Source organism: Phyllostomus hastatus, unplaced genomic scaffold (assembly GCF_019186645.2).
Source record: "Phyllostomus hastatus isolate PE091 unplaced genomic scaffold, TTU_PhHast_1.1 phas_contig_1029, whole genome shotgun sequence".
NCBI lineage: Eukaryota > Metazoa > Chordata > Mammalia > Chiroptera > Phyllostomidae > Phyllostomus > Phyllostomus hastatus.
The window spans coordinates 43,117-115,205 of record NW_025333506.1 but is presented as its reverse complement, the minus strand read 5'-3'; the positions used below and the strand labels follow the sequence as shown (position 1 = coordinate 115,205).

At 43.7% G+C, this 72,089-nt stretch overlaps 1 pseudogene and 1 gene segment (V, D, J or C); both read right to left on the bottom strand.

Moving 5' to 3' along the window:
* Positions 1 to 40,935: 40,935 nt before the first annotated feature.
* On the bottom strand, positions 40,936 to 41,406 carry LOC123815719 (annotated as a pseudogene).
* A 13,896-nt stretch (positions 41,407 to 55,302) lies between these two features.
* On the bottom strand, positions 55,303 to 58,936 carry LOC123815715. The segment is given in 3 exon segments: positions 55,303 to 55,337; positions 58,440 to 58,787; positions 58,891 to 58,936. Coding segments are annotated over 3 exon segments (429 nt in total).
* Between the last annotated feature and the right edge of the window lie 13,153 nt (positions 58,937 to 72,089).

Sequence of the window (72,089 nt, the reverse complement as noted above, 5' to 3'; positions counted from 1 at the left end):
CAGTCTACACTCCAGTGCTGCAGAGAAGTGCACACATGGGGGAGAGAGCACAGGCTGCAGGTCTTGTAGGGTAGGACTCAGTATCCTCGGTGTTTGTGACCTTGGCCCTGAGCGACTCTGGTTTCCCAACCTTCAAGGACACAGAACAGACAGAGTGTGAGCAGGTGCTTTCCTGTCATTGGGACTCACACACCCTAAGTTAGAGATTCATGGAGCTGATGGGGCTGTTCATTTACAACCACAGATGAGGCCATTTGCAGAGGGTCTTTCTGCTTAGACAATAATGAAAATCCTTAAAGAAGGTAACATCATATGCATTTTGACTTAACTTGATGCACTAATTATAGTAAAATAATTTAAGTCAAAATGCATATGATGTGTGGAATTTCTCATATTTAATCTTAATCACTCATCTGTTAAATGGAGTGTTTGCAGTTTAAACTCGTGATCATTATCATGGTGATATTAGTTAAATTATCCCAGTGCCTGGTGCTTGGAACACTTGGTTATGGCAATTCTGAGAGTTTATTATACAAGGAGGACATTTCTGTGTTTCCACAGTATTTAGCCAAGCTTTATAGTGTCTACATGTAATAATATTTGCAGAGCATGGAGATAAAAACCTTGACAATAGGTGTGCCATTAGCCACATCCTTTTGTGGGGCAAGATCTCCCTGTATCCTGAGCTCCCCTGGGGGTCCTCAGAGCAGGATTTCCCCAGAGTCTCCAGGGGAATGAAGACCGCTCATCGACTCTTTCCTCATCCAGGCTTCACACTGCGTTCCTTCCAGTGAGGAACCGTGAACCCTCCTGTTCATAGGATGTCCTTTCTTAGCTCTTTCCACCTAGGGACGAACCATCAGCTACTCAGCTGAAATCCCCATGGGCCTCTGCTGCATCTGAGAGGAGCCCTGCTTCTCTCTCTTGTGACAATTAGCCTATCTCAAGGGCCTTGAACAAAATCAAACCAAGAGACTTCCAGAAGTTCTGTTGCATAACAACAGAGAACAAAGTGAAAAATGCTTTTGCACTCAGTGATCCACTGGCAGGAACCAGGCTGTTGAACACGCTCTGTTCCAACACCTGCAGCCTTTGAGAAGAAGGGAAGAGGACCCTAGAATAGAGCAGCACCCCCACAGTTCTGGTCTGAGCCACAGAAAGCCATTCCCAGTTCTTATGTGTAATGGAGATCATTTGAAAGATTTTAAATTTTACTTCTGGATGCTGATCTCTACCTTCTGTTTATCACTTTGGAATCAGATACCCACCCCACAGCTGTGGTTCAGGAGATGATAACCTCCCTTTTGGTACTGCAGGTCTACACTTGGACACCATGTAGCCCCAGGACATATATGTGCTAATTGGCTCCCATATGTAGAGCTTGGGGAAGGAATGTTTAAATGGAGATACTCAGATGGTTGTGTACTTGAGTTTGTGCTTTAAAGAGTCAGAATCTTGGGTGTGTTGGATTGTGCCAAATGTAATTGGCCTGTGAGCTGTACATGGACATGGGGTGCTGAGTTTGGCTGTGCTGGTCTGAATCATACTTGGGAATTCAGTGTTACACTGAACAGGGACTTTGTCATGTTTGATTAATTTTTATTTCTGGAGAACTGAAGATTCTCTAGGATAATCTCAGTGTCTACATCAGAAGGAGGCAGAGGGAGCTGATGGTCCAGGAGAAGAAAGTAACAAGCCCACTGATGTCTGGTGAGGTTTTACAGGCTGTGGAAAAGGAGGAAGAGGCCATGGGGCAAGGAATGCAGATCTAGAGTCTGGAAAATACAAGGAAACAGACTTATGTCTGAGACTCTTTAGATTGCTATAACCAGGTACCATGGACTGGGGAGATGATAAACAACATTTATATCCCAGCAGCCTAATAGCTGGAATCCCACAGTCCAGATGCTAGTGTTCTGCCTTCTGGAGAGGGGCCTTTTCTTTAGTTCACATCCGGCAACTTTTTCCTGGGTCCTCATGTGGTGGAAGGACCAGCTAGCTCTCTGGCCTCATTGAGAAAGGCACTAAACCCCCTTCATGGGACACTCTCATAATATAATAATTTTCCACACCTGCAGTCCTAATACTATCCTCCTTGGGCATGAGGATTTCAACATATAAATTTGGAGAAACACGGGTATTTGGACCACAACAAGGTCCTAGAGCCTCTGCACAAAGGGTGGTGCTGTCACGACCTTGACCTCAGACCAGTGAAGATAATATATGCTCTGACCTCCAGACTAAACAGAAATAAATATGTGTAGCTGGAAGCCCCAGTTGTGTGGTAGGTAATTGATTCAGTTGTCGTAGGAACACAGTATGGAATGGGCATGGGTCTCCCATTGTCAAGAGTATCCAAAACCTGCTCCCTGCTGTGTGATGACCATCACTTGCGGCCCAGTGACAGAGACACTGGCAAGGCTGTGGTCTCAGGTTAGGAGCCTACTTATGATCTCACCCTAAGACAGGACTGAAAGAACGCTGTGATATCATAGACTGTGCTGGAACCTGGAACACATGTCAACCAGAATATTATATGTGCTATGTAGGCCAGGGACAAGGACATATAAATTCCTTCTTCACTTTCCCGTACTCACTGTTCCCCAAAAACAGTTCCATTGTTCAGAAATAGGACATTATAGAACTTATTAAGGAGGCACTACCATCCAAATCCCCAAACCTAACTCTGATCAAGTATCCCAAAATGATGCACCAGTGAACATCCCTCATTCAGAGGACAAGGAAGCTCCAATATGCCCCCTGCACAAGCACAGTAACTACCATGGGTCCTGTCAGGAGCATTCTCTTGGCCTCTTCCCCGAAGTGTATCTGGTCTCTTGAAACCTTCCCCTGGGTTTCTGATTTGCCTCTGGCTGCATCAATCCTGGTCTCAGATCCCTGACTGTGTGTGAAGATGTCAGGAGGCCCATGACCTTATCATCTCCACAGCCCAGCACAACTTTCCTGACTCTCAGGGTTTTTGGCACACTCAGCATGTGGGTCATCACACTCTCTCTCTCTCACACAGTAATACGTGGCCATGGCCTTGGCTGTCAGTCTCCTCAGCTTCATGTAGGATGTTCTGGTGGACTTGTTTCAGGTCATGGTGCATCTACCCTGGAACTTTTGTGCAGAGTTTGTGTTACTGTTGTTAGGGTAAACCATTCTAGTGTCTGTCACACACATTATATCCTGTACCTGGAGAAGGTGTATCCAGAAGCCTGGTAGAAAAACTTTACTGAGGTTCAAGCTTTCTTACCTCAGTCCCAGACTTCACCAGCTGCACCTGGCAGTTGAAAACCTGGGGATAGGAGGTGTGACTTGGTAAAAACCCCCCTTGACTGTCTCTGGTCACCTCCTTAAACCAGGGTCTGTGTTGCCCCATTCCTGTAGCCACTACCAGCAGAAAGAGGGCTCTCCAGCTCTAGTCCATGGTGAGGGGCTGTGCTGTCAGGACTCCTGTAAGGGAGTTTGTGAATGTAGGTGATGGTCACAGCACAGACAGACCCACAATTATCCTAGTTTACCTATTCTTATTTGCATATTCATGAAGCAGAGTGTTTTATAGTTGAGGGCTTGATCCTCTGACAGGAGACAGTGGACACACAGACTATGTTCAGGTGCAGTCAGAGAGTCCAGGTCCTTGCCAGATTTGTAGGCCATGTGTCGGGTAATGAAAATCCGGAACCTTTACAGGAAAATATCAGTGACTCAAAGGATAAAGAACAGCTGCAAGCACAGAGCCCATAATTGGGCACCCTTGTGCCTAAGACTAAAGTTCAGTCAGAGGTCTCAGAATGATGCCAGTCCAAGCCCACCATCACATCCACCTCTGTCCTGTAAGCATGGGGACAGGATGCAGCTGGATGAGCAGGAGCAGAGAGATGCTCTGAAGGAAGGGATGACCCCATGTCAAGGAGGGAATACAATTCAAGGAGTGATTGAAACACTAAATTTTCCAGAGCCAACGTCAAAAACTAACTTCCAGAGTGGGATCCTTTGAAAACAAGGCCTTTGGTAGCAGCACTGACCAGTTCAGAGAGACAACCACGGTGAATGTCTAATGGAGGAAGGGGAAACTTGTCTCCCAGCTGAGGGAATTATTAATGTGAAGAAATAACACATAACTCTACACAACGAGACACCCTTAGCTCCTATCCTTTCAAGCATGGCTGGGTGCACCAGAAAGTGTGGACGTAAAAATGGCCAGACCAGATTCCTAGTAGGAATACTTTCTTATTTTTAATTTTATTTTAATTTTATTCAAGTACAGTTTTCTGCCATTTACCCCCATCCTAGCCCACCCCCAGCCCTCCCCACGTCCCTCCCATTTCCACCCCTGCCTTGTTATTGTCCACATTTTCTTCATACTTGTTCCTGAAAACTCTTTCCCCCTGAAATTCCCTCCCCTCTCCTCTCTGGTCACTGTCAGCCTGTTATCATTGGTTATATTTTGCTTCTTTGTTTGTTTTGTTTATTAAATTCATGTCAAGGAAAGGTCATATGGTATTTGTCTTTCACCACATGGCTTATTTCACTCAGCATAATGCTTTTAAGTTCCATGTTGTGGCAAATGGTAGGAGCTACTTCTTTCCTTCTGTTGCATAGACTTTCATTGTGTAAATGTACCATAGTTTTTTTTTTTTTATCCATTCATTTACTTATGGACATGTAGGTTGCTTCCAGCACTTGGTTATTGTAAATTGTGCTGCTATTATCATTGGGGTGCACAGGTTCTTTTGGATTTCTGTTTCAGGGTTCTTAGGATAAAATCCTACCAGTGAAATTAATAGGCGTACTTTCTTTTTTTAATATTTTATTTATTTATTTTTAGAGAGGGAAGGGAGGGAGAAAGAGAGAGAGAGAGAAACATCAATATGCTGTTGCTGGGGGTTATGGCCTGCAACCCAGGCATGTGCCCTGACTGGGACTCGAACTTGTGATGCTTTGCTTCACAGCTCAGTGCTCAATCCACTGAGCTACGCCAGCCAGGGCTTAATAGGCATACTTTCAAAAGGCATTCTCATGTAACTCAGGTACTGGGTATTCAAATAATTAATTTAGGAGCCTAATTTCTTGTTAGATGCTAAAAGGAAAAGGGAGGCAGATTCAGGATCATATTGTTAACTGAGAGTGATGGAAACTAAAAGAAAGAATCAAATGGAAAAAATGACAACATTAACCCACAAATTAACAAAACTATCGACAGGCTCAAAAGCAGAACTGGAAATCATTATGCTGAGTGAAATAAGCCAAGTGGTGAAAGACAAATACCATATGATCTCACCTTTAACAGGAACCTAAACAACAAAATAAACAAGTAAAATATAACCAAAGTCACTGAAATAGAGAACGGGCTGACAGTGACCAGACTGGAGAGGGGAGGGGATTTCAGGGGAAAAGGGGAAGGGTTTACAGGAACAAACGTAAAGGACACATGGTCAAAAACCAGGTAGGTTGGCAATGGAAGGGACATGGGGAGCATTGGGGTGATGGGCTGGGATGGGAGTAAAAGACAGAAAACTGTACTTGAACAATAATTAAAATTTTAAAAAGTTAACAAAAAATAAGATAAAATAAAATAAAATAATAAAATAAAATAAAATAAAATAAAATAAAATTAAATTAAATTAAATTAAATTAAATTAAAAAGTAGCAGAACCCTAACCATCAGGAACTCCAGATCAAAGTCCCAGTGAGGAATCACCTCACCCTAGTATGAAGGCTTATGTAAAAGCATATGAAACAAAAGTGGAACAGGTCAAGTGCTGGTGAGTTTGTGGATTAAGGGATCCCTTGCACACTATAGATGATAAAGTAAAATCATGCTACCACATGGAAAATAATATTTTGGTATCTCTGAAGAGAAATGGAACCCTGCATGTTCAAGCCATGCAGTTTCTATGCCTTCATTTAATAATAGAACTTGGAAGAAGTATTTGCACTGACCTGTTCATTGCAGCATTATTTGCTGTAGACAATCCATGAAAACAACCTCAGTGTCCCTCAGTGGATACATGAATAAATATGTAGTATATATTGAATATATTGAAGACAAAGTATTACTCAGTCTGAGAACAGAGGAAAACCTGTCATAATCTACAACGTGGTTGGAACTAGGTGGCGTTATGCTCTGTGAAATAAAGCTGCAATAGAAAGTCAACTATTATATTGTTCCAGTTATACTAGGAATTTAAACTAGATCTTTTTTTTCAGCAGCATGTGGAGGCACTCGAGGTCTGGACTGGTGAAAGGAGATTGCAGGAGCTAAGGGTGTCCATGGAGTGTTGGCTGACTTTGCAGCCCTGCACTTTAAAGAAAGAATGAAAGAGAGTAACCTGGAAGGGATAGCTCTTGTCTGGACACTATTAGACCTCGTCCCCTGCACACTGTGCATTCACAGGAGCCTGGGGTGCTTCTTTCCATGTGTGGAGAGTTCCATCCCTTAGGGCACTGTTGAGTTTCAGGGAATGGTCAGTGTCCATGAAGCACAGCTTTGTATCTTGGAATGGGAAAATGGAACAGAAAGCTCAGCCAACCACTGTCATTTTAGGGTGGCTCTGTGAATGCCTGGACATGCCCCTGTGTAATCTCTGAGACTGGTCCCTTCCACACTGAGTTAATAATCACTGATACCACCTTTACTGATGTCTGTTCATCACCATAACCATCATTATCACTATCGTCATCATCATCATCATCATCATCATCACCACCATCATCATTATCACCACCACCATAACTGCAACCATCCTCCTCCTTACCATGAGTATCATCATCACAACCATATCATCATCATTATCATTCCCTTACTTATAACCATTCTCATTTTCTGTACACGTGGTAGCTGTCCACACATCATGGTCCTTGATCTGAAAATAAATTAGGCTTTTCCTCTTTAGATGACATTGTGAGATTAAAATCACAAAGATCCCACCTCTAAATTTACCCAAGGCCTTCCAAATGCTGATTAATTTTAATAGGACACAGTTTTCATTGAAGACTTTGGACCAAGACCCCTATCCAATTCTGCCATCATCACAACCCCCACAGCCACCTGCATTATGATCATCATCTCTTGATTATTTGTAATTGCTCTTCTTCTCATTTTTAATAAAAAAACATGGTTGTCCTCACATAATGGCTCTTTCTCTCTTTCTTGCTTGCTCACTTTTATAGTTTTTAGTTGAAATATGAAGTCAGACTTTTATTTTACATTTGAATGATATCAAATAAAGGTTCCTTCCATCCTCTTCTCCATCTGCCCCTCAAGGGAACATAGATAAGAAAGGCTGGGTCTTCTCCTTATATCTCACTAGGATACTGAAACCACACAAGGCCCTGTAAGCAGAATTGCCTTTTCCCTACCACCTTAACAAATAAAAGCCCTGGGCTACTCTCCTTTCCTGGCTCTATCAAAGCACATCTGACATGCTGAAGGCCCTTTCTTGTTCCTCCCAGACATTTCAACTATGTGCTCCATAAAAGCTCCATGTCCCCTTGGTGCATGTTTGTGGTAAGTCTGGGCATCCATTCCAAGCTGTTGTGAGTCACTCTGCCTGTGTGTGGTGTCAATCATTCTTGGTGCTGTCAGCATGATGCCTAGTCTATGTCAATCATCAGCAGTGTTTTCTTTCCTCTGAAGTTGGGTTCATACACCTCTGGTACCCATTGACCTCCATGTAAGTGCCCTGCTGATGACCAGCTGGGATACTTAGCTGTGTGAGGCTGGGACTGACTGTTGGGTACAGAAGATCCTCTGGTTATATTAAGCCCATGTGAGTCATATCTGGTGATTCTTTAGAAGTGGCAGAAAAGTGTCTGAAAGAGAGTCTTCCTTTTGTCCACATGAGGGCATTTTCTTCATTTACATCACGCATTTATTACTTAGAGACTTCAGAAGTGAGCACAGAATCAGGAATCCAGAGAGGTCCCCTGAAAGAAAATGTCACAGGAAATGCACATTTTTGTACTTTGAAGCCTGCTCTGCCCAGTGGTAGGACCTGTCAGTATAGCTCAGATATTTGAGTTCAAGGCATGAAGAGCAAAACTCTCTACTTCATGATCTACACCTGTACAGCCATCTGGGGTCAGCATGTCTTACAGACCCCGGCCTGAAAAAGATTTTTGTGTTTCTTCAATTGCTATCTATAGAAAGTGTTAGTTTTTTTATGACTATAGCCTTATTGGACACTGATTGATAAGTTATGCATGTACACTGTGTCCCCACGCACTTCCCAACCCTAATAAAAGGCATGTTGGAGAAGGGCTGGGGGCATTCTCCGTTAGAGGGAATCACCCCTAATGGAGATTACAAGACTTTGCCTAGGACAGCATTTTATTCTCATGTGCCACGGTCTGGGGAACCTTGCTGACTGAAGTTTGCCTCAATTGGCCACACTGGTTAGGGTCTGACACGGAGTCCAGCACAGGCCCTGCAGCTGAGGCAGGTGTTTGTCACACTGGAGTACAAACATTTTTGGCATGTGGTGCTATGTTATTTCAAAAAAGATAAAAACATTACTGAATCTGGCTGGCGTAGCTCAGTGGATTGAGTGCGGGCTTGTGAACCAAAGTTTTGCAGGTTTGACTCCCAGTCAGGGCACATGCCTGGGTTGTGGGCCAGATCCCCAGTAGGGAACATATGAGAGGCAACCATACATTGATGTTTCTCTACCTCTCTTTTTCCACCCTTCCTCTTTCTCTAAAAATAAATATTTTTTAAAAGAACTACTGAAACGCACACAAAAAATCGTGCAGTGTTTGGAGGAGATGCTGTGAATGATCAAATGTGCTAAAAGTCCTTTGTGATTTTCATGTAGAGATTCCTCGCTGGGCGATGCCCCATGGTTGGGTAGAGTAGTTGAGGTTGACAGTGATCAAATAGGCTCAGGTTTTTCATTCCCTAGAAGAGTTACAGGATACCGATATCTGAATAGATAAGGAAAGATAATTGATATTGGAAAATTGAAACATGAAATAAAAACTATATACTTGGGAAACTTACAATGAAATAGAATTAGAAATAGTGCTAAGTTTAAACAAAGTTGCATACTGGCAGTTTTTGGTAAGCTTATTGCATGGCCTACCAGGTCCAGTCCTACTTGTAGGACTTAAGATAATTAAGAAATTATCTTGGCCACAGTTCCAGGTGACACAGGTGGCCCAATGGCAAAATATTGGTTGGTACCAACCAGTTTCACAACTGTGACAGTAAAGATATATGCCAGGACCAGCAAAGACACTGTCAGCATGTACACCACCTGTCCCTGTGATATCATTGTTCTTTTGTCACTCTACTTCCTTATAAAATACCCTGTCTTCACTGAGATATTAATGTGCTTTGAGATGAGATTGTATCATACTCCTGGTTACCAGCACCTGAATAAAACCAGTCTCCCTTATAAGCCTGTGTCACTCAAGCATTGGCTTTTAAAATTGTGGGCCACCCATAGGACTTGAACAGACACTTCTCCAAGGAGGAAATACAAAAGATCCAAAGACACATGAAACAATGTTCAATATCACTAGCTATCAGAGAGATGCAAATTAAATCCACAATGAGATACCACTTCACACCAGTCAGAATGGCCATCATAAACAAAACAGCAAACAACAAGTTTTGGAGAGGTTGTGGGGAAAAGGGGACCCTAGTACACTGTTGGTGGGACTGCAGACTGGTATAACCACTATGGAAAGCAGTATGGAACTTCCTCAGAAAACTAAAAATGGATCTGCCTTTGGACCCAGCAATTCCACTGCTGGGACTATATCCTAAAAACACTAAATCACCAATACAAAAGAACCTTTGCACCCCAATGTTCATAGAAGCACAATTTACAATAGGTAAGTGCTGGAAGCAACCTAGATACCCATCAGTAAATGAATGGATCAAAAAACTATGGTACATTTACACAATGGAATTCTATGCAACAGAAAGAAAGAAGGGGACCCTACTCTTTGAAACAGCATGGATAGAGCTGGAAAGCATCATGCTAAGCGAAACAGGCCAGGCAGTGAAAGACAGATACCATATGATCTCACCTTTAACAGGAACCTAAACAACAAAATAAATAAACAAGAAAAATATAACCAAAGACACTGAAATAGAGGGCAGGCTGACAGTGACCAGAGGGGAGAGAAGAGGGAATTTCAGGGCAGAGTGGGTAGGGTTTATAGGAACAAATTTAAAGGTCACATGGACAAAAAATAGGGGCAGGGTGGTAATGGGAGGAAAGTGGGTAGGGTTGGGTGGGTGGGTTGGAATGGGAGTAAAAGGGAGAAAACTGTACTTGAACAATGATTAAAATAAAAAAATAAAATAAAAACAATTGTGGGCCACCAGAAATGCTTTTGGTTACATTACCATTGTGCCTTCTGGTGAGGGATCTCTTTTCCTGATTCACATCAGACACGTTCATGGTGGGTTGTCAAGTTGTGGAAGCATCACAAAAATATTAGATCTCATTAATAAAGGCAACAAACCCTTTTTTTGAACACTCGCATGACCTAAGCATAATCAAAACCCCCATTATTAATACTCTTTGGGGATGAGGATTTAAGCATATAATCCAGAGGAACCCATGTTTTCACACCACAACACTATTCTGGAGCCTCTGGAGAAAAGGTTGTTTCTTCCACCACCTTAACCTCAGTGCAGTGAAGGAATCCCATCCTTCAGGTTGTACAGGAATAAATGTGTGTACATAGTATTCCTAGGTGTGTGGGAATCGATTCCATTGTCCTAAAAAATGTAGGACACACTTTTTGTGGGCCTCCCATTGTCAAGCACGTCATCACCCTGTTCCCTGCTGCATGATGACAAGTATTTCCCAGGGATAGGGACACTTGCAAGGCTGTGCTCTCAGGTGAGGAGACTCCTTAGGAGCTCGCCTTGACTGAGGACTGATAGAACACTCTGATGTCATAGACAGTGTTAGATTCTGGAACTTTCACAACCCTCAACTTTGCTCCCAGATTTCATCTTTGTGATGACTGTCTAGACATAATGACATAGAAATTCCTCCTTGACATGCATGTAATTATGTTTTACCAAACACAGTCCCACTGTTAAGAAATGGGGGATGTTTCAGAAGATGCTGGGGAGTTACTACAGTCCAAAACCTCAAACCTGACCCTTACCAAGACTGACAGATGCTGCTTGCATGAACACCCTTCATTCAGAGGACATGGAAGCTCCCAAAGTGCCCCCTACACAATAAAAGTAAATAACTGAGGTCCTATAAGGAGCATCTTCCATCCATCTTCCCTGTAGTTTGTCTGGTCACTTGAAATCATTCCCTGAATTCCTGATGTGCCTGTGGCTGCATCATTCCTGGTCTCAGATCCCTGACTATATGAGGAAATCAGGAGACTCACCACCCTCCATATCCTCATCATGGCCCATCTATTCCATTTCTCAGGGTTTGTGACTATCCTAGGACATTGGTCATCACTTCAGACCCTTGCACAGTAATATAAGGTTGTCTCCTTGGACATAAAGCCATTAATTTGTAGATAGGTGATGCTAACAGAAGTGTCCATGTACAAGAAAACTTGTTCTGAGAACCCCTGGGCATACACGGGTTTCTGAGTGTTTGTGTTGATCCCACCCATATATATCAGACCCTCTCCTGCCACACTTAGAATAAAGCATAACTCCTGAAGGTGTATCCTAATGCCTTGCCAGTGAACTTCACTCAGACCCCAGGTTCCTCCCCTCAGCCCCAGAATGCACTAGAATGCAAAGGTATGGACACTTGTGGAGAGTAGGCCCTGGTGGTTGAAAATCCACTTTGACTGTCCCTGGTCCCCTTCTCAACTCGTGGGCTGGGGAGCCCCTTATCTGTAGTCACTACCACCAGGAAAAGGGCTCTCCATCCTCAGTCCATGGTTAGGGGACTGTGCCATCAGGGCTTCAATAAGGGAGGGTGTGGTTGTGGGAGATATTCTCAGGGCACAGACACACTCACATTTAACTAGTCTACCTCTTCTCATTTGTATAGTCATGAGGCAGGTCACTTGATAACTGATTATATGATTCCACCTGGGAGCAGGCAGAGAGATCACAATCAATGGAGATTTGGGGTTCTAGTCCTAATCAGTGCTATCTGGTATCACCTTTAAATCATGTCAATGGGCAGCCCTTTTTCTATGTTTAATGTAGAAACTGGAGTAGATGAGAAGTTCACACTATTTTAATCTCATGGGCCATTCAATTAGTAAATAAAATAGATTAACATTATATTCTATATACAACATCTTCCCAAGTACAAAGGAAGACATTGTGTAGACTCATGGTTGCCAGATTGGATAATCATGATTTCATATAAATAATATGTAAATTTTGATGTAAAAGTAAGTGCAAGTAAAGAAAAGTGTTTTCATTGACCTGTCTGAGGTCCCTGGTCCTGCAGGTGGCAGTGCAGGTGCAGTTTCTGTCTCAGTTCCACTTCAGGGAATTGACCACACTGTCTAGTACCTGCTGCCCAGAGTTTATGCAATACACTGTAGCTGAGATTAGTGTTAGACATGCTGTGTCCTTCCTTTCAACTCACTTCCCACAGGGCAGTGCATCCCCTTCCCACAGGTGAGCCCCTCAGGAGGCCTACAAGGTTCCTAGACCAAAATGTGATGCTGAGATCCTGGAATCTCTTCGTCCCAGAGAGACACAGGCACTGACTATGGGGCAGCAGGTGATCTGAGATGTGTGTGGACTATGGGACCCGCTTCCTGCTCATACAGGGTCAATTCAGAATTTGTCATCCCTCTGTTCACCTGAGACCTGGTTGAAATGGGATCTGGAGGCTGATGTCCTGGGATGGGGACTAGGAAGTCTTGAGGTACCAAGGGTATGTGTGGAGGGAATCTGTATATATATATACTTACAGTATATTATATATAATGTAAGTGAGGAGGGACTGAGGTCAGACCTTGGGGTTTTTCTGGGACCTGTGTAGGAGAATCTCTTTTCCTGAACTTCCTCATCATGTATGTCAAGGATGAGCATTCACTTAGTTTATGAGACATACTGGAGCCAGGTTAATGGATGGCCTCACTTTGGTATCATAGGAAGAAGTCATGGACTTCATGAATAAGTTATATTTAAAATTCCCATGTTTCCTCATATAGATTTAAATGAAATTTGATTTGTTAACTTTGCATCTAAATCCTATCTTTCTATTAACCTACAACTGCCAGAATTACATATATACATATATCTATATCTATCTAACATATATACCTATACCTATATCTATATCTACACCTATATCTGTATCTGTATCTATATCTATATCTATCTATATATATCATCTATATATCTATATCATCTACCTTATCTATTATCTGTCTATACACACACTTTGCATATGTAACATGGAATTAAATATGTTTAATATTATACTTAATATTTTTCTTTTCTCAAAATCACAAAGTAAAGGACAGTTATTCTCAATAGTTTATTTTCTTAATTTTTGATATCATTTTTATTTGATATACTCCCTTGCAAACATATTGTTTATGTATGTAATTCTCAGAATTACATACTCAGGATTCTTCATATGTTGAAATGATTATGGCAGCACAGTAACTGACTTTTCTTTTCAGTCTAGTGCTTTCAGTTAGCCTGGGATTCAGAGGGAGGTAAATGAGAATTCCCAGCTTAGATTTGCTCACAGAAAGGGAACTTCCACCCTGATAGGAAACTCTCACTCTCAGCCTCTGCCAGCCCTGTTTCTGGAGATGGTCACCATGGTCAAAGACTGCTGGACTCTTCCACACAACGTATAATGCTCTTCATGTATAATATCAACTTTCTTCCTTCAGATCCGTGATTTTGAAATATATTCTTTGTCCTGGCTGGCATGGCTCAGTGGATAGAACTCGAGTCTGAGTACCAAAGGGTCACTCATTGGATTTCCAGTCTAGAGCACATGCCTGGGTTGCAAGCCATGTCTCCAATAGGGGGCATGTGAGAAGCAACCACACATTGATGTTTCTCTCCCTCTCTTTCTCCTACCATTCCCCTCTCTCTAAAAATAAGTAAACAAAATCTTTTAAAAATGAAATACAGTGTCACACTAGGCTTGTATTTTAATTCGCTCAGTGGAATTTTTGTGGTTTGGTGGGGCCTATACTATCAATTTTAATAAATTAAAATTACCCTGGATGGCGTAGCTCAGTGGATTGAGAGCGTGGGCTGCAAACCAAAGTGTCGCAGGTTCGATTCCCGATCAGGGTACATGCCTGGGGTGCAGGCCATGACCCCCAGCAACTGCACATTGATCTCTCTCTCTCTCTCTCTCTCTCTCTCTCTCTCTCACTCTCTCTCTCTCTCTCCTTCCCTTCTCTCTCTAAAAATAAATACATTTTAAAATTCTTTACAAAATAAAAAAATAAATTAAAATTAATCATTATTTGAGTTAACAGGTTCTTATTGTGTACTTTTACCAAAAAAAAATCTCTTCAGTAAATGGCCAGCTTCCATTGTCCATGTTCATTTGTTACAGCAACCATAGGAACTAGAACAGGATCTGGTACCAGGGGTGGACAGCTGCTGGAACAATACGCACAACTGTGGAATTGCTTCAGAATTGGGTTTTGGGAGGTTGCTGGGCTTCTTTTAGTCACATGACAGAAATATATCTGATTTTCATAAACAGAGAAATATGGGTTATTGGGAATGAAAGTTTAAAGACATTGTAAATAAAGAACCAGTGGGAACTACAGGGCATGATAGAGACCGTGTATATCCACTTAGAATACAAACAAGTGTTTATGGACAGGTGCTGTTGCTAATATAAAAGTTGAAGATACTGTAGGTGGAAATGAAGTGAATTTAGAAAAGGTTATTGCAAGTGGGGGGGAAGCAGGTTCCTTGTGACCTGCATTCACATTTTTACAGCATCTCTGTTATATCTGGTAACAAGGTCACAAACCCAGAGAATAAGTTTTTAAACACATTGAGGTTATTGCTCATCCAGTGACACACACAATCACTGAAGCTGCCTAGTTCATTGGGACTTCATTTGTGAAATCTCTGAACACTACAGGGAAGGGAGGGCACCCATGACTGGAGGAGCCAGGGTGATGGTGTCTCTGTATTGGGAGCTCTTGTTCCAAATTTCCTGTCTCACCCCATCATCATCATCATCATCATCATCATCATCATCATCACCACCTTCACCGTTGTCGTTGTCGTCGTTGTCGTCGTCATCATCATCACATCAGCATCACCATAGCTGCATCTATGATCATCATCATTGTATCAGTCTCATTTGCTTTGGACATGGTGATTGCTCACACATAATAACACTTTATTTTATTTTTTGCTATTTTTTTCATGTTTGATAAGTGGGATAGGTAGTCAAACACTATTTTATTTTATGTTATACTGATAACAACTGCAGGTTCATTGCTGTTGGGAATCACCCTGCCTGGTTTCAGAAGCTGTGGCCCTCCATGGCTAAGGCTGAGTGAGAGACTGTGGGACCCCAAGCCACTGAGAAGACAAAGTTTATCTCCCTGGCAGGAGCACCGCCTCTGCCCACTTTACTTCACCCTGCATGACCCTCAATGCTTGATTGGTCAGCCAAATGACAGGTACGATTCCTCAAGGGAGAGACAACTTAAGACAGGAATGATCACAGGGGCCCCCAGGGAAGGACGTGGGGAGCTATAGAAAAAGGGGGTGATGGACTCTCACCCCTCAGCTTTGACATAGCCTGAGACTTAATTCTTTCTACAAGGAGTCTCCTAATCTCTTGTCTGTCTTACTTCCCCTAATCTCTTGCCTGCCTTACTTCCCCTGCCTGACTTAAGTCTGAAACAATGCCTTAGGCCTGATACAATATTGGAGGTGGGTGCAGCCCTGTGGTGGAAAGGGCAGGTTCCCTGGGGTGATCAGGGCTAAGAGAGAAAGAATAAAATCCTATGAAACCTACTTTGCTAATACCCTCAGTTTAAATGATAATGGTCCAAGCACAAAGTGAGTTTGTCCCCCCAAATTTTATGGCCATTTAACTATCTGACCCTGACTCAGAATAAGCCCTCAAAGTTCTTTGGATGTTATATATTTGATCATTACTGCCTGGCAATGATTGATGAGCTTATTCTGAGAATGTGGGTCTTTGGAATGACTGGTTGCTTACTGATGATAATAATGGTCTGTTCACTTTGATACACTTGCAAGTTATTTTCCCAGGGTCGTGTGAGAGACCAGCAAGTAGCCAGCTTTGTGGGATCTATAGCAGTCCTAACTAAAAACAAGGGGAGGCATATAGGAGACCATTCTGCATAGCATGGACCCTGCTCCCACTCTGAGATGGACAAGACTCAGGCCCACAGATAGGTTCTTCTGTGGGGAATCAGGCCTGCATTGTACCTAGGACTCTTTGAGACTTGCTTTTGTTAAAACTCCCTCACCCTTAATTGAAGCAGCAAATGTCTACTGCATCTTTTAAAAGTAACTTCCTAAAATCTGTGCTAAACCTTCAAAGGACAAATGCAACCAGTTCAACCATTTTTCCCTTTGCATTTGCAAATATACTTCTTCAATGATGTGATTAGTGGCATCCTCTTCTTTGTTTTCTGTGCAATGTGACCACCTAAAGAAAACCTGTGCATAGTAAATGAGGACCATTATGTACTGTGCCCAGAAAAAGAAATACAACCTTGTCAAGGCAAGGGCCAGGGCACTCTCCTCTTGAGAGAATGGCCAAGGCACTCCAAGGAGTGAGAAATAGAGAAGCCATGCTGATCCTTTTCCTCCACAGAACTCGGTAGTATGTGTGAATTTGTCTTGTATCTCATCCACAACATGGCAGACCCCAAGAACTGGGGCCCTCACCACATTCCCACTATTTCTCCATTTTATCCACATTGGAAACCTGATGAGAAAGCCTGGGTCTCCTCTTTACACATGGGCCCTGCATGGCCAGTGTTGTGCACCCCACTCCCTGCAGTGAAGGGTGCTCTCTGGTCTCACAAGGCAAGGACTTTTCATCACCTTCACTCCAGGATTAAAGGCTGCACCCTGACTTCTGGATGCTCCCTCTGGGAAACCATGTGCTTCCACATCTCCAGGCACAGAGAACTGGCCTTATTAAACACCCTTGACTCTGCAGGAAGCACAAAAACAGGGCTATGAAGCTCAAATGGTGTCCATCCCTGCGGCTTCTAGATCCACTGACACAGCAGATACCCCTAAACCTAGAAATTCTCAGCAGCTTTTGGGGGCATCTGATGTGTTCTGGTTCCTCTGTTTGAAGGTCCCATCTGAGAATCTGTGCATGTGGCCCAAATCATACTGACCCTCCACTGCTCCAATGACTGACACATGCACACAAAACACCAACACTGTGATGATTCTCAAGATAATGAACTCCGGGTTTTCCTTCTACCCTCTTCCCAGCACACAGGAAGTGCCCACTGATGGATTCTAGGTCTCCATGTGACTTCCTAGGAGAGTGAGGTCAGCGCTGTGAGGGGAAAAATGGATGTGTATCCATTTTGGTACCCCATATTGCAGATTATTTATCTTCTGACCACTTGCCTTGTACACCTAAGACCCCAGCAACCCACGTGGAGACAGACCCAGCTCAGTGACCCACAGCTGCACCTGTCAGGGGCTGCAGGAACCACCATCTCCTCCTGAATCTAAGATTCTTGTTCAAACCTCACTGACATTTCAGCACTGATCAAGGGAGCATGGGTGAGAACTCAGGCACTGCTGGTCATTAATCAGACTCCCTTTCCAAGGTGGTCCTCTCTAGGGCCAGTCATGGGGGAGCTGCGGTAATGTTCCTCATGTGTTCTCCATGTCCTACAAATCCATCAGTCCAGCAGGCACTGCATTCTTGCTTAGTTTCAGGGAAAGACACAAGTGCCTTTCTTAGCTTTCACTCTCTGTGGAATGTCAAAGGTGGCTCTTACCTAGGATAGTACTGAGAAATTCTACATTTTCATAGGACTTTAGACCTGTGCAGGATTTCTCAAGCATGTTTCAGGTATGTGTGCCACCAAGTCATTTTAGGCACTGCATGTTTATCCTCTGTATAGATGTTGTCATCACGTGTTATCACACTTGGGAACTGCATCAAGTAAACAAACTTTCTAAGAAACTATTCACAGTAATCTGATAAATCATATAACACTTTAACATTGCAGTAAATGTATGTCACCAACACATGCAATATGACGAGGAAGGTCCTGCACTATGTGATCCTCAGAGGTGAAATTTCTGAATCCTTGTAGTTCATGGACACAGGCAGCATGGTGGTGCCTCCAGCACTGGTGGAGGAACTTGGGAAGGAGGTATTCCCTGACTGGATGTTTACACCAAGAGGTGGAGTAGGGGTGGGCATCTGCTATAGAGCTAAATCCTGAAGTGAGTCACACAGTGCTGTGCAATCAGGGATTTGTGGTGGGCACATCACATGTGAAGTGTTTATACCCTGAGAGAGTGACAGCAGAAGGGCTGTGTTAAAATAAAGTGGGAGCAGTCATTCCAGACAAACCACCTGGCATGTCTTCATCGTCCAAACTGTGTAGTGTGGACTCAGCACAGTCACCTTTGCACTGGGCCCCCAACGCTGCATTTCACATATTTGTTTGCACAGATAACAGGAAAGATGTATCCTGACTACAGGACTGAAAATTGCAGACAATCTTCTGGTTTTGCATCACTATCTATAGCTAAAGAGTAACTTAGCTTGTCTGCAATGATGGAAGCTCCTCCCCTCTAGTCCTGTATCTGCATCCCTCCCTTTTTCACAAACACTGCTTGCCTTTAACCCAGACACAGAAGAATTAGGGCTTCTGCCTGACCCATGCTTCCCAAAGAACATTGTTTTGTGATATCAAATGAACAATGGCTGCAGCTCACCTTGTTCTTTTACTTTCATCCTATTATTTCAAAAATTAAAAGGAAAACCTACTCTCTATAACTGCATGAATCTCCCTTGAGGAAATCATGCTGAGTGAAGTGATGCAAGAACAGCTGAACAAACATCAAATGGTCCCTCATGCAGTGGGAATTGCAGACAGTTAGAAGCCACAGAAGAAGGCAGCATGGTGGTTTCCCTGAACTTGTGGGAGAAGGAGGGGGAGTTGCCTTTCCAGGGTAGAAGCATCCTGTGATGCAGGGTGGTTAGATTCCAGAGGTCGGGTGTCCATTCTGGCACCTGGGGTTATCAAGCACCACATGCATTTGGTTTGTGCCAAGGGTAGATCTCTTGTGGAGTTCTCACCACAACACAAAAGGACAGGCAGAACTTCAACTCCAGTGTGAGGGCATGAAGAGCTACAAGTGCTTCTGTCAGAGTCAGAATGAAGAAACTGCTTTTAAAAGTCCTACCATGACTGGAGATGATACTACTGGAATACAGACAATGAAGAAGAAGAATTTACTCCAGAAAAGACGTGAACAATAGAGACAGCTAGACAACATACCCAAAGGCACACGCCCTCCCTTTCCCATCCTACTGCAGCAAATGCATTAAACACAGGCGTGTTCAAGAGCACAGATTCCAAGGTGCCACCTCCTGGTCACAAGGCCCCCTTTCCAGAGGAGAAGACTTCAGTGTCCTTCATTCATCCCAAATCTGTTGCCTGCTGAGGTTGAGCTCCAGGCAGTTGCCACCAAATGACAGGATTCACTCTCTCCAGTTGACCCCACTCCTAAGATAGTGGCCTTGTCCTAGACACAGCACTGCGGGGACTCTGGTTCACTGACTGCCTCACCCAGACTTGCCAGCAGAGTTCACCAACTAGGACAGGTGATCATGGAGTCACTAGCTTCCATGTAATCAGATCTGAGCACTCAACTCTTCACTGAGTATGGAGAGCACCCATCTTTGTCCTCATTGGCAGGTGAATACCTGCCTCAGAGTTCCACAAGGAAAAAGGCTAGAAATCATCCATCAAACAGGGTTTCAGGTCTGTTCCCATGAATATGATGCCATTTCCAGCAGCTTGTGGAGTTGCTGGAGGCTTGGGTGTGGTGAGAGGCCTTTCAGGTGATGGGAATCAGAGGAGTGTCAGCTGCCCTGGAGCCCTGGGCCTGTGGGAGAACCAAAGACTGAGGCACTTGGAGCAGACAGTTGCTGCCAGGACAACATCAGTTCTGTTGGTGGACACTGTGCATTCACAGGAGCCAGGGGGTATCTGTCTCCCAGTTGGAAGCTGTCCATTCACCAGGACCTGCTGAGAAGGAGGGAATTGTCAGACTTCACGTCATGCAGCTTCCCACCTGGGAACAAAGAGAAAGTGACAGAAAGCCCCGCCAATCACTCCTCTGGGGTGGACCTGTGAGCACCAGTTCATACCACTGTGTAGTCTCTGGGCCTGACCTCTTCCACGCTGAGTTATCCTTAAGAGTCACCTGCATTGATGTCTGCATCAGCTGATTATTATTGTCTTGGTTGAGTAGAATTACACCTGTTGGATGCTCCCTAGTTTGCTTATTTTAAAATTAGAAGGATGTCTGGGTTCTTTAGAGATTCTAATGAACACAAAGAGGTTTAATATTTGCATATATATATATATATATATATATATATATATATATATGCACTTAGAATTCATTCTTCTAGAGCAAACACCAAACCCTTCTAAAGGGAAGGGAAGGGCTCAGGTTAAATATAATTTTATTTGAAAGTGTGATTCACTTTGTCAAGAAAGAATAAAAGGACAAAGAGGGACTTGGTGAAGGAGAGATCCACAGTCATGCTGATTTGTCATCTGAATGTGGTTTGTCTATCTGCAAGTGGAGAGCGCCGCCTCCTTATTTATTGTCTGCAGTGAGAATCTGAGGAAATAGATTCACAGAGAAGAGGGAAGAATTGTGCCTAGTTGGAGCAGAGAGTTTTGAGAGGAAACTCCTGCTCCAAAAGAAAGTACATTTTTAACCACCAACATACACACCTGCCCCTGGGGATTTGCTCTATGATTGGTGGGACCTGCATGCTTCCTGGTTTCCTGAGTGACCCCTGCAGCCCAGCCCTTCTGTCTCCTGCAGGGAGGTTTGTGTCTGGGCTCAAATAGACTTCCCCTCACTGTTTGTCTCATACAGAAATACAGAGCTGTGCCCTCAGTTCTCAGTCTGTCCAGTGTTAAATAAACTTGGGTCCTGGAAGTGTCCCTAGTGATGCTGAGTTGAGATATCAACTTTGGCTTAGACTATGTACGCCCACCACTATTTTACAGCAGCAAACCACTGAAGACTTCCCTGAAGTTTTGTGGGCCCAGTGCACAGAGCATCTCACTAAAGAAAATCCAGAGACAGTGCAGGTGAGAGGGGAATTCACCAATCCTGGGCCTGACTCCTGCAGCTGCATCTGGAGCAGGACACTGGGGACAAGGAGCATCAGTCTCTGTAAGTCACATACAGTAAACACCATGCTAAAGACCTTTGTCTGACATGAGACACTCATCCTGTGAGATTGTCGCTAGGTACAGAAAACCCAAAAGTCTCATCTTCTTATAGAGCTGAGTTATGCCTTCCACAGATACCTAACACCCAGATGAGGAGCTGTGAGCCCCATAGCCCATGGATGATGTGCCCCGGAGCTGAGAGATAAATGTGCATGTATGACATCACTCTGTGTGTGTGTGTACATACATATACACATATGTATATTAATATATATTCATAATTTAAATTCAAATAATGCCATGCTTTGGTGTATGAGAAACAAAATAAAGTACATTCATTTTAAAAGTCATATTTTCTTCATTCATGGCTCCTTGATCTGATAAATTAGCTCCCAAACATAAGAAGCTGGGGAATTCTATATTCTTCTGGTTGGAAGTATTATTTTGGCTACAGCTCCCTGTGTACACTCTTCCCTTCTTCAAACCCAGCACACCTCACAGATATTTCAAACCAGTCACATAAAAACTAATTACATTTTTAAAATATTTAATTCATTTATTTTTAGAGAGAGGGAGGGGGAAAGAGAGGGAGAAAACCATCAATGTGTGGTTATCTCTTGCAAGTCCCCCACCAGGGACCTGGCATACAACCCAAGCATGCTGCATGGCTGGGAATGAAACTGGAGACATTTTGCTTCACAGTGCTGTGCCCAATGCACTGAACCATGCCAGCCAGGGCAAAAACAACCATTTTGTTACATGTATAAAAGACTGGGGATGAGAGTGGTGATTATGTATGTGTACAACCCATAAATCTTCATATGTCAAACAATTATGGCAGCTGATTAACTGACCTGTTTTCTCAGTCTACCATTGTCAATGATGTTGGGGTTCAGAGGGAGGGGATGAGGGGAATTCCTCACACAGATTCATTCACAGGGAATGGGGCCTTCCAACCTAACAGGAAACCCCCACTCCTAGCCTCCCTCAGCCCTGTTTCTGGTGATGGACTCTGTGGTCATCCATCAGACATTTGTTCTTCCATCAGACATTAATGTCTGGTGGCACCGTGGATCACCCAAGCTGCATAATGAATTGGGGCCGCATCTATGAAACATTTTAATGCTTAAAGGGACAAGAGGTCAACTCTGACTGCAGGATTCAGGGTGAGGGTGAGTTTGTATGAGTAGCTGTAGTTTCCTTGAATGAAGACCCCTGACTCAGTCCAAGGTGATCATCACTTTCATCTCCATAACTATTACCTTTATCATCATCACCACCATCAGTAAAATATTCATCAAATAATCACCATAACTATCAGTGCTCATCATTATCATCATCTTCATCACCATCATAATTTTCTCTATTTCCATTTTCTTACATGCAATCACTCTTTTTAACATTCTCTGTACACATGGTTGTTGCTCATGCATAATGAACTTTATCCCATTTTTTTGCTCATCTTTCTTTGTTATTAAGTAAAATAGGTAATCATACATTATTTCATGTTTGCTGACAAATGAGTCTCGTGATTGTCTCTCTGAATCTGCCCTACAATGGAAATCTGACTAGAAAGGCTGAGTCTCCTCTTTTGATGTCACTGAGAGAGTGAAATCACACAAGCCCCTGTGAGCAGATTTCCTTCCCATACACATAACACAAAAGAAAAATAGAAGCAGCCCTGAGCTTGTCTCTTATCCTGGCTTTATCAAAATATGATTGTCTCACTGATGGGATTTTCTTGTTCTTGTAAGAAATGTATGTGGAAGACACATGTACCATGGCACCTTGGTGTGTGTGTTTGTCATCATCTAGAACAGCCACACCAAACTGCTTGGGTCCCTCTGCCTCTGCATGGAGTTAACTATGCCTGGTATCGTGAGTATGATGCCAAGTCAATTATCATCACAACTGGGCAACTTTGATCCCTGTCATTGGGTTCATATGCCTCTGGTGCCCACTGCACAACATGGGCCTTTCCTGTTGCTGGCCATCTTTAATACTGAGCATCTTGAGGTTGTGCCACACTGTTGGGTTCAGCAGAGTCTCTGGTTTCTTTCAGCTGATATGGTTCAGAAGGTTTGATGATTTATTGGAATTGGTCTCAAGAGTGTCTGAAGGAGAGCCTGCCTTTGGTTCACAACAGAAGCGTGTCTCTCTTTACAGTAGACATTTCTAACTTAGAGAATTCAAAGGTGATTGCAGAATTAGGAATCCAGAGAGGTTCCCTAGGGAAACTGTTTAAGGAAGACAGACATCCCAGGAAACCAGCCCAAACCTCCAACTGCACCTGCTCCTGGGATTGTCTTTGTGTTAAGGGACCCTGAGCTTCCCTAGTAGGCACAGTCCCTCCTGCACAGCGGTTTGTGCCTGGGCTCATACCAACTTCCTCTCACTGTGTGTATCACACAGTAGCACAGGATTAATAATCTTAGATTTTCAAGGTGACTCTGGTGATGCTGAGTTTCAATTTCACCATTGAGTTCTCGATTGTGCTTCTAACATTCTACATATCACAGGTTGACTGCGGTCCCTTTCCTGAAGCTTGGTGGGTGTAGTGCATATAATTGCTCAATAAAGAGAATCCAGAGACATCTCAGGTGAAGGACAGGGTCAATAAGACCTTCACCATTCCTGGCCTGACTTCTGCAGCTGCATCTGGGACAGGACACCTGGTGACAAGTGACATCAGTCCCTGTCAGTAACATTCAATCATCACCATCCTATAGACCTGTGTCTGTCATCTGAGACACTCAGCCTGGGTGGCTGTCACCAGGCACAGGAGAAGAATCAGCATTTACATATTCTTCTAGAGCACAGCTCACTCTTCTCCAGGGACTTCAGCCCTTTTCAAGTAGATGCCAGGGGCTCCCATAGCCCCAGGTGCCAGTCCAAGGTATTTATCCTAGCGCTGGAAGAGAAATGTCCATATGGAGCAGCCTGTCCAATATAAATGTGGTGAGACTGAGATCAGGAACCTTGTTCATTTTGGGACCTCTATGGGGACAGTCCTTTCATTGAACTCACTCATCATGTATTTCAGGGATTGGGGATCCCTCTTTCATGAGACACATTGGAATATGATAAAAAGACAGCCTCATCTTGCTGAGCATAAGAACAAATGGCAAACTAGTTGAGTGTGGGGCACTCTCAAATTATCATGGATCTTTCAAACAGATTCAAATGAGATTAGCATTTGTCCAGATCTTTCTCTAACCTAACACTATTAGATGTGTATAATTACCAGTACTTTTTATTTGCTAAGATTTCATTTTTTTTTTCAGAGAAGGGAAGGGAGGGAGAAAGAGAGAGACACATCAATGTGTGGTTTACTCTGAAACATCCTCCACTGGAGTCCTGGCCTGCAACCCAGGAATGTTCCCTGACTTGGAATTGAACTTTGCTTCACATCTAGAGCTCAATACACTTAGACAAACCAGCCAGAGCCCAGAATATTTATAACTGTAATTTAAAATGCATATAATGTACCTTGGTGTACAAACTTAGAAGGAGAGCAACCAGTTTTTAATATGTTTTCTTTACCTTTGATGCTATTTTTATCTGAGACACTTCAACACAGTCATAGACCATCAAACATCAAGAGAGGCTCACAATTTATTTTATTTGTTGGAAGATTTTGATTGTGTCCACATCTCCCTTTGCAGTCTCTCTCCTTTTGCATACACATGGCATATGACAGAGACCCTAAACCAATGACATGAGAAATAATCACATGTTTACATGGAAATGATTAGAAATAATGATAGTAATTATGCATTGGGACAGTGGATACTTTTTATACTTTGAAAGGTTTATTGCAGTGGCTTAACTAACCTGCTTTCTCAGTCTAGAGTAGTCAAAGATGTAGAGGTTCAGAGGGAGGAAAAGGAAGATAATTTTAGCAAAGATTTGCTCACAGGAAAATCAACTTCAACCCTGACATGAAACACTTTCTCCCAGCCTCCCTGTGATCTGTTTTGGGCGATGGTGACTGTGGTTAAGTGGTGCTCTGGTCTCCCACACAACACATAAGCTTCTTAATGTACAGTAAGCCCTCTCTTCCATCAGACTTATCATTTGGAAATATATTCATCAAGTTTATATTTGTCTTTTAATCCCCTTAATTGACTTTTTGGTGTGAGAAATGGATTTACTTTTAGTGAAGTCCAATTTATAAATATTTTCTTTAATGGATTCTGCATTGATTTATTAAAAAAAAATAAAATGTTTTATTACCATTCTCCAATCAGTTTATGAATCCCAAATTGTACTATATTCACAATTTTAAAGTTTTTAGGTTATAATTTAAATACAAGTAAGATTCACCTTGCCATAAAAAAGTTTAATAAAACAGAGTTGTTTTCAACATCTTGTTTCCTACACATTTCACACTATTTGGATCTGGGAAACTTACTCCAAAATACAAACAGTCTGAACATTCTTGATTCTAGATGTTGGAAGTTTTGTGAGTGTAAGTACATCTCCCTGTGCAGACTCCTTCCTTATGGGATCCTGAGACACATTTGAGACTTGAAACTAACCACATCAGAAATATCAATTTGTTACATGCAGAAAAGATTAAATTTGGGAACAGTGATTATGTATGTGCACAACTCACTGTTCTTCATATATGGAAATGACTATGGAAGTGGATTAACTGATCTGTTTTTTCTGTCTAGTATTGTCAGTGAGGCTGGGGTTCAGAAGTATGGAAATGAGGAGAATTCCTAGCACAGATTTGCTCATAGGAAGGGGAACTTCAATCCTGACAGTAAACCCCCACTCCCAGCCTCCCTCAACCCTGCTTCTGGAAATGGGCACAATGGTCAGAAGATGCTGGGAGAGCCCACATGTCATATAATGTTCTTGATGTATAAAAATACTTTATTTAATCAGAATTATGATGTGGAAATATATTCTTCATTTCCACATTTCTCTTTTTATTGGTTTAGTGGATATTTGTTGAGTCAAATCTATTTAATTTTAACAATGTTTACATTATCAGCGTTTTAATTGGTTCTCTATTGAGTATTCTTTTTTTTAAAGATTTTATTTATTTATTTTTAGAGAGGGAAGAAAGGGAGATAGAGAGAGATAGAGAAGCACCAATGTGTGGTTGCTGGAGGTTATAGCCTGCAACCAAGGCATGTACCCTGGCTGGGAATTGAACCTGCGACACTTTGGTTCGCAGCCCACGCTCAATCCACTGAGCTATGCCAGCCAGGGCTGAGTATTCTTAAAAAAAAAAGAAATTAGTTAGCCTCCATTGTCTTTGTTTGTTTGTTAAAGCAGCTGTAGGGACTAGTACAGTGTCAGGTATGAGCAGTGGAAGGTTGCTGAAAAAATTACCCACAAATCTGGAAGTGACTTTGGAACTGGAAAAGAGGAGGTTACTGGACTTCATTTGAGTCACATACAGGAATATGCCCCATGTTCATGAACTGAGTGTAACTAGACATATGGTTGTAAAGGCTTTTTAAGTGAAGACCCAGAAGGAAGTACAGGATATGATAGAGGCAGGTTATATAATCTTATAGAATAGCTAAGTGATTATAAACACAGGTTGGTTAGAAAGGGGGACTTTAGAATCTACAGGTACCATTCAACAGAAATAAGGAACACGTCATTGCACAGGGGTAGAAAGGGGATTCCTTGTCACCCACATACATAGTTTTAGTGTGTCTGTTAAATAAGGTAACAATGTCACAAGTCCAGGTAATCAGATGTGGTAATCTTTTTACTGGCCTGGGTCACATAAGGTCCCTAATTCACTGGGGCTTCATTTTACAAAATGTACCACGAGAAAGACAAAACATCCTCACCTGGTGGAACCTTGGTGATGGTGTCTGGAGGAGGAGCAATAGTTTCATAGGACCAATATTTCTGCCTCAGCCCATCATCATCATCATCATCATCATCATCATCATCATCATCATCATCATCATCATCTTTTTCATCTCCATTATCATTTACTTACTTATAATCATGCTTTTCAATTTTATACACATGGTGGCTGTCCAAACATAGTGACTCCTTATCCCATCTCTGTTTTTGTTTTTAACTGTTAGGTGGGGGTGGGTGGTCAGACTCTATTTTCTTTCATGTTTCACTACTGACAATTTCTGGTTCATGCCTGTCTCTTCTCCAGCTGCCCCGCACAGGAAATCAGATAAGAAGGCATGATCTCCCCTTAGTTGCCATTGGGAGATTGAAACCATACAAGCCATTATAAACAGAAGTCCTCTCTCCCACCACATTGAACAACGACCCTAAACCAGTTTCCTCCCCTGGCTCTGTCAAAGGATGTGTTTTCCAATTCCCCCACATTGTGTGTCATGTGCCCTGTACTGATTCAAATCAACAGTTGTGTGGGCTCTGATGGGAAAACTTGGACATGCTCTGTTTTATCATACCATTTGTCCTGATTCTCTAGAGAAGCTCACCCACAGTATATGCATTTTCATGTACATTTATAAAGAAGTGATGTCCTCATTGTGGCTGTGAGACATCTCAAAGGCTCATGAGCTTGGATTACAGGCAGCAGACACAGGAGAGCTGCTTTGTTAACTAAGCCTGGTTTGAATGCTGAGGACCAGGGTGCGTGCCCAGGGCAGGGGAAGACCTGTGTCCCAGATCCAGATACCAGGGCACAGGGTAAGGGGTTGATTTTGTTTCACTGTTTGTTCCACTGAGTTCCTCAGTGAGTGGATGGTGCCCACCTACATTGGTGGAATCAGATTTTCTATGCCACCAGTTCAAAGGCTAAGTTCACCTGCAAACACACTATTGTACAAACCAAGAAATGACTTACAGCCAGATCTTGGGATAGCTTATGATCCAGCCAAACTAAAACAAACACCAATCTCCCAATAAAGCAACTTAGGGGAAGAATCCCTCTGTCAAAAATTACATAAGCCTGCCTAGTGCATTTACATAGAGAAGACACATCCACATAGACTCATGGTGGTGATCGCTTTCTTAGGTACCTACATGTTCAGTGTCAGATGAAGAGGAAGCTCCTTGGCCAGAGATAAAACCTAGACTTAATCTCCATGTGTCCCACTCCTGGACAACCCATGAGCACTCTGTGCCACCTGTTAGTTTCATCTCCTACTGCCAAAAGAACTGTGTCTGTGCCCACACTGGCTTCCACTCTCTGTGACTCCTATGCACCAATACAGGGCTGTGTCCTTGACTCTAATTTGCCCACAGGTGGTGCCTTTGGAATTGTCTCTTGTGATGGTGACACAGCCTTTCACTGATGCAATGCATTCTGTTGTTTGACAGTTAGCTTTTTTTTTTTTTCCTAATAACACCTACCCACTCCAGTCTCTTCCCTGGAGGCTGGCCAATCCACATTATATAATTGTCACTTAATAGGACTCCAGAACTGCTGGAACAGAGTTTCAGAGACTCCCAGGCTGTCTCAGGTGCCCCCTAGAATCCCTCACTTAAAACTCATATTGGGCACCTGCAGACGAAATATTCTCATTAGGAACAGCACACACACAAACCCAAATTCCAAGATTCTTCATAATGTTACGTGGAAAAGCATCTGAGCAAGTTCCCATCTCAGCCCAAAGTTCTTGGCACTTCCTCTGTGTTAACTGCAGCAGTGGTTACAAACTGCAGAGATGCAGAGACTGGGGCTGCTCTCCCAGAGGTGCATGGACAGTTGTGCTGGGTTTATCAGCACATGGAGCACCCACTTGCATGTGTTCCATCCCTTAGGGACAGAGGCATGAAGTCTGTGGGTGAGGGCCCCACTCAACTCAGAGGGACATGCACCATCACTGTGATAGTGAAGACTTTTATAACATGGTGGTTAGTCTGCATGCTGTAGAGTTATTATTGTTGTTGCTAATTTGTACCATTGATCAGTTTAACACAATGTAATGTATAGTGATATTCCACATGCACTGGGCTTCATGCTATTCAGCTCAGAATAAATCCTCTGTGTGACTTTGCCCATGTGCTGACACAGAGAGCGAGGTACATACTCACTGTCAGCTTCCTATGCCTGAGGTCAGTGGTCACTGGAAGGGCTGCTCTGTGTGCTTTCAAGATAGAATCCTTGCCCATTATATGTCTGAGCACTAAGAGTCCATCAGCGTCAAGAAAGAGATTGAGAGGAAGTTATAAACACAGGTAGTTCATTTTAACTTCCCTGGACACCCTCTGTGCTCAGCCACTTTCCCCTCTGCCCACAATGGCTTACTGATTGTGACATCAAGTTAATGAGGTGTGCACAGCACACTAATGATTATTGAGTAAAAGGTCACTCTGGTCCAAATGCCACTCTGTCATTTTTTATATAAAATCTCTGGGAAATTTGAAAACATGGTTAATTAAAATGATCAAACCTAAGTGAAGCCTCAACCACTCTTGGCCAATGCTCCTCCTGAATTGTTTTGATGCCCACACCTTCAAGTTCACATCACTCATATCTTGTGACACGGTCACTGGGAGAATCCAGCATTTATAAATTTTATCTCCAGTGAAACCTGCACCTAGTCCCATGCAATGTGAAAAATACTAAAAGGGGTAATGGATTATACCCACTTCTAATGCTTCCTCCTTGCTCTGTGCATTTAGGGGCCTCCTGTGTCCTTCAACCTGGAGAATGTTTATGTAGAAAAAAAGACCAGAGGGAAACTGCCCTTGAACATCACTTGAAGGAAACCCATGCTGTACTTTTTACAATATCTATGGCAGTGAATCTCCAGAGAGTCAGTCCTTGTGATCATGGTACACTACAACCTTAACCCATCCTGGAGGCTGTAACAAAGCATTGTGGACTGAATCATTGCCAAAAACAGACATGTATTTCTCACAGATCTGTTGGAGGGAAATCCAATAATAAATGCTGGCAGATTTTATGTCTAGTAACAACTCGGTTCCTAAAATGCTATTTTTTGCTATTATGGCAGAGGGTGGATGAAGAAAGACAGATTCCTTTGTCCTCTGTAATGAAGACGTTGATTCTGTTCCTGAGAGCTCCACCTTAGGACAGATGCCACAAGGTCCCATGTCCTAATGTCATCACATAAGAGCTTCAGGTTTTCCTGTGGGGGTTTCTGAGTGACACAAACACCAGCTCACAGAAACAACAATTGAACCAAATCATGACTCTGCCCAGGTTGAAGGCTACTCCAGTAGAGTTCCCCAAACTAAGGATACCCTAAGTCTGTGGAAGGTTCTCAACTTTGGGAGCAGAATGGATATTACAGCCCTTCAGAACAACTGACAAACTTGTAGAGTGGACAGGTCCCACCTTGGACTTTGAAGTAAGATGCCATATGATTTATTGCCATTTTCCTTCTTGCTTACATATAACCATTATTCTCATTTTCTAGGACTAAAATCATTTTCTACCCATAATGGTATGCAGATCCATGTTCTCATTCCTGTTTCCTAATCATTCAGTGGAATAAGTAGTTAGGCTGTAGGTTTTGATGTTTGATGCTGACATGTTAAAGTTCACCCCTCTCTCTCCTACTGTGCAAACACATGGGAAATCTGAACTCAAAGTGGGTAATCTCACTAGTTTGTTGTAGATGGGGGATAGAAACCACACAGAATCCTCCCGTGATCAGGACCATTTTCAACCTTGTTGAAGATGAACAACATGAACCTGAAACAGACTCTTTACCTGGCATGATCCAACCATCCCTGATAAATTAAAAAGTCTACCCTGCTCTCAACAGACTCTTCAATTAAGTGGCAGACTTTTATATTATCCCTCTATGGGATAATAACTATGATGTGTGACATCATAGCCCTAGACACCCATACCATGGAAAAATGGGGGTCCTTCTACCTCCACATAATGTCAAATGCCAGCGGTTCCTAGATGTGGAGTCAATGACCATAACCATCAGATCCTTTGCCCTTGGTATTGGGTTCATACTACTCAGATGCCTTCCATGCAGCATGCATGTGTCCTTCTGCTGACTGTTTTGGACTCTGAGCTATGTGGGGATGCTGCACTCTTTGATCCAAAGCTTCTGGTTGGATTCAGCTGATGTACTTTAGAAGATTTGATGATTCATTGGTGATTCAATAAAATAGGAGTAAGCAAATGTATGAAACTGGCTTTGGAGTATGTGAGAATAATTTCCTCTGATGACAACGAGTCTTTGTAATTCCGACAGGTACTGTGTAGGTAAACACAGAAACATCAAGGGAGGAAGGTTCCCAGAGTGAAACTGCTGTGTGGAGAGTAAACCCCACACCTGCCAGGAAAGCAGCCCTTATACTGCATCTGAAGCTGCTCCAAAGCTGATCCTTGTGCTCAGTAAGCCCTGAGCACCCCGTCATGTACTGAGTGTCCCCTACAGCCTAGCCCTCTTGTCTCCTTCAGGGAGGTTTTTGTCTAGGCTCTCCCTGACTTCCCCTCACTGTCACTTGCACAGTAATATACAGCTGTGTCCTCAGCTCTCAGATTGTTCCTTTGCAGGTAGAGCTCATTCTTGTCATTGTCTCTGGAGGTGGTGAGTCTACCCTTCACTGAGTTGATGTAATGTATGTTACCACTACTACTAATGTGTGAGAGCAACTCCAGCCCCTTTCCTGTGGCCTGTCGTACCCAGCTCATATTGTGGCCACTGATTATGAAACCAGAGGCTACACAGGGCAGTCTCAGAGAGCCCCCAGGCCTCACTAGGCCTTCCCCAGACTCCACCAGCTGCAGGAGACACTGCAGTCCAAATACTCAAAGTAACCCCAACCAAGGATTCCCAGGTGAAACTTTGATGAACTGCCACATTCAGAGGACAAGGAGGCTCCCAATGTGCCCCCTGAAAACTCAGAGTGAAAAACAGGGGACCTTTCAGGAGCATGTTCCCTGACACTTCCTCGAAGTGCATCTGGTCTCTTGAAAACTTTCTCAGCATTACTCATGTGCCCATGGCAGCATCAGTCCTGGTCTTAGTCCTGGTTTAATTATGCATCAGTCTTTTGTCCTGGATATCATTATTTGTCCTTTCATTTTAATTGAGAGCCTTGATGGATAAAGTAGTCTTGGCTGCAGGCCTCTGGTTTTCATTACTTGGAATATTTCTTGGCATTCCCTTCTGGCTTGGAGCATTTCCTTTAGAAGTGAATGGCTAGTCTTTTCCAGGCTCCCTTGCATGTTACTTCCTGTTTCTCCCTTGCTACCTGTAAGATTATGTCATTATCTTGTAATTTTGTATATTTAATTATGATGTGTCTTGAAGTCTGCCTCTTTGGATTACTCACGATTGGGACTCTGTGTTTTTTGAATTTGTGTGACTTTCCCTCTCATCCAATTAGGGAAGTTTTCCATCACTACCTTTTCAAATAGGTTTTCTACCCCTTTCACTTCTCCTTCTCCTTCTGGTATTTCTATCATGTGGATATTATTACATTTCACATTGTCCTGCATTTCTCTTATCCCCTCTTTATTCTTTCTGAGCCACTTTTCCTTTTCTTGCTCTTTCTGGGTGTTTTCTTCTACTTCATCATCCAGCTCGCTGATCTGATCCTCTGATTCAGAGTATGCTTTCAATTCCTTCTACAGTGTACTTCAGTTCAGAAATTGTATTCTTCATTTCCTCTTGGCCTTTGTTGGTGGTTTCAATTTCATGTTCATGTCGATAGAGTTTTCAATGGGTTCATTGTAGTTTCCCTGTAGGTTTTGGTAATTCTCTGTGAGGTCTTTGAGCTCCTTATTAGCATTGCTTTGCACTCAATGTCTTATAGTTGACTTGCCTCTGTTTTGTTTAGATTTTTTTTTTCTGAGGCTTCCTCATTTCCTTTCATTTGGGGATTGTTTCTTAGTCTCCCCATTGTTTTGAGACTTTTCTTGTTAGCTTTGGCTTCTTCAACCGATCTTTTCAGATTCCCAGGGTTTATGGGTTGAATTTCTATGGTGGAATACCTGTGAGATTCAGTGGTGCAGTCTCTTTAGTGTCTGGAGCTCATGAGTCTTGGGCTGTCATTTATGTTGGCTCTGTGTATGTGTTTGGGTTTTGATTGTTGTTAGGTCATTCTTTGGTGGGTCCTTCCCACCATCTGGGTAACTGAGGGTCACCATGTTGACCACCTCTTGTGTTCTGTTGTGCACGTGTGGACAGGTTGTGTTAAAGTCGGTTTTTCCATATGTACAACTTTTTGAGGATTCTGCCTTCTCTTGTTCAGTTGTTTGTTCTGAGTAATTTCTCCACCATTTAGTTGTAGTTCCAGATAGTTCCTGAGTTGAGTTAGTGTGTCTTCCTCTCCCTCTTTTACCTTCTTCTGTTGTTATCAGTGGGTGGTTCCTTTGTTGGTGAGTTTCCTCTTCCAGCAGGTATACTGGTGTTCACAGCTTCCACCTACTCTTTTTTGTGGTCGGTTGGAGGGGGGATGCTAATTGTTTAAGACAGCAGGAGTGCGTTCTATGATATGTAAAGTACTGGCTCATAGAAAATCTACAGGAGATCCTTTTGGTTGTATAGTGTTAACTATGATATTTCACCCAACTAGCCACTTTTTAGAAAGTGTGGCAAATAGACAAGGGTCTTGTGGGGAGGGGAGAATTGTGAATTGCATCTAGAAAGCTCTGAGCTTGAAGGAGTTCAAATTATGAGGGAAAGTGAGAATAAAGGATAGAAAATAGGTGTAGTGTTAGAGAATAGAGTTAACCAGAATAGTAATAATGTGCAGGAAACAATGAAGTGAGCTCATATCTGGGAGGTGTGCTGTGTAGTATTTACAATTGTATGGAGCAGCAATCATTTACAATAATAAGGGAGCAGCAATCATATGACAGAATCTATGTGATATAGATTACAAGAATAGGAAGTATAGGACCTAGAGTAGTGTGCTAATGGAACACTAGTGAAGTGAAAGACAGTAAATTAACAATACCCTATGAAAAAGAAAACAAGGGAAACCAGTCAAACAATGCAATTTAACCAGCCAGTGAAGAAGACTAAACAGAAAGAAAATAAATACATAAATACTAATATAATGTAAAATATAAGAATGATTTAAAAATGATAATACAAATATACAATAACTTGCAAGTTCTCTGGAGCAGTGCAGTGAAATTGGTCTCACTGTCTCAGCTTTTACAATTGCCCCTCTTTGGGTCCAACTCAGGTCTTTTCATAGTTCCTGGTTTTATTGTCTCACTTGTGGGAGTTTAAAAAATGTATTTAAAAAAAAAAGAAGGAAGAAGAGATAAAAAGGGGCAGAAATAAAGAAGCCATAAAAAAGAAAGAAGGAAAGAGAGGAAGGAGGAGTTAAAAGGATACACATAAATAAAGAATTTCTGAAAAACATTTTCCTCCTGGCTTCAAACTAACCAGACCCGTTCTGCTGGTCTTCCTGGCTGCAGCAGGCTGAGAGGGGATTTGTTTTACTTTTCTCCCTTCCTGGAACCAGCCTCCAGCCAAGTTCCCCAGTTCACAGCAATGACGCTAGTCCCCCCCTATGCACAGCCTATGCCCTCAGTCTGTGAGTTGTGCTGTTCCTGAGGCCCACCAGTTAGGGGCAATTCACACACCACCTTATCACTTTTTGGTGTCCTAGATGCTAGGGCCTCTCAGGGTGCCTCAGGCCAGTTCAGCCTCTCCACTGAGTCAAGTCCCTCTGGGGATTGCTAACTCCGTGATCTCCATGGTTCTCCTCTGTGGGGTCACCTCCTCCTTCCTCCCAGAGACCCAGTAGACCCTTCAGGGCAGGGGTGCCACTGTGGCTGCTGCTGCAGATGCAGGTGCATGCTTTCTGTGCTTTTTCCCTAGGGGAGCAGGGGTGGGTGCACGTTGCCTCTGCGAGGCAGAGTCAAGCGCTCTCCCTCCTGGGCCTGCATTTGTGGTGTAAGGAGCAGACTCTGGTCCCACAGGTTCAGGAACACATGATCCCTGGGCCACAGGTGTGATTGTGTGGCCTCCCATGCCACCGCGGGGCTGGGTGGGCAGGAGGCCTGAGTGGCTGCTGCAGGAGAATTCCGCAAACAGCCTCAGAGTGTCTATTTTTTTCACTTTTTCTTTCTGAAAAATTCCTGCTGCTCAAGCCTCCCACTCCATACAAGGGCCTAGCCTCTCACACAACCCACCTCTCCAACTAGACCAGAGACTCTCTGGGTTAGGACCTGTCATGGCCCAACTCTCAACTCTCCCCAGTGGACATCCACAGTCTCAGTGGGTGCTCACAGCCCCTGTGTGTTTACCAATTCATCCATATTCTCCTCTCTGCGACTTCAAGCAACCAGGTCTCTCCAAGTGCCGTTCAAATCTTGTTTGGCAGGGGAGGGAACCATTGACCCAGCTCTCTCCCAAGAACCCTGCTACAGACCTGGCAGGTATCAAACATGGGGCTGAAGCTCCCCTGGTTCCTGCGCTGGTCCCAGGACCTTATTGTCCTGAAGCACTCTCCTTACTGTCTGAATTTTCAATGTCCTATAACATTTTTGGTCTCCAATATTCATATATACTGAGGTACTGTTGGCTGTTCACTGTGTTCCTTAGATGATCACCTAGGCATTTCACTCATATGCAGGGGAAAGTGGATTCCACTCCCACCTATCTCACCTCCATCTTCCAAGCCCTTTAGATTTTTTATGAACAGAGATACCCAGGCCATCAGAAGAATACCCTCCACAGATACCTCTGCAACTGCTCCTCTGGCAACAGCCTTGAATTTTTTGGTCCCATGTGCCTTCGGCTGCCCAGCACCTATCCTGGTCTCAGAGGACATGGATGTCAGAGCTTATCTAATACACACACACACACACACACACACGCACACACCTGTGTGTGTATTTGCATGTGTGTGTGTATGTGTGTATGTGAATTTGTGCAGTGCATGAAGAAGATGCTTTGACAGATCAAACTTATCAAAAGTGGTTTGCAAAGTTTCATCAAGGAGATATATCTCTGAATTATATGCCCCACGGTTGGGTAGACCAGCTGAAGTTGATAGCAATCAAACTGACACATTAAATGAGAACAATCAGTGTTCTACCACGCAGGTGATAAAATTGTTGGTGGAAATAAAATAAATGACTTTTTGTGCAACCCACTGATTAGAAAATTAACCTGTCTTTACACTGTCATAAAAAAATAATATTTCCATTAGTGGCGACAACTAGTGGATGGATGTAGGGAGAATTATGCTGAGTGAAATTAGTGTGACAGAGATACAGAAATGCAGTGTGATCTTACATATGTAGGATCTAAAGAACAAAATAAATAAACAAGCAGAACAGAATCAGACACATAGACAGTGAGATTTCTAGGTGGGAGGAATTTTGTGAGCCCAGATGAAAACAGTAAAGAGATTAAGAAGTACAAATCAGCAGTTAGAGATTATACACAGGGGTGTAAAGTATGGAACAGTCAATTATATTGTAAATACTATGTGTGGTGCCAGGTGGGTACTGAATCTATAGGGCCATAACATCACAAATGGTATAAGTGTCTGAACACTCTGCCATAGGCTAGAAGCTCATATAAAACAATATGTAGGACGTCAACAGGAAGTGAAAAACAGAAAATTATCCCAATTTCCAGGGAGACAAACACTAGGGTGTGGGTCAGAGTGTTAGAGGAAGGAGAAGTGGCTGAATTCAGGACTGTGGTCACATGTGTCATCTTTATTGGGAACATTCAGAAAGCCTCTCAGTTTTTTATAGACTATCTTTGAAAACCACAGCCTAGTATTATTTGCTAGTGGATCATTTCTCAATAAACAACCGGAGGGCTGCTAACCAGGACTTACTGTAATAATCTGACTTGCTGAAGAGCCTTTCCTGTTCCTCCCAGAGATTTCAACTCTACATGTTAAATGATCCATGCTCCCTTGGGGTGTGTGTTGTTTCTTCACCTTGACATCCACACCAAGCTGTGTGGGTCCCTCTGGCTCTGTGTCGTGTCACCTACACTTGGTGCTGTGAGCATGATGCCAAGTCTATGACTGTCATAACTGGGGGGTCTTTGTTCTCTGGTGCTGGCTTCATAAACCTCTGGTGCCTGCTATTGAGCAGGCACGTGTCCTGCTGTTGACCAGCTTGGACACTGATCTATGTAGGCTGGACTGGCTGTTGGGTCCAGAAGAGCCTCTGGTTAGACTCAGCCAATGTGGGTCAGAAGGTTTGATGATTCATTGGAATTCAGGACAGGAGTGCCTGAAAAAACTCTTCTTTTTGTCCTTGTTGGAAAGTTGTCTATCTTTACAATATACATTTCTAACTCAGAAAACTCAGAGGTGAGCACAGAATCAGGAATTCAGAGAGGCTGCCTGAGGGGAACTGTTACAGGAAGAGGAAACCTCACAGGAAACCTGCACAAACCTCCTCCCGCAACTTCTCCTGGGGTTGCTCCTGTATTCAGAGAAACTCAGTGCCCCCTGATGGTCGCTTTCTGGCCCTCTGAGATGTTTCTCCCTGGTCTCACACTGAGTTCCACTCTGTATCTGTCAAGCAGTAATACATAGCTGTGTCCACAGCTCTTGGGCTGTTCATTTTCAGAGATGGAGTGCTCTTAGAATAATCTCTTGAGATGGTGAAACTGCCTTTCACAGGTGCAGCATATTCTGGTGTGTGAGTGTTAGCTTTGTTTCTTATAACACCTATGCACTCCAGTCTCTTTTCAGAGACCAGTAGATCAAGGTTGTATAATAGTCACTGAATGTAAATCCAGTGCCTTTCCGGGAGAGTTTCAGAGACCCACCGGCTGTCTCAGGGGCCCCCTAGCCTCCATCATTGCCACTCACACTGGACATATACAGGGGAGTTATTCCTTTTAGGAGCAGCAGTGTTAAATACCCAGATTCTTCATAACGTCACCATGTAAAAGCAGTAGAGCAAGTGCCCAGCTCAACTCAAACTTCACCATGTTTGCCATGCTTCCGCTGCTGCAATGGGTGCAAACTGCAGAGACCCAGGGCTTTGGGCTGCTCTCCCAGAGGTGCAGGGAAAGTGGTGGGGTGGGTTTATCAGCACATGGGGCACCCCACTTGCACATGCTTGTCCTGTAATGGAAAGATAAATGAAGAAACTGGTTGAGTGTCCCCACTCAACTCAAAGGAACAAGCATCCTTGTCAAGATAGTGGAAAATTTTTAAGAGGCTGATTAGCCTGAGTGCCATAGACTTATCCTTGTTGCTAATTTCTACCATCAGTCAACAACACAATTTAATTTACAGATATATTCCACTTCCACAGTGTTTTATGATATTACGCTAAAAATAAATTCCCTGAGTGATTTTGTCCATGTGTCAACACACAGAGTGAGGTTCATCCCTATTGTCAGCCTCCCAGGCTGATGTCAGTGGGCACTGTAAGAGCTGATCTTTGTGCTTTCAAGACAGATCCATTCCCATTGTGCATCTGTGCACCAAGAGCCCATCAGTGTGGAGAAACAGTGTGGGAAGAAGGAACGGATACACGTCAATAATTTTAACAGCCCTGGACACCCTGTATTTTCAACGTGTTATCCTTCTGTCCCCAGGGTCTTACCAACTGTCACATTCAGTGACTGAGGTGCACATGGCACAAGAATCATGCATCTGTAAGGGAATGCTATGATCATAATGCCACACTGTCATTAATATATGCAATCTCTGAGAAGGGTGAAAAAATTGCAGACTTAATTAAATTATCAAACATAACTGAACCCTCAAACCCCCTTGTTCAATGTGCCTCCTGAGTGGTGTTAATGTGATGCCTTCAAGAGCACAACAGCCTTGGCCCTGTGATATGGTGACTTGGAGGACCATGCATTTTTCAAATTTACCTCCATTGGGACCTGGACCTGGCTCCATGCTGATGTGGTAAATAATATAATTTTTCATGATTATACCCACTTCTAATAATGCCTTCCTGACACATCTGTTTGGAAGCCTCCCATGACCTTCAACTAGCACATTTTGCCTATGGAAGAAAACAACTGAGGAAAATTATCCTTCAACATCACTGGAATTATACTCACACTCTACTTTTCACAAAATATGGCAGTGAAACTCCAGGGAGTCAGCCCCTGTGGTCATGTTACACTACAATGCTAATCTGTTCTGGATGCTTTAACAAAGTACCAACAACAAAATTTTATTTCTCACAGACCTGGGTGTGAAAAATCCAGGAACAGGTGCCAGCACTTTTGATGAATTGTAAGAATGGCTCCCTAGTGGCTGTTTGCTGTAATCTCAGAGGCTGGATGGGGCAAGGGAGCTTCATCAATCCTCTGTTATAAAGGCCCTAAATCTGTTCAAGAGAGCTCTACCCTGGGGCTGATACCCTGGGGCTGATATCCAAGACCCCACCTTCTAACACCATCACACCAGCCTCAGGTTTTAGTATGGGAGTATTTGATAGACATAAACAGCAACCATGGCAACAAGAAATGAACTAAACGATGGTCCCACCCAGTTACAAGCAATTCCAGCAGACCTCCCCAAACTGAGGATGCCCATTATCCTGTGAAAGCTTCTCATCTTTGGAAGCAGAAACATGAAGCAAGTCCTTAAGAACAAGCTGAAAGCCCTGCAGCCTGGACAGGTTCCACCCTAGAAATTGAACTAACACATCCATAAAATGTATTATTGTTCCCCTTATTGTTTATTGAATATCACCATTATTCTCATTTTCTATGAACTAAAATTGTTTTCCACTTGTAATGGTTGGTAGTTCAGTGTTCTCACTCAAGTTTCCCAGTTTTTTTGGTGGAAAAGCAGTCAGGCTCTAATGTTTGAGGTGTGATGCTGGCATGTTAAGATCAACCCCTCTCTCTCCTCCTGCAGACACATGGTAGAGAAAGTGGGGCTCCTCTTTGGTTTTCTGCAGATAGGAGATTGAAACCACACAAACCTCTCCTGTGAGCAGGACCCTCCTCAATCTTCTCAGGGATGAACAATACAACCTTAGCCACTTCTTACTTGACATGATCCAATCATTCCTAAGTTACTGAAAAGCCTGCCCTGCTCTCAACAGACTCCTCAATGAAGTGACACACTTTTCCATAGTGTGGGAGAAACCCTAAACCTCTATACCAAGGAACAGTGGGGGACCCACTACCTCCACATCATGCCCGCTGCTATTTGTGTCATGGACATGAAGTGAAGTCAACGATCATCACCAGGAAGTTGTTTGTCTTTGGTGTAGAGTTCATATGCCTCTGGTACCCTATGCCCAGCATGCACATGTCCTGCTGCTGACCAGCTTAAACTCTGAGCTATGTGGGGTTGCATTATTATTGGGTCACATAAAGACTCTGGTTGGATTCAGCTGATGCAGTTCAGGAAGTTTGATGATTCATTAGGACAGGGGTAAACAAATGCATACAATTCTCTGACTTTGGTGCATGTGAGAATGTTTTCCTTTGATGACAACAAGTCCCTGTAACTCAGATACTGGAGAGGTCAGCACAGAAGCATGAGGGTAGGGAATCTCTTAGAGGGAAGCTTCTGTGTGGAGAGTTAACACCACAACTACCAGGAAACCAGCCCTTAAATGGTGCTCCCCAACTTAAACCTGAGCTTAGTGTGACCTGAGCCCCCCAGGGTGCCCTGAGGGCTCCCTGCAGCCCAGCCCTCTTGTCTTCCACAGGAAGGTTTGTGTCAGGGTTCACACTGACTTCCCCTCACTGTGTCTCTTGCACAATAATACACAGCTGAGTCCTTGGGTCTCAGGCTGCTCAGCTCCATGTAGACTGTGCTCACAGACTTGTCTGAAGTTATGGTGAGTCTGCCATGGAACTTCTGTGCATATCCATTGCCACCATCGTTAGGGTTAACTGTCCCCATCCACTCAAGGCCTTGACCTGGGCCCTGTCACACCCAGTTCATATAGTAGCTAATGAAGGTACATCCAGAAGCCTTGCAGGAGACCTTCACTGAGGCCCCAGGCTTCCTCACCTCAGCCCCAGACTGTACCAGCTGCAACTTGAAGTGGGCACCTACAGAAAGAAGACAAGGAGTGGGTCAAAATGTAACTTGACTATCCTAGCTCCCTTGTTCAACCCAGGAACAAAGGAGCCTCTTACCTGTAGCCACTGCCACCAGGAAGAGGACTCTCCAGCTCCAGTCCATGGTGAGGGGTTGTGTTGTCAGGTCTTCTGTAGGGGAGGGTGTGGCTGTGGGTGATGCTGTCAAGGCACAGACAGGCCCACATTTAAACTAGTCTCCCTCTTCTCATTTGCATTTTCATGAAACAGAACACTTCATAGCTGACTATTTGACTCTACCTGTACGAGGGTAGAAGACTCAATGGGAGAATCAGGGTTCAAGTCCACATCAATGGTGTTGGATATAGGTTCTCATCCAGGACCTTGAACTCTGTAGACATGTCTTCTCCCTCTGAGGAACTAGTGTCCACAGGATATACTTCTCACTGTGATCCCACCTTTGGTGACACAGAGGTCACTTGGGCCTGCCTGGCCTTGATAACTGAATGTCTTATTGCTGGGCCAGTGTGTCTCCAAAACTTATCCCCTTATGAGTTAATAAAGTCATCTGGTCCCCAGCTACTTATAACTCAGATATAAAGGGGGCCCAGGCATACCCCCATTGACTGTGGTTCTCATGTTTTATTAAGTTTGGTAAATACTCTTATGGAAGCATAGGATATTTATAGCCACCCCATGTCCAATTTTATTGTTAATAGTTTTTGAGATGGGGGCCTCAGAGAAATTCCTTCCCCAGCTGTGTCTGCACCTTCTCATGGGGCATGAACCCTGAACTTGTGGGTCCCACATGTCACCTGCTGCCCAGCAAACACAATGCCAGGGATGGGTCTGTCTGGATTCACAAGATACGAAACTCTCATGGCTGGACACTGACTTCAGGGTGCTCCCTCAGGGACACCACATCTTCATCACCTGTGGGCACAGAGAACTGACCATACAAAACCCCAGTCACTCTGTAGAGAGCCCCATAACCAGTCCTCTATGAATCACCAGGGAGCCTCTTCCCTGTAGCTGCCTGATGCACTTGCACAGCAAACACCTGTGAGTCTGGAAGCTCTTGGTATATTTGGGGGCCTCTGGTGTCCTCCAGTTCCTCTGTTGAAAAGTCCCATCTGAGGATCCCTGCATGTGACCTTCGTCCCACTGCACCTCTACTGCTCAGTTACACACACACAGTGATGATTTCCATGGTAATAATCTTCAGGTCCCCCTCATCCCCTGTTAGCTGCCACACGGGAAGAACACCCACGTGGAATCTTGGCCTTGGTGCAACTTCCTGAGTGAGTGAGTGAGTGAGTGACTGAGTGAGTGAGTGATAGGCGGCCCTGTGAAGGACACTCTGGCCTTTCATCTTTTCTAGATGCTCCATCCTGATGATTATTTTTCCTTCTACCTCTGCCTTATGTATCTCAGCCCCCAGCATTCTATGTGGGACAGACTCACTGCTCAGTGACCCACAGCTGCACCTGTCAGTTGCTTCAGGAACCACTGCCTCCTCCTGTAGCTGGGCCTCAGGTTCAACAGTCGTGGATATTCTTCTACTGACCAAGAAATGACAGGTGAGAATTCAGACACCACTGGTCATCTCTGAGTCACCCTGTCAAAGGTGGTCTCCTCTAGGGTCAGTCATGGAGGACCTATGGTGATGTCCCACTTGTGGACTCCATGTTCTCCAAATCCAGCACTGTGCCAGGAACTGAGATCTCACTCAGTTCTAGGAACTGAGGAGTGCATATGATTGCTTTTCACTGTCTGGGGAATGTCACAGATGGGCCCTGCCCAGGAGAGCACTGAGAAAGTCCCCATTTCTACAGTTCCCAAGGACTTGTGCTCAATTTATCAAGTGTGTGTCAGCTATGTTGTCACCACATCATTCCAAATAGTGCATATTGTCCTCTATGTTGATCTTGGGATTATAATGTATTGTCACCCTTGGGACCTGCATCAGGGGTGAGAATCTGATGAATCAAAATACATGTGTATCATTTCAGTAAATGCACATCACAAATGTTCCCACATGAAGGCAAATTGCAGTGGATTATTTTCCAAGATGAATGGATAAAACTTGTTTGCAAGATCAGTCACTGAGGACCAGTATCCTGTGGCATGCCACCAGCTCAATCTGCTGAGGTTGCCTCAGTGAGCTCTCATGCCATGCAGAGTGTTTTATTATGTATTCCTTAATCTCTGACTTTTCTGATTATCTCATATTTTCAGTGGGCCTCACATGTCTATGGCACGGTGAATGTTAGGGAACAGCTTTACAAAGTCTAACATGACATTAGTTAATGCTTTCCTTCATTTTGTTCACCGAGTTCCCAGAATAATTGTAAGTTAACACTTGCGTAGGCTCTGATGGGGATATCTGTGCCATCTGGTTTACAAAAAATTTGTCATGTTCCTCCAGAGAAGAACTAAAAATCATATATTTACACTTACATTGATAAGGAATTGATGCTTACATTCTGGACAATGAGATGCCCCAAAGGTCCATGAGATATGATTGCAGGCAGCAGACTCAGAAGAGCTGCTGTCAAAACTCAGTCTGGTGTGAAGGACCAGTGTCCAGGACAGGAGAAAACATGTGTCCCAGACACAGAGGCCCACACACAGGGGGAAGTGCTTAGTTTTTCTTCCTTCAATCTTGGTTCCAGGCAGTCCCTCAGTGGAGTGGAGGGTTCCCACCTTCATTGGGGAAATGATACGCTTTTTTGGGCCATCAATTCAAAGGAGAGTTCACCTGCAAACAGACTATAGAAAGACTGCAGGAAAACTTTTAACCAACAGTAGGGCCCTTGTGATCCAGTCAAACTAAAACAAAGGCCGGCAGTCACAACAAAGCTATTTAGGAGACAAAAATTCCTCAGTCAGAGATCGCATGTGTCTGCCTAGTGCATTCAGATAGAGGAGAGGCAACCACTTTAGATTCATACTGGTGATTGCTTTCTTAGGTATCTACATTTTGAAAGTTAGATAGAGCTTCCTGATCCCTGGTCAGAGATGAAACTAAGCCTTTGTTAACCTCCAAGTGTCCTGCTCCTGCAGAACCCTTGGTTCCTGAGCACCCCCTGGTGTCTTGTGTACACCCTGTAGCTTAGCCATCCTGGCTGCTGCAGGAAGGTTTGTGTGTGAGATTAAGCTGTCTTCCCCTCACTCTATCTCTAATACTGTAATGCATGGCTGTGTCTTGGTTCTCAGGCTGTTCCATTGCAGGAACAGAATGCTCATGGTATTGTTTCTGAAGATGGTAAATGAGGCTGTCATGGATTCTGCACAGGGCATGGAACTTCCATCACCCCAGATACCTGCATCCACTCCAACCCTTCTCTGAAGCTTGCTGGATGCTGTGCATCCAGTACCTACTGAAGATCGACCCATGGATGTGCAGGAGACCATCAGATCCCACACCCAGCTTCATAAGTTCAGGGCTGACAAGGAAATGCCCAGTAAAGATGTAGGACCCATTTTCTGCAATAGGGGTCTGAATGAGTATATGAATCCAATGTTACCTGCACTCCAGGGATGTATATGCCAGTGGACTCAGAGTCCTCAGTACACTGTAGCAGAAGTACACTGATTGTGCATCACTTGTGACTTAGTCCTGGATCAGCTAAAATGTGTCTGTCATTTCACCTAGATCTGTCACAGTCAACCGCTGCTAAAGTCTTTGGTGAGCCCAGGACCACTATCATGGACACACAAAGTCCCTGTTCTGTCCCATTGTTTACTAGGGGCCTGAGACAACCTCAAGCCCCTTTGTAACTGGACTTTACAATGTGAGTGTTAGAAAGTCAGAAGTAGCTGTCACTGCTGCAGTTGGCCCTGTGGTCAGGTTTGGCATCTGTCATTACACCCTTCCTTGCACAATCTGGATCCCCTAAGACTACTCCACACTGTGGGGAGTAGGTTGCTGAGTGTGTCTATTCTTTTAAAGACACAGACCCAGAGAACACTGTGGGCCTTGAGCACCTGGTCTCCAGGAGGTGTTTGAATGATGAAAGCATTCTCCCCCTTTTCAAAGGCAATTAGAGAGAAGAATCGACTCTGACCCGACCAGACTGACCCCTCTGTGTTTCTGTTGGGGGCTGCAACCTCGTCTGCAGTGAGGAAATGTGTTAAATGCCACCACCTGTGTTGAGGTCCACCTTGCCTGGTCTCAGGAAACTGTAACCTCCCATGGTTAAGGCTGAGTAAGAGGCCTCAGAACCAGGAGACATTAAGGAGACAAAAATTTTTCTCTGGCATGAATTCTGCCTGTTCTGTGCCAGCCACCAATGCTTGATCATTTAGCCAATAACGGGTAAGACTTCCCATGGTGGGGGGGTCACCTAAGACAGTCATGATCACATGGAGGCCTCAGGGAAGGAATTGGGGGGCTGTGGAAATGAAGGGGTGATCGACATTGACCCCTGCCCCCTCAGCTTTGTCAAAACCTGAGTCCTTGTTCTTAGTTGTGAGAAATCCAAGTCTCCTGGCTGCCTCTATCTCCTCTGCCTGACTCAGGCCTGCAGAAATAGCAGGGGCCATGCAGTCCAGACCAGAGTTGGTAGACCCCTGGGGTAATCAGGCCTGGGACATAGAATATGAAAGATCCTGTAAGATCTGCTTGCTGAAGGATGCTCTTTAATTAGAATATGAAGGCATGGGCAGGAAAGGATACTAAGCTTTTAGGTCCTGTAGTCTTTTTAAATGATAAAACCCCCAAATCTTGGAATCCCAGCATGAGATCTGCCAGTGCCTTTCAAAGCTAACTACTTGTAATTTGCAAACTGTATTTGTATCCAAGAATAAAAGCCTGCTTAGGCAGGAGAACAAGGGCCTCTCCCCCAGGGAGGATGGCCAAGGCATTCTCCACTAGAGAGAGTGGCCATTTCATACCTATTTCCCTGCAGGACTTGGTTGTCCCTGTGTGTGTTTTTCTTGTGTTTTGACGAGCATCCACAGCCTCGATCGATACCGCTGGCCTGGTATCTGTCCACACACCTGCACAGAAACTTTTTGTTCTGCAGCTGGTCCAGCACTGTGAAGACTTCCATGGATAAGGCAGAAGTCACAGCCTTAATTTTATTGGTACCTAAATGTGCCAACTACTGACAAATCCCTTTCTAAGAATCTCTAATATATTTCAGATTTTGACTGTTGCCATTAAAAGAAACATTCTGCAACTTGTGTCCAAAGTTGTGTTGGGGGAATCATCCTGCTCAACACCCTGTGCCAGACCATGTGTTGTAGCTGCTGGTTATTGTAATGGACACTGTGTTAAGGGGTGTGGAGAGTGTCCTGTGTGGAATGGTGTCTACACCACAGACTGAGTTAGGATGTATAGAGTCTATTGGAAAATATTGCCATGTATCGTCAGGTCCAAACACTTGCAGGATCCAATCCAGAGCCTGGAGTCTGCCCTCCACAACTGTACTAGCCTGTCTACTCCTGGGATATCTAAATTCAAGCAACAATTGTGCCCCATGCTCTTGTTCCTGCTCTGCACTTCTTATCCTTCAATGACTTACAGGTTCACTGGCCCTAGGAGTTCTTATGTAGGATATCATGTCAGGGAATCAGACATCAGTACCTTAGAAACTTCCCGTAACAGAAGCCATGCGATAGCAAAATCACATCCATCGTGTCTTATTTTATAATGAGCTATTTCAACCTCTTCATGGTGGGCTGGGTCTGAATTCGCTGACTTACCTTGCAGTGACTGGTGCATAGCCTATAGGATGGGGACACAGTGACAGCTGGGTGTGGTGTCTATTCCATATCAGCTCAAGGGCCCAGAGGGAGGAAGCTGTGATATGAATGGAGTTGGGTTCTGAAATGCTGGAGCTGTATTGGAAGGCCCAAATGCTGGAACGTGTTGTCAGCATAGTCTGCTGAAGTTGCTCCGTGAGCTCTCATGCCACACAGTACTGTTTATCCTGTCGTCCTTAATCTCCAACTCTTCTGAGTATGAGTAAAGTCAGAGATTTGTGATGGACACAACACATGTGAAGGGTTCTCAATTTGAGAAGGGCTGTGTTAAAATAGAGTGAGAAGAGCCATCCCATATAAACCACCTGGCATGTCTTCTTTCTCCAACCTGTGCAAGGTGTGGGTTCAGCACAGTCACCTTTACACTGGGCCCCCAACACTGCATTTCACACAACTGTTTGCACAGCTGACAGGGAAGAGCATCCTGACTACAGCACTGAAAATTGCAGACAATCCCCACATTTGCAGCCCCACATACAGCTAAAGGCTAACTTAGCTTTTCTGCAATGACATAATTTCCTCCACTCTAGTCCTGTACCTGCATCCCTCCCTGTCTCTCAAACACCCCTTGTCTTCACCCCTAGTCAGAACAATATTAGGGCTTCTTCCCTGAACCCATTCTTCCCAAGCAGCTTATCATTATGATCTCAGATAAACAATGGTTGCTTCTCAATTTATTCTTTTATTTGTACTTTATCTTTACAACAATTAAAAGACAACCCTACTGTAAGCAACTACATGGATCAACATTGAGGGCACTGCACTGAGTGAAGGGACACAGGCACAGCTGAGTGAACACTAAACAATCCCTCTTACATCAAGACTCACAGATAGTCTAGGCACAGCTGCTGAGGGCAGCATGGTGGTTTCCCAGAATTGGTGGGAGGATCACGGTGAACTTCCTTTCCAAAGAAGCATCCTGTTATTCAGTGTGTTTGGGTTCCAGAGTTTGGCTGCCCATTACTGCACCTGGGGTTAACAAGTAGCACATTTATTTGGTTTGTGGTAAGGGAACATCTCATGAGGAGTTTCACCACAATACAAAAATGACACACAGCGCTTCACTTCCAGTGTGAGGGCATGAAGAGTTACAAGGGCTTCTGTCAGAGTCAGAAAAAGAAACTGCTGTGAAATACCCTACTATGACTGGAAATGGCCATACTGGAACATGGGTGATGGAGAAGAATTTCCTCCAGAAAAGAGTGGGAACAGCTAGACAACATACACAAAAGCACACCTCCCCATTCACCATCCTAGTGCAGCAAATTCACTCAAGACAGGTACATTCAAGGGCACAGACTGTGCTTCCAGCTCCTGGTCACATGCTCCCCTTTCCAGAGGAAAATACTTCAGTGTTCTTCATGCATCCCCAATCTGCTAGCTGGTGGGTGTGAGCTCCAGGCACCTGCCACCAAATGACAGGACTCCCTCTGTCCAATCAACCCCACTCTTGGGATGGAGGCCTTGTCATGGACACAGAACACCTGGGACTCTGGTTCCCTGACTGCTTCACCCTAACTTGCTGGCAGGGGTCACCCACCAGGACTGGTGGTCATGGAGTCACTAGCTGCCATGTAATCAGATCTGAACACTTAACTCCTAACTGATTGTGGAGATCACCCATCTTTGTCCCCATGAGCAGGTGAATAACCTGTCTCAGATTTCTGTCAGGAAAAAGGCTTGAAATCATCCATCAAGTAGAGGTCTAGATCTATCCCCATTAAGATGATGCCATTTCCAGCAGTGTGTGCAGGTACTGGAGTAGTAGGTGTGGTGAAAGGCCTTTGCAGGTGATGGGAATCAGAGGAGTTTCAGCTTCCCTGAATTCTGAACCAGTGGGAGAACCAAATATGGAAGCACCTGGTGGATACATCTACTGTCAGAACAACATCGGGACTGGTCATGGGCAATGTTCATTCACAGAAGTTGGAAGGAGTTTGTTTCCCTGTGGGGAGCTGTCCACTCATCAGGACCTGCTGAGAAGGAGGGGGCATTCAGTCTGAGGGTAGTGCAACTTTACATCTGGGAACAAAGAGAAAATGACAGACAGCCCAACCAATCACTGTCATCTGTGGTGGCCCTGTGAGCACCAGTACATACCACTCTGAGCCTGACCACCTCTACACTGAGTGATAATTGAGAGTCACCTGCATTGATGCCTGCATCAGCTGATCATTATTGTCACTGCTGAATAGAATTGCATTCATAGATGTTCCCTAGTTTGCTTATTTTGAAATTAGAAGGACATTTGGGTTGTTTATAGATTCTAATTCAAATAAAGAGGCTTACATATTAGTATGTATATGTTTATGAACATAGAATTCATTCAAGAGAAAAAACTCCTAGAGGTGTGTGAAGAACTCATGTTAAATATAATTTCACAAGAAACTGTGATTTGCTTTGTCAAGAAAGAATAACAGGGTATAGAGGGACTTGGTGAAGCAGAGATGCACAGTCATGATGGCATGTCATCTGCAAGTGGACAGTGTCACCTCCTCATGTATTTTATGCAGTGAGAATATGAGGGAATAGTTTCACAGAGAAGAGGGAAGAGGTGTGCCTGGTTGGAGCTGAGGATTTTGAGAGAAACCCCTCTTCCTAAAGAAAGTACATTTTTAATCACCAAAGTACACAAATCCCCCTTGTTTTGTTCAGTATGTTTGGTGGAAACTGTGAGGCCCCTGGTGTCCTTAGGTACCTTGCAGCCCAGCCCTCCTGTCTCCTGCATGGAGATTTGACTCTGTGTTCATGCTGACTTCCCATCACCATGTGTCTCACACAGTAATACACGACTGTGCCCTTGTTTCTCAGGCTGTCCATTGTTAAATAAACTTGGGTCTTGGAGGTGTCCCTAGTGATGCTGAGTCAAGATTTAGGCAATGGGTTAGAATATGTGCTTCTATCACTATTTATAGCACCTAGCCACTGCACACCCTTTCCTGGAGATTTGTCAGTCCAGTGCACATGATATCTCATTAAAGAGAATACAGAGATTCCAGAGAGGGTTTTTGAGGGTTTCATCAGACCTGGGCCTGACTTCTGCTGCTGCACCTGAGAAAGGGCACCAGGGACAAGGGGCATCAGTCTGTCAGTAACATTCAATTACTACCTTCCCATAGACCCCTATGTGTCATCTGAGACACTGACCCTGGTGGGTTTTCATTAGCCATAGGAGGAGACCCAGCAGTTTTATTTTCTTCTAGAGCACAGCTCTGCTTTCCCTAGAGACTTCAGCTCTGGGTTAGGAGAGAGCTGGGGACACCCACAGCCCAGGGGAGGATTAACCCTGGAACTGGGAGAGAAATTTGCATGTGGGAAAGCCTTTCCCTTATCAGTGTGGTGAGATGGTTCAGGTACCTTGGGCATTCTGGGAACTCTATGGGGACACCACTTCTCTTGAACTCACTCACTATGTGTATCATGGATAGGGTATCCCGTCTGTGATGAGACACATTGGAATATGATCAAAGGACAGCCTCACCTTTCTGAACATAATAAGAAATGCTGGGCTAGTTGAGTAGGGGTCACTTTTAAATTCTCATGCATCTTTGAATCTGCATTTAGATTCAAATGGGATTGCCATTTATTCAGACAGTTCATGTAATCCAACACAGATAGATGTGTATCATTACCGTTTTTTTTTTATTTTAAACTATTTTATTTATTTATTTTTGGAGATGGTAAAGGGGCATAAAAAAAGGGAGAGGCACATCAATTAGTGGTTGTCTTTGGAGCGCCCCCCACTGGGGTCCTGGCTCACAACCCAGACATACACCCTGATGGGAATCAGACCAGCGACCCTCTGCCTTTGGTTCACAGTCCAGCACTCAATCCACTGAGACACACCAGCCAGTGGCCCAACATTGTATAATATGAATTTAAAATATAAATAAAGTCTACTTTGGTGTGAAAAAATTAAAAAGGAAAACAAGCAATTTTCAATATTGTATTTTCTTTATCTTTGAAACAATTTTTATCTGAGACATTTCAACTCAATCAAAGGCAAGTGAGACTAAAGAGTTTTTATTACTTTTAGAAGATTTTGATTGTGTCCACACCTCCTTTTGCAATATTTTTCCTTTTTCACACCCATGGCATATTACAGAGACCCTAAACTAAAGACATGGCAAACGATCTCATTTTTACATGAAGACGGGATTAGAAATAAAAATAATAATTATTTGTGGGAACCATAGAAACTTTTTTTGTGTTGAAAAGTTCATAGTAGTGGCTTAACTGATCTGTTTTCTATGTCTAGAGTTCTCAGTGATGTTGACGTGCAGAGGCAGGTTAATGAGAATTTTTGCAATGATTTACTCACAAAAAAGGGACCTTCAATGCTGCTATAAAACCCTCTCTCCCAGGCTCCCTGAGTCCTTTTTCTGGGGATGGTCACTATGGTCAGAGGGTGCTGGGCTCTCCCCTAGAGCACATATGTTCTCAATGTGTAGTAAACACTTTCTTCCATCAGACTTAGGATTTGGAAATACATTGTTCATGTTTGTCTTTTATTCCTTCAGTGGACTATTTCATGGGAGTAATGGACTTAATTTTAGTAATAATAATTTTAAATATTTTTTAATAAGCCCTGTCTTGGTTGATTGAAAAGAAAACAAACTTTTAAAAATGTTTATTAGCATTTTCAGTTAATTTCTGAATCCCAAATTCTAATATATTCAAAATTAACAAGAGTTCCCTGGCTGGCGTAGCTCAGTGGATTGAGCACGGGCTGCGAACCAAAGTGTCGTAGGTTCAACTCCCAGTCAGGGCACATGCCTGGGTTGCAGGCCATGACCCCCAGCAACCGCACATTGATGTTTCTCTCTTTCTCTATCTCTTCCTCCCTCCCTTCCCTCTCTAAAAATAAATAAATAAAATCTTTTAAAAATTAACAAAAGTTTATATTATCAATTAAATACAATTAAGGTTTACTTGATCATGAAAATTTAAAAAAGCAGAGTCATTTTCAATATCATATTTTATATATATATATGTCACCTGGATCTGAGAAACTTCCTCCAAAGCACAGACAACCTGAACGTTCTTGGTTCTAAATGCTGAAAGTTGTTTTGAGTGTGATTACATGTCCCTGTGCAGATACCTTCCTTATGAGAGAGAACCTAGGGCACATTTCATACTTGAGACTAATTACATCAGTAATAATCACGTCTTTACATGCAGAAAGAATTAAAATGGAGAACAATGATTATGTATGTGCAGAATTCAGAATTCTTCATATGTGGAAGTGATTATGGAAGTGGATTAACTGACCAGTTTTCTCAGTCTAGTATTTGTTAGGGTGACCAATACACAGTCTGTGAAAGAATTTTGAAAGAGACTAAAATGGAGAGTTAGGTTTTATTCACTTTCCAAGGGAGGAAATTGGCTTAAGTGTGTAGACTTACATCAGCAGCACAATGTAGGGGCTTGACGTTTTACTGGATTAAAAAAATGGGGTGTATGTGTTACAGTTGTATGGCCCCTGGAATGCTGGTGGTGTTGCAATACAGGGGGTTCCAGTTGGTTTTGCATAAACTGCAGTTTTATCCAATCTTATATTTTCCCTGCAGCTGTGGGCCAGTTAGGCACCTTCTGATCTTGCTTTTCCAGTAGTTCCTGGTTCTAGGGACATAAGCTCAGAAGAGTAAACTAATAGTCAGGCTTAACAATATCATGAGCCTACTCAGCAAATGGTTCCACAATAGTGAATGGTGCCAGCTTTGTCTTTTCTGTGAATTGGGGGTTCAGAAGAAGGAAAATGAGGAGAATTTCCTAGCATAGACTTGCTCACAGAAGAGAGAACTTCAACCCTGACAGGAAATCCTCACTCCCAGTCTCTCTTGTCCTGGCTTCTGGGGATTGGCAGTGAGGTCAAAGGACTCTGGTGTCTCCCACATGTCATATAATGTTCTTACTGCATAAAAAGGCATTTTATTAAATAATCAATGCATAACTCTTCAATCAGAATTATAATGCAGAATTACATGCTTCATTTCCCATTTTTTATTGGCTAAATAAATCTTTGTTTGGATCAAATCTATTTAATGTAAAGGTATGTAAGTTATCAATATTTTATCTGACTATTGTGTGGTTTAAAAAAAAAACTCCCCTGTAATATGTGAGCTTCCGTTGTCCATGTTTGATGATGTGGCAGCCATAGGGACTAGAACAGACTCTCAAAGCTGCTGGAAAAATTACCCACAACCTGAAGTGGACTTCGGAAACAGGTAAGGAGAGGATGCTAGACTTTCTTTTAGTCGCATAGAGGAATATGCCCCATTTTCATGAATTGAGTTACTAGACATATGCGTGTAAAGACTTTCTATGTGAAGCCCTAGAAGAAAGTATAAAGCATGGTAGAGACAGATTATGTCATCTTAGACAATACCTAAATAATTAGAAACACAAGTTGGTTAGAAAGAGCAAGTTTGAAATTCTACAGGTACAGATCAACAGAAATAAGGAATATGTCATTGCACACGAGTGGAGAGGGGATTCCTTGAAACACACATACACATTTTCACAGTGTGGCTATTAAGTAAGGTAACAGTGTCACAGATTCCAGGTAATCAGACGTGGACACTTTTGGTATTTTTACAGATCTGGTTACAGCATGGATCACACAAGGTGCAGAATTCACTGGGGCTCCATTTATGAAAATTCTCACCACTTACAGGGAGGAGAGAACAATCCTGCCTGGAGGAGCCATGGTGATGGTGTGTCCATATGAAGAGTTATAGTTTCATAGGACCAACACCCCTGTCTCAGATCATCATTATCGTCATTATCTTTTTCACTTCTATCATCGTTTGCTTACTTATAATCATGCATTTCATTTTCTGTGCACATGGTGGTTGTCCACACATAGTAACTCCTTATTTCACATCTGTTCCTTGTTTGCAGGTGTTAGGAGGAATAGGTACAGACCTCTATTTCATTTTGTGTTTCACTGCTGACAACTGATGGCTCATTCCTGCCTCTTCTCTATCTGCCCCACACAGGGAATCCCATAAGAAAGTGTGTTCTCTCCTTAGATGCCAATGGGAGATGGAAACCACACATGCTATTCTAAGCAGAAGTCCTCTCTCCCACTACATCAAAAAAAAATTAAGTTCTGAGCCAGTTTACTCCCATTATTCTCTCAAAGCTTGTCTGACTTGCAGAAGGGGTTACCATTCCCCTACTTTGTTCACCACTTGCCCACTACTGTTTCATGTTAACCCTTGTGCGGGCTCCAATGGGAAAACTTGTCCACATTCTATGAAACCATTGGTCCTGGTTTCCAAAGAAGCTTCCCACAATATGTTTATTTTCATTTGCATTTATAAATGATGGATGCTCTCATCATGACTGTGAGGCATCCAAAAGTCCCATGAGCTGGGGTTGCAGGCAGCAGGCATAGAAGAGCTGCTTTCACAACTAAGCCTGGTCTGAATGCTGAGGACCAGGGTGACCAGGGCAGGAGAAGACTTCTGCCCCACATGCAGATTCCAGGGCAGAGGTGGGAAGGGTTTAATATTTTCTTTCACTGTTTGTTCCAGTAAGTCCCTCAGGGAAGTGGAGGGTGCCCACCTATATTGGTGAAATCAGTCTTTCTGAGACACCAGTTCACAGGCTTGGATCACCTGTAAATAAAGTATGTACAAACCAAGAAATAACTTTCAACCAAATCTTTGGACAACTTGTGATCCAGTCAAACTAAGATGAAAACCAACTGTCACAACAAATTTAGGGGAAGACTTCCAAGTTCAAGATCACATGTGTCTGCCTGGTCTATTTAGATAGAGGAGAAGCATCCACTTTAGATTCATGGTGGTGATTGCTTTCCTAGGTATCTATATGTTCAATGTAAGATAGAGAGGAAAGTTTTTGGCCAGGGATGAAACCAAGCCTTCATTAACTTCCAAGTTTCCTGTGCCTGCAGAACCCATGGGTCCTGGGCACCTCATGTTGTTTGTAGCCCCTCCTGCCAAAGGATTGTGTCTGGGCTTATACAGGATTCTCTTCTCTGTGTCTCCCATGCTGTGATACAGGTTAGTGCTCTTGCTCTCACTTGCACATAAGTGGTGCTTTTGGAATACTCTCTTGTAATGGTGATATGGTTTTTCACTGATGTAGTATATTGTGTAGTGTGATGGTAAGTCTTTTTCTAATAACACCTACCCACTTCAGTCTCTTTCCTGGATGCTGGCCAATGTGTGTTATATAATAGTCACTGAAACTGAATCCAGAGCATTTACCACAGAATCTCAGAGAACCCCCGGCTGCCTCAGGTGTCCCCCAGCTCCAACTCATACTGTGCATCTGCAGACAGGATATTGTCATTAGGAGTGGCTTACACACATGGAAACTTATATCCCCAGATTCTTTGTAATGTTATATGTAAAAGCATCAGAGTAAGTGCTCATCTCAGCCCAAAGTTCATGATGGCTCCTCTGTGTTAATTGCAACAATGAATGCAAACTACAGAGACCTGGGGCCTGGGGCTGCTGTCTCAGAGATGCAGTGAAAGTGATGAGGGTTGGCTTATCAGCACATGGAGTACCCCACTTGCACGTGATGCTCCCCTTATGGGCAGAGAAGTGAAGTTCATGGGTGAGGGCCCCCACTGAACTCAGAGGGACAAACACCCTCATTGTGATAGTGGGAATTTTATAAGAGGCTGGTTAGTCTGTGTGATGTAAAGTTATTATTGTTGTTACTAATTTCTACCATCTTTCATTTTAACACACATTAATTTACAACAATGTGGTACCCGCACCATGTTTCATGTTTTTCTGCTTAGGATAAATGCCTTGCATGCTCTTGCCCATGTGTTGACACACAGAGAGGTTCGTCCCCATCGTCAGCATCCTGGGTCTGAGGTCACTGGTCACTGTAAGGACTGCTCTGGGAATTTCAAGAAAGAATCCCTGCCCATTATATCCCTGTGCACTGAGCCCAGCAGCCTCAAGAAAGAGAGTGGGAAGAAGCAATGGATGCATGCAGTGCATTTTATTTCTCCTGGACACCCTCTGTGCTCAGTCACATTCCCCTCTTCCCACAATGACTTACTGACTGCGACATCAAGTCACTGAGGTTCACACAGCACAATAATGGTTTTTCAGTAAGGGGTTACTCTGATCCAAATGCCACACTGCCATTATTATATACACTCTCTGGGAAGTTTGAAAATGTGGCATGATTATTTAACGTGATAAAAACTAAGTAAACCCTCAAATACCCTAGTCCCTAACACCACTCCTCCTGAGTGGTGTTAATGTCCACACCTTCAAGAACATCAGTCATGTCCCTGTGATGCAGTGACTGGAAGGGCCATGTGTTTATGGATCTTACCTCCAGTGAAATCTGGATCTGGCTCCATGCTGATGTGGTAAATACTGAAATTGTTGATGGATGATAACCATTTCTAATGCTACCTTCCTGCTACATGCATTTAGGACCCTCCTATGACCTACAATCAGGAGAATTTCTCTGTAGAAGAAAACACCAGAGAAAAACTGTCCTTGGATATCAGTGGAAGAACACTCATGATGTGCCTTTTATAACAAATATGGCAGCAAACCTCAAGGGAGTCAGCCCTTATGGTCATGCTACACTACAATACTAATCCACCCAGGGAGTGGTAATACACTACCGTGGACTGGGCCATTGCCAACAACAGAAATTTATTTCTCATAGACCTCTTGGTGGGAAACCCTAGAATAGATGCAGGCAGATTTGATGTCTAGTAAGAACCCGCTTACTAGTTGTCTATTTTCTCACTGTTATAACAGAGAGTGAATTGGAAAAGGGAGCCTCTGGATTTCTCTGTTAAAAGGTCCAAATACTGTTCATGAGAGCTCCACCTGAGGACCACCACTTGTCCCAAGGCCCCACCTCCAAATATCACCACATGGGCCTTTGATTTTAATATGTGAGTTTTTGAGTGACACAATCACAATCTCACAACAACAAAAAATGAATCAAATCATGATACCATCCAGATAGAAAGCTACACCAGTGGTGGTCCCAAAACGGAGGATGCCCATAATTCTGTGGAAGGTTCTCACCTTTGAGAGCAGAAAGGGGAGCTAAGTCCTTCAAAACAAGCTAACATCCTTGTAGAGTGGACAGGTTCTATGCTAGAATTGGAACTGAGATGTCATGTAATGCATTATTATTTTCATTATTGCTTATATATAAACATTATCCTCATGTTCTAGGGACTGAAATAATTTTCTATCCCTAATGGTTGGTAGCTCTGTGTTCTCACTCATGTTTCCTAGGTGCTCAGTGAAATAAGGAGCAAGACTAGTGATTGATGCTGACATGTCAAGGTTCACCCCTCTCTCTTCCTGTGCACAGTTGGGAAATCTGAAATGAAAGTGGTGTGTGTGTGTGTGTGTGTGTGTGTGTGTGTGTGTGTAGTTTTCATTTATTTATTTTGAGAAAGAGGGGAAGGCAGGGGAAAAGAGAGGGAGAGAAACATCAATGTGTGGTTGTATCTCACATAGCCCCCACTGGAAACTTGGCCTGCAACCTAAGTATTTGCCCTGACTGGGAACAGAACTGGCAACAGTTTGATTCACAGCCCATGCTCAACCCACTGAGCTACACCAGCAGGGCAGTAGTCTTTATAGTTTGATGCAGGTGGTGATTGAAACCATACAAATCCCTGTCGTGAACAAGACACTACCCAACCTTGTCACAGATAAACAATTAGAACCTGAGCCAGACTCCTTACCTGGTGTGATCCAACCATCCCTGAGCTACTGAAAGGTCTGCCCTGCTCTCAACAGACTCCTCAATGAAGTGACAAACTTATTCATAGTCCCTCTGTGTGGGAGACACCCTTCTTATCCATACCAAGGAATAGTGGGTTTTCCCCCTACTTCCACATGATGTCAACTGCCATTGGTTTCATTGACATGGACTCAAAACCATAATCGTTCCAATCAAAGTTTTTGTCCTTGGTGTTGGGTTCATACACATTTGGTGCCCAATGTCCAGCATGCATGTGTCCTCTTGCTGACCAGCATGGACTCTGAGAGATTGCTGCACTCCTGGGCCAAATAAAGCTTTCTGTTGGATTCAGCTGAAGTGGTTCAGAAGGTTGGGTGATTCATTAGAATAGGAGTAAGCAAATGCAGTTGACTCTATGACTTTGATCATATGAGAATGGTTTCCTCTGATGACATCAAGCCTCTGTAATTCAGACACTGAAGGGGTCAGCATAGAAGCATGACCAGAGGGAAGCTCCCAGACTGAAACTGCTTTGTGGAAAGTTAACCCAACACCTGCTAGAAAACAAACCCTTAAATCTGCATCTGCATCTGCTCCCAGGTTGCTCCCAGTGATCATTGTGACCTGAGCATCCCCTGGTGCCCTGAGCATTCCCTACAGCCCAGCCATTTTTTCTCCTACAGGGAGTTTTATGCCTGGGCTCACACTGACTTACTCTCACTGTGTCTCCTGCACAGTAATACATGGCTGTGTCCTCGGCTCTCAGGTTGTTCATTTGCAGGCAGAGCTCATTCTTGGAGTTGTCTCTGGAGATGGTGAATCGACCCCTCACAGAGTTGGCATAGTATGTGCTACCAGCACTATTAATGTGTGAGACCCACTCCAGCCCCTTCCCTGGAGCCTGGCGGACCCAGTTCATCCAGTTGCTACTGACAGTGAATCCAGAAGCTGCACAAGAGAGTCTCAGAGACCCCCCAGGCTTCACTAAGCCTCCTCCGGATTCCACCAGCTGCAGTTCACATTGGACACCTGCAAACACAAACATCTCATATCAGGAAACTGTCACACATTCAGTATTTCTCTCAGGCATATCCACTCTCATACTCAGTGTCTGTTGTTCTCTACAAATTACCTCTTAAAATTGCAACAAGAAAAACCCAGTTGATCCCAATTTCCATAGTCAATGGCCTATGTTCTGTCCTGAGCAGAGGCAGGGGACACCTGGAAATCCCTGGCTGGGCTCCTGTCCTAGAGCCACAGGCTTGGGGCTGCACTGCTTTTCATGAGCAGAGGGACCCTATTTGCATGCACTTCTGGAGTTGAGACATGCAGAGAGTTCTGTGACTCTCTAAAGGAGTCCATGTCCCATGAAGTGTGCTCATGACAGTATTTAAATAACTACACAGAGAATCCTGAGGAGGGGTGTGTCATTTCCATAAAACCTCCTCTGTTGACAATGAGTCAAGCATCTGGGTCTCTTCCCTCCCCACTGGCCCCACTGCTCCCCTGATCCTAATCTAGGGCAGGGTGGGGCACACTCTTGAGGTTGTAGCACCCCCCCCCCTTACTGTAATGAGAGCATGGCTGAGTATCTGTATCTAGGGTTACCTACTCTCCAGGGCTGTACACACCTGTAGAATCAGAGTCCTCACACAAGTGGAGAAGCTTGTTTATCACCTGTGATGTGGCCCTAGATCAGCTAAAGCGAGCCAGGTTAACCTAGAACTGTCACATACAACTGCTACTAAAGTCTGTGTTCAGCCCAGGGCCACTATAGTGAATCTGCACTGTCCCTATTCTGCCCCTTCTGCTATAGGGTGCCTGAGACAATCTCAAGCCCTTATGTAAATGAACTTCACAGTGTGAGGCTAAAAGGTCAGATGAGTGCGTCACTGCTGCAGGTGGCCCTGTGGTCAGACTTGGCCTCCATGATTGTGTGTCTCATGCACACTCTGAATCCCCTAAGACTACCCCACACTTTGTAGAGTAGTTTTCTCCATGCACCTATTGGTTAGGAAGCAGAGTCCCAGGACATGCAGGGGCTGTGGGTCTTGATCACCTGGCCTCCATCAGGTGTTAGAATCATGCAGGTTTTCTCCCTCTTGTTGAAGGTAATTACAGAGAGGAATAGACTCTGCCCCATCCAGACTGACCCCTTTCTGTTCCTGCTGGGAGCTGCAACCATGTCCCCAGAGGCTAATAAGCTGCAATCTTATCCCCAAAGAGGAAAAATAAAAATCTACAATTTTACAGACCTTCTCTCTTCTACAACTGCTGTACAGGTGCTGACACAACAGAACAAAACAAAACCAAAAACAATGGAACAGAAAATCCTAACAATATTATAAAAAATGACAGCAATAAAATAATATGAAAATAAAAAAGACAAAAATTCAAGCAAGTAGATGGATAAAAGACAAGAAACAAAAAGAAGTGCAGAAGTAAAAAAAATGAGTAGAAAAGAGAATATGAAAGGGAAGAAGGAAGGGAAAGTAAAGAAAATACATATAGAAAGCTGAAAATTAAGAGTAGAACTACAAAAATGGAAATACTAATAAGAAATTGGGAAGCCAAAGAACGTATATGCATGACCCTTGGGCATGAACTAGGATGGCTGTTTGCTGGAGGGAAGGGGAGTACCAGGCTGATGAGGGCAAGGGTGAAAAATTTGGACAACTGTAATAGTGTTATCAACAAAATACACTTTTAAAGAAAAAAGTGAAAAAAAACAGAGTAAGACAAGGAAAGATAGTATAAGAGATATGAAAGAAAAAGAGGAAAAACAAAAATAAGTGACAAAAGAAAAATAAAGAGATGTTAAAGCATTACTAAAGACAAACATGGGGATCCTCCACACAGATTGATGTGCCTGCTGTGATCACCCTGAATAAGTTGTTTGTGAATTCCACTGGACCTTGCTCCACTGTTGTCTGAAGCTGCCACTTGTTTCACCCTCAGCCTCCTGACAGATTCTCTGTCACAAGCCAATTTCAGATGCTGTCCTCACCCTGCCTTCCGCAAGCTTCCAGGGCAGGGCTTCTAGTAGACCAATGGAGGAGGCCTCCCTATCCTAGAACTTAGGTCTGCCTCTGTCCTGCCTTTTGAGTGCCCCCAGCCTGAACACCTCTCCTTCCCAGTCAGAAGTGTTCAGTGGGGTTATCCAGTGTGGGCAGTGGTGATTTAAACAGTCTTGGGGGTGGTTCTCTAGTAGAGTGGCACTTTCTCTCCAACCAGTTGCTGCAGGGGATAAACTCAATAGAGAGCCAGGTTCTTCTTTCTGATAATGCAACTGTACAGCCCACAACATGCCCAACTGACTCTAGGACAGAAACCCTCCTGGGAGACTGGTTCAGTAAAAAACAGCTCTCTGTGGCCCGCCAGTGGGATCCAAAAAAATGAAAGAAAGAAAGAAAGAAAGAAAGAAAGAAAGAAAGAAAGAAAGGAAGGAAGGAAGGAAGGAAGGAAGGAAGGAAGGAAGGAAGGAAGGAAGGAAGGAAGGAAGGAAGGAAGGAAGAAGGAAAGGGAGGAAGGAAGGAAGGAAGGAAGGAAGGAAGGAAGGAAGGAAGGAAGGAAGGAAGAAGGAAAGAAAGGAAGAAAGAAAGAAAGGAAGAAAGAAATAGAAAATCAGACCCACATGCCATACAAACTCCCCAGCTCCTCCAGGACTCCAACAGGCCAAATGATGCCTCCTACCATCTATCAATCAGAGCTGTGCCAAATATCCATCCCAGGCTTTTACCACTTCACTTCGGAAGACCACAGGACTGGGGTGGACCTTGTGATCCAACATGTGGGGGGTGGGGAACGCCCCATGATTAGGAGGTGTGCAACACAGGTCCTCTTCCTCAAACCACAAGGTCTAGACTCCCTGCGGTTCTCTACTCACAGTCTTTCCAGAAAGTAGAGGACCCCGAAAAGTCACTACTGAGTGTACAGAGCAAACCCTTCCTCCAGCCTGGAACTGCCTCGTGACCCTTCCAGCAGTCATGGACCCTGGTGTTGTAACAATGGGGTCACTCCATGTCTGGGACACTGAACTATGAGTCCTCCAGGAGGACTGAATCCCCACAGGTTCCAAATCCAACTGTTACATGGGTTCCTTTCTCCATCTATGTTGCTGTGTTGTGGAGATTTCTATATGGCTGAGACCCCACATTTTCAGTAGGAGGGAGCTCCCTGCAGCCATATCTTTTGGCCTTTCCAGTCTCTGCATCTTCATGGAGGGCAGTGTCACCCTCCTTGTCTCCACCCATCTTCTTCAGTGCCCTTGTTTATAAAGTTTCAGACCAGCTACACTTTGATTGGTTTTCCAAGTTGATTTTTCTGTAAGTTCTGTCTGGGCTGGGGAAAGTGGATGGAGCAACTCACTACTCTGCAGGACCTTGGAGCCTGTTCAAGCTTTCTTGTCAGGTAATGTTTCTATAACATGAAACCCAATGTTTTAACAAAGTTGTGGTTTCCCTTCCTTTCAAGTTCCCCCAATACTGGGAGAGTGAGGGTGGGGTTGGGAAGGTGAGTGAGGGTTAATGCACAAGTCATCTGCGCTCACTGTGGGAGCAAGAGTGTGTTCACAGCAGTGTTGACCCTGCGTGTCAGTCCCACTGGAATTCCCCAGGGACACTGGGCCTTGCATGATGCACAGTAGACCAGGAGAGACAATGACTCCCATTAACAGGACAGGCTCCAGGGAGCTGGTGGGGACACACAGGGCACAGATGACAGCACTGGTGAGAGGTCCCTTTCCTGTGGTCCCTGAGATTCCTCAATCCACTTGGTTCCCATTATTACATGAAATAACTTGTAGAATCTGGGTATTTCTAGATAATTACAGTGATTTGTTTATGCCTTCACAGTGGCCATCTTGAACTCCACAGTTTGCAGGAATTTCTTTTCACTTTTTGCATTAAATAAGAGGATACCCTATTTTGCAGCCTTGTGTTGAAACCATGGGTCTTCTTTGATGGGGCCTCTTGTGTTGTGTTTTTTGAAAAAAAAATGTGACTAAGAGGCAATGTGATTATACTACTGTGCATCCCTGTATTCTCAGGATCAGTGGAGAGGCTGATGGAGGCCTGCAAATGGGCTGAGAATGACACGTCAACCATGAATACACCTCACGGCCCTCTTGCAGTGCAGCCCATAGGCAAAGCCTATGCTCTGGGCTCAACCCATGTTTCAGAATCTTGGAAAGAGTAACATGGTCCTACATTTGGTTTCACACTCAATTCATAAAAAAGAAGGAATTGCTTTCATTATAAACAGATAATCAAAGGGAACATGTGGCTTCACAAATGCATCTTTTGAGATTATGCAGTTGGAGTGATGATACACATAAGTCATAAAGCTACACCCTGCAATTTGAAACCCCCTTATGTGCACACACATACACATGGACTCACACCCAGTTCAGTCGCATGTGCACTTTAGCTCCTGCTGAGTCCAAGGAATGCAGGAGGGTCATATGCCACAGTGCAAAAGAAATCTATACACATACTAAATACTTCTTCAAAAGAAAACCTTCATTTAATTATTGAAATGAAATGGAACCCCACTGTAAGTTCATGTCATGTGGGAACAGTGATTATTTTACTTCTTCCTTTCTGATTTGTAGGCATTTTATTCAATTTTCCACCAAAGTACTCCTGCTGGGAATTCCGTGCTGTGCTGAATATTAGTGGTGACAGTGAGTGTCTTTGTCTTGCTCCCGATCTTAGAGAAAATGTTTCCATCATTTTCACCCCTAATAATGATGTTACCTGTAGACTTTTATACATGGCCTTTATTATATGAAGCAGTTTTCCTTCTGTCTTTAGTGTGTTGAGTGTTATTCTTCCCTGGAATGTGTGTTATGTTTTGTCAATTTTTGCCTGTGTTTATTGACCACATGTTGTGGAAAGGATCGTATCAACAACACAATATGCGTGGTTCACTGGATATCCACGTGAAGAGAATAAAGCAAAACCTTATCATATAACATGTAGAAAAAATAAACTCACAATGGGTTAAAGATATTAATGTGGGCACAATTCTATACAAACCCTAAAACAAAACATAGAAGAAAACTGGATGGGTTTGTATTTGTCAATAATTTATTGAATATGACATAAAACACAATAAACAAGAATAAATAGGGACAAATTGACTTACATTAAACTCATCATCATATGTGCATGGGAATAATATCATCAACCAGCCAGAGAAAAGGCAACCTGTGCAATGGGGGAAATGTTTTCAGCTTATCTTATTGAAGTTACACTTTAATCATATGTTAACATGCAGGCTATAAAACCAACTTCTACAACTTAACACTAGAAATCCAAGTAAAACAAAATATGAGTGTAAACAAGGGATCAGAAAGGTTGGTGTGGACATGCTGTCAATGGAACCATGTGCACTATGCATGGGAATGTGAATTGGTGCAGTTAAAGGAAAATGATATGGAGTTTCTTTTAAAAATTAAAACCCAGAGTGCCTCATGACATAGAAATTCCACTTCTGGTTATGCATCAAAGAAAGCAAAATCACTGTATCAACAAGTTATATGTAGATGCATATTTATTTATCATTGCATACAAAAGACAAATCATGGATAAAGTGCGTATCATGGACTAATCATTCGCTAAAAACAGAATAAAATCCTGACATTAGTGACAACATCAATAGACCTTGTGGGGACCACGGTACACAGAGAAGTGAGACACAGAAAGACAAATACTGGGTGATCTCTCTTGCATGTAGATTCTAAAAGAAATCATCACAAAGGTCATATTTGTGTTACCAGAGGTGGGGTTTGGAGAGCAGGAGAATTGGATGTTGATGATCTGAAGGTACAAACTTCCATTCACAGGATACGTGAGTCCTGGGGATGGAATGGACAGCAGGATGACTAGTTTTACACTGCTGTGAGGTATGTGTGAATTTTGCTAAAGAGAATAGATCCTAAAAGTTTTCTGCACAAAGAAACCCCCTTTTTCCTTTTCTTTCTCCCATTTTGTTTTCTTCCCTTCATTTGAAGTTTCCCATGTCTATATAAAGTAATAGATATTAAGTGTATTTCTGTGATAAATATGTCAAAAGTTGTGTAAGCCCAGTCACTACGCTCCACACCTTATACATATACAGTGTGGAATGATCATATTTGCATACAACTGAAAGAAAAGTAGAGTGAAAATGCAGTAGTCATTTGTCGAAGCTGACATACAAATATGCAACGCACATCTGAAACGATGATCAGTATTCACGATAACCAGAGAAATGCAAGTCAAAAGCACAATGCAAAGTCACCTCTCATCCTTTAGGAAACTTATAATGAAAAGAAACCAAATGAAACCAAATGAAATAACAAGTGTTGACAAGAATATGGAAAATAGGAGCTCTTCTGCATCCACTAGGAAAAACAGTATGGGGGCTTTTCAAAAATTGAAAATAGAGGTGTCATAGGATGCAGCAATTGGACTCCTGGGTGTACATCTAGAGTAATGTCACAGAGATGGTTAGACAGCTATTTGCATAGCAGCAAATTCAGAGCAGACAGGAGGTGTAAGCAACCTAAATGGCCCTTGATGGATGAAGGGACAAGCAGAATGTGGTTCATACATACACTGGAGTACTACACAACATTGAGAAAGAGAAACATTATCAGGCACTTCAGAGTGGATGGGCCTTGAGGAATTTATGGTGAGAAAGATGAGATAGTCACAAGAAGATACTCCTGTATGATTCCACATATACGGGTTGTCTATCTAGAGGAGGCAGGTGTATTGAAATAGAAAGTAGGATGGCAAGTGCCAGAGGTGGGAGGGGTAAGTGGTTTTATGTGTGTAAAGTGTCACATTTGCAATATGAAAGTGTCCTTTACTCTGCTCTAGGTTAATGAGAATATACTTAACATTATAGAAGTGGATACTTTATATGATAAGATGGCACCTTTTGTATTTTCTACCACAACTAAGTATTTTAAAATATATAAAACTAGATTCCACAATTTCTATATTGTCCTCATTACATCTAGTTTATGACAACTGGCCACACTTTGTAACAGGTCAGTTCCATCTCAGACACCACCAGCATGCTGCATTTACATTGCACTGTGGTGAGGTTTCTGTTTCTGTCCTCATTTACCTTCACTCCGTTGCTAAGAGAAGCAGAGACTGAAGCAGAGGGGGAGGGACATGTGGGGCCACCAGGCATACCACGGGGTTCTCCTACATTTTATCCCACAGTAAACTCCACATTCATGTGACTGTTATGTAATTGTGCACTTTACTGACTTTATAAAGGTTATTAGGAAACACAGTTATACATTAAAATGCAAGTTTGTCATGCTGAACAGTGGTTATGGAAACAGAAGTTACACTTTTCTGTGGTGGCATAGGAGTTGTTGGTGATATTTGCTCTGCTATTACCTGGTGTCTAAAGGTGAGTTGGAATAAGCTTTCTGAATAGCATCCCAAAATCATTGGAGCAAAATTACAAAGTTGCTCATAGTTATACTTTTCAGTTATAGATGTACTTATGTATTCTTCATACCACACCACTTCCAAACATGTAATTTTGTTTATAATAATCGCTACTCTAGCAGGTAATCATAAAATAATTTACTTAAGGTCGACTATTAAGTGCATGTTGTAGCGATTCTAGCAGTGCACCCTTCAGCCCTAGGCATTAGGTGGTCTATGCATTAATGAGTGGAGAAAAAGCCTTGACACATTTTAGAGGGAAGGGTGTTCAATGGCATGACTAGTTTTGTATCACAACTTGTGTGTCAATGCATGTAATTTTCAAAAACAAATGTGTGTGTTACTATTTGTGACTGTGTGTTACTGGGTGTGTACATGTCAAGTACTAAGAGAACAGGAAGGATACCGGTCACTCTGATAGGAGATATGTTCACCCTGTGCACATTTTGTAACCCACTGAAGTGTTCAATATGAAATTCCTTTATAATTGCAGCAAAGTCATCTGTTTCTTTCTATTAGATCTTTTGCTTAACATGTGTCCTGTATTACCATCGTGATCAAGGATGGGACCTGTTGAATATCAGGGGCAGGGCATTAAGATCTCCTCGACTGTCCCTAGGATCCAACACGATCCCAATGTAAAACCACCCACAGTGAAGCTTGGCACCTTTGCATCCAGGAGTAAATCTTGAAGGAGATCAATGGTGCACATCCCAGTCCTCAGAGTCCCACACCCCACTGTGGTGTTAGTACTTCTTCCTGCAGGAAAGGGGCTACTCCTAAGGATGGATGTGGGGGATCCTGTGTTTGGAGCACTGAGCTGACAGCCCTTTCAGGGATCCATATGGATCCCACAATGATGGGTGAGGTGAACCATTTCTGAGCCTGATCAGGCCTGTCAGCAGGTGGAGGGTCCATGGGAACTGGAACTGGTACAGGGAGGGGCACACAGGGAGTCAGACACCATGTGCAGCCATGCCCACCTGAGAGATGGGTGCAGAGCTGCACACAGACAAATCACCAGCAGGATGCCTGTGGAGCCCAGACTGATGAGTGAAGAGATAAAAAGACACCAAGGAACAACCTGTGTACTAAGATGCATCATCAGGATTATTCAGCAGCTGAGAAGTTAGTTGAAATTTAGGAAATGCTATAGAGAAACATTAAGTCTTTACTTTTCCATAACAGCCATGCCAGTACTAAGAGCATAAAACCACTTAGAAACACACATAATACTATGCATACATGAAGGCACACAACAAAAGAACACACAAAATTGCATGTGCAGGTAAACACACAGTAGCACTCAACCACACACAGATGCACATGTTAACTGGCACATGGACACACAGAGTAACATATGTGCATCTAAATACCAGGACAGGAGGGATGGTCTATGTGAAGAGGAATTGCAGGCTAATTCAAGAATCCTTTTCCCATCCTCTCTCATCATCTGCTCGCCACATGGGCCCCAGGCATCCATGTGCCCTGAGAAACTTCTGGAGCACAGCCCCATGGCCGCCCAGTCAGGATGGACTGTGGTATCCTGGCTGGCACTGCGTTGTTCCATATTCATGGTAAACGAACCTATGGACATTCCCTTGGTGGTCATGGAGCACAGCTCAGGGAGAGCAGGATCCAGTATGTGTACCTGGATTCTGCTGTGAGGAAAGTTTGGGTGTGCACTACCCCTCTTCCCATGCACCCCATTCTTGCAGCTGTGCTCTGGGATTCACTAGTCCTGAGCCTGACTTGTGCAGCTGGGGAAAAGAGGACACTTGATTAAGGGACACCTCACCTTTCAGGCTTTTTACATGCATTATCTGAGACCCTGAGAAGTTAGTATCTATCAATGAGACAGTCTCTAATCATGTTGTGTCTAAGACACATTCTTGACCTTGGGGTCACGCCCAGCTGACATAGAGGGAAAGTCAGGCTTTTTAGTAGGGTGTGCTCACCTCAGGGCCTGGTTCTCACTGACATGTGGGGTGGTCTTTCTGTGAGCTGTGGGAGGCTCAGAGATTAAATCACACATGAGCACTCATACCACACAACATACAATCACAAAACATGTGCTAACAAATTAGCATGTGTGTGCACACATGGACACTCCCCCACACAACTTCAAACAGCTCAGGAAGAAAGCCTGTCCCCAGATTCCTGAAGTGCAGCTGAGAGCCAGATACTCAAGGAACCTTGGTGGCTGAAACTGAATGCTCAGGAACATCCAGATTCCTGCTGCTGGGACCAAAGGGTGTTCTCTTATATGACAGGACTCTGCAGCTGTGATTAAGTTAGGGATGTCTGAGTTAGAGGTGTTGACATGGGGAGATTATTAGGAATTCTCCAGCTGGGACATAAATGGAATCATGTGGTCCTTTTGGTAACAAAACCAAAGAACATCAGAGTAATGATACTGTGATCACTGAAACAGATTCCGGGGTGTGTTTCCACATCCACTCAGTAAGTGTGGGGCAAGAGGGTAACATGTGTTAGGGAGGACAGAGACCTGAGGGGTGAAGGTTCTGGGGGAAGATTGTGACTCTTATAGGTGTGAGGTGTGCCTGTCAGAATGAAAGAGACATGTGAGAGCATTGTGTGCATGTCTGGGGACAGAGAGCCTGAGCTCAGCACACAGGGGCTTGGACGGAGATGGACCCCATTTTGTGGGAAATGTTTACAAATATGAAGAAGACAAGAGCACTCAGGGTCGTTAATTGTCAAGGAAGAAAAAAGACAAACAGGAACATGGTGAAGGAAAGGTCCCAGGCACAGGGTTGAATCTCATCTGCAAACAGAGCATCACATCTTCCTCTGCTGTCTGCAGTGACAATGTGGGAAATGAGGGCTACATAGAAGGAAGAATTGTCCCTGGATTCAGCTGAGAGTTTTGAGAGGAAATCCCTGCTCCCAAGTGAAAGTCCCTTCCATCCCCAACCAGGTCAGCACCAGCCTCTGTGTTTGTTCTCTGTGGTCCCTGGGACATGAGCATACACTACAGACAGTCCTCCTGTCGCCCCCAAAGAGCTTTGAGTTTGGTCTCATTCTGACTTCCTCTTACTGTATCTCTCACACAGTAATACCTGGTCGTGTTCTCAGCTCTCAGACTGTTCAGCTCCATGTAGTATGTGCTCATGGACTTGTCTGCAGTTACAGTGACTCTGCCCTGGAACTTCTGTGTGTAGTGTGCATCACCGCTCTTAGGGTGAATAGACTACATCCACTCCAGACCTTGCCCTGGGGTCTGTCACACTCAGTGCCTCCAGTATATGATGAAGGTTTATCCAGAAGCCTTGCAGGAGACCTTCACTGAGGCCCCTGGCTTCCTCATCTCAGACCCAGGCTATGCCAGCTCATCTGGGAGAGGACACCTGTGGAAAGAAGACAGGAGTATGTGGAAATGTAGCTTGACTGTCCCTGGTTCCTTCCTCAACCCGTAAACAAAGGAGTCCCTTACCTGTAGCCACTGTGACCAGAAACAGGACTCCCCAGCTCCAGCCCATTGTGAGGTGCTGTGCCATCAGGATGTCTGGAGGGGAGGATGTGGCTGTGGGTGATGCTCTGAGGTAACTCATAAAACCACATTTAACCTAGTCTAACTCATCCCATTCGCATAGTCATGAGGGAAAATGTGTCATTGATGATTATATGACTCCACTTGGAGAAGGTAGAGGGCACAGAGACCATGATCAGTGGGAGAGTCAGGATGCACGTCCTAATCAGTGTTATTGGATATACATCCCATCGCGGGTCCCTTATCTCAGTGTAGGCATAGCTCCTCCCATTGAGGAACAAGTCCCCACAGCACATGCTCCTACTTCAGAACACACCTTTGAGTGACACAGAGACCGCCTGGATTATTCTGGCCTCGGTACTTGAATGACTTATTGCTGGGCCAGTGTGTCTCCCAAATTCTGCTCCTAGTAAGTTAATTAAACAATTCATACCCCCAGCTTCTTACAATTCAGATGCAAAGAAGCCCTAGATATACTCGTATTGACTATGGTTCTCATGTCCTATTGGGTCTGTAAATGCTCTGATGGAATGGGATGTTTATAGTCACCTCATGCACAATTTAATTATAGGTGTTTTGTTTTGTTTTGTTTTGTTTTCAGACGAGGAAGCCCTAGGTTCTCAGAAGAAATTCCCCTATAGCTCCTTCTGCAACTGCCCCTGGGCCAACAATCTTGAGGTCATGGACCCCACACGCAACCTGCTAACCAGCCTATGACATGCAGGATAGGGTCCTGTCTGGGCTCACAGAGTATGGTCCTCTCAGGTCTGGATGCTGACTTCAGGGTGCTCCCTCAGGAACATCATGTGCTTCAACATCTCTGGACACAGAGAACCGTTTGTACTAAATCCCAGTGATTGTGTAGACAGCCCCGTATCCAGTGCTCTATGAATCACCAAAAGGTCTCTTCCCTGGAGCTGCCAGATGCACTGAAACAGCCAACACCTCTGAGTCCAGAAGCTCTCTGGAGTTTTGGGGGCTTCTGATGCCCCCCAGTTCCTCTGCTTGCAGGTCTTATCTGCATATCCCTGCATGTGGCCCTAATCTCACTGCACATCTGCTCAATCACACACACACACACACACACACACACACACACACACACACACACACACACACACACAGTGGTTATTTTCAAGGTAATTAACTCCAGGTATCCCTTATCCCCTGTTCCTACCATATAGGCAGGGTCCACCCCCATGGATTTTAGGCCTGGGTGTGACTTTGTAAGTGGCTTAGTGTTGGGCTGCTCAGTGAGAGACACACTGTCATTTTGTACTTTCTGGATGCCCCATCCTGATGATTATCTTTCTTTCTATCAGCTGCTTTATGGACCTCAGACCGCAGCACCCCACATGGAGACAGACTCACTGCTCAGAGACTCCCAGCAGCACCTTCCAGTTGTTGGAGAAACTACTGTCTCCCCATGCACCTGAGCCTCAGTTTCAACCTCATGGACATTCCCAGACTGACCAAGGCATCAGAGGTGAGAACTCTCACACTATTGGTCATTACTAAGGTTGTCTTTCAAAGGTGGCCTTTTCTATGGGAGGTCATGGAAGAGCTATGGTGATACTCCTCATGTGGACTCTGTCCTACAAATCTATCAGCCTGGCAGGCACTGAGTTCTCACTTAGATCAACAGAAAGGCAAGAACATCTGTTTTGGTTTGCACTGTCTGGGGAATGTCACAGGTAACTTCTACCTAGGAGAGTACTGAGAAATCCCTCATTTCCACAGGACCATGTTTTTTGATTCTTTGGAATGAAAGATTCTACATCTATCAGTTAAATCCACTTGATCTAGGGCATTATTCAATGCCACAATATTTTTGTTGATGTTTTGTTTGGAAGATCTATCCATTGTTGACATTAAGGTGTTAAATCCCCTAGTATAAGTGTGTTGCTGTCAATATCTTTCTTTTTTTAAAAGGATTTTATTTATTTTTATTTTTAGAGAGAGAAGGAAGGGAGGGAGAGAGAGAGAGAGAGAGAGAAACATCAATGTGCAGTTGCTGGGGGTTATGGCCTGCAACCCAGGAATGTACCCTGGCTGGGAATGGAACCTGGGACACTTTGGTTCCCAGCCCGCACTCAATCCACTGAGCTACGCCAGCCAGGGTGCTCAATATCTTTCTTGAAATCCTCCAAGATATTCCTTATATATTTGGGTCATTCTGCATTGGGTGTATATTTGTTTATAATGTTTATGTATTCTTGATGAATTATTCATTTGAGTATTGTGAAGTGCCCTTCTGTGTTTCTTTTTGTGGCCTTTGTTTTGAAGTCTATTTTTTTTTTTTGATATAAGTATTGTTGCCCCAGCTTTATTTCTCCTGTCCATTGGTTGGGAATATTT